The sequence below is a fragment of the Quercus suber genome, unplaced genomic scaffold (genome assembly GCF_002906115.3).
Source record: "Quercus suber isolate HL8 unplaced genomic scaffold, Cork oak 2.0 scaffold_155, whole genome shotgun sequence".
In the NCBI taxonomy this organism is placed as follows: domain Eukaryota; kingdom Viridiplantae; phylum Streptophyta; class Magnoliopsida; order Fagales; family Fagaceae; genus Quercus; species Quercus suber.
Window position 1 is genome coordinate 542970 of NW_027069616.1, and position 72089 is coordinate 615058.

Consider the following 72089-nt stretch of genomic DNA (forward strand, 5'->3'; position numbering starts at 1 on the left):
AAAGCTAAGCACAGGGTATCCACAAAGTGAGTGCATTATTTACAGACTATATAGAAAAATACACAATGTTTGTAAACTTGGTCATTTACTTCCCAGTAGAAGTTGTTAAAGGTAATATAATAAAAAGGATCAATTAAATAATTAATAATACAACAAATCAAATCTGAAATAGTCTTATGGGGGGTTTGGGGGGATGGGGGAATGGTTGATCTAGGAAGTTGGCAAATTAGACTTCAAAGTTAACTAAAATGTAATAAATGGAGCAGTGATAAAAATGATGATTTGACAAATCTGTTTCCTGCATCGCTATGGTTATTGAAAATTGTCTTCTTCTCTAGCACACGTCCCACCCAAGAATTTAATAAAAAAGGGTGGTAAGGGAAAACTTGATGTCATTTTCTGGGCAAGGTAAGTTTATAGTGTTCTGTTGGGTTGCTTCTATATTTTCTACTGTGTCCATATCTATTGCAATAGTTTATATATTTCCACATGGCCTAAACCATTTTTTAATGGTTCTGTGTTCATTTGATAATTCTGTTTTGCGGGTCATATGGTTATATAAGAAAACTATCTTCCCTTCTCTAGCAAACTCTAGCAAAAATCTCCTTAATAATCTTAAGTAATTGGTTTTTGAGGAAAAAAATTGATCTCAGTTTTTGGGTAAGGTAAATCTATAAATTTTGATACTTTGCCTGCATTTTCCTGTGGATCAAATGCTTACTGGTTTGAATGGTTCTAGAGGGAAGAAATTAGGTTCATGGTTGAAAGGGATGGTTCTGCAAAAGGAATTGTTTTCAGCCAGTTCACATCATTCTTGGATCTCATAAATTATTCCCTCCACAAGGTAATATAAAATCTGTGTTTCAGTCTTTTTTTCTCCCCACATTGTGAAGGGGTAGGAAAGTAATTTGCTCCTGTTGCAGTCTGGTATAAAGTGTGTTCAACTAGTTGGAAGCATGACCATGTCTGCAAGAGATGCCTCAATCAAGAGATTTACTGAGGACCCAGATTGCAGGATTTTCCTTATGAGCTTGAAAGCTGGTGGTGTCGCTCTGAATCTTGCAGTTGCATCACATGTAAGTAATTCATTTTCTTAGTCTTGTTTAATTGAATCTCTACCATTCTTTAGGCTTACATTTGCAGTAATAAAGCATGTATTTGTACCTGTTTTTCTTAAATTTTTTTTTTTCTTTAGTTGGCTTTTCAATAAAGAGAGATGTGCAGTATAAATTTCCTGAGGCTCCTTGTTAGTCGAGGGAACACTTCTTTCATAAGGAACTCATGTTGAAGACTATCAGTTGATTTTTGTATTGGGAAAGTGGATCTCGTGGCATTTAAGAAGCTTGTCTTAGACAATACTTATCATACTTTTTCTATTTAATTTGTTCAGATTTTTCTACCGATGACTTTTCACCTGTATTTGCAAAATGAGGCAGGCCAGATACTTTTAATTATTATATATAGGGTTTTAGTTTTTAATTTGATTTTCTTGTACCTCTTTGGCACACATTCCTCTTCTTACTTGGCTTATGCCACAAAAATGATAGACGCATGCTCTAGCTTGTTCATTTATTGTGGACGTCTAAATGTAATTCCTTGCTAGTTTTATTATTAGTGTTGGTATGCTTCATGTGTAGTTCCTGTGTATAGGTCTTTTTGATGGATCCTTGGTGGAACCCGGCTGTGGAGCGGCAAGCACAAGATAGAATCCATCGAATAGGGCAGTATAAACCAATCAGGTGCTGTTTTTTACTTGCGAGCTTGCCCAATTCTTATATAAGCTAGTCGCCCCTTTCTTTGAAGATTTTAACTTTGCCCTTACATTTCCAGAATTGTGAGATTTGTTATTGAGAATACAATTGAAGAGAGGATTTTGAAACTGCAAGAAAAGAAGGAACTAGTGTTTGAAGGGTGTGTGATCTCTCTGCCATTTAGATTGTATTGTCCAAATGGTTTCCACGTATTGGTACTGACCTCACCAATTTTGTCTCTTGCAGGACTATAGGTGGCTCTACAGAGGCCCTTGGAAAATTGACTGAGGAAGACTTGAGATTTCTTTTTGTCACCTGAGCAGGATAAAACATGTAAATGGGTGCTTTAGACCCCACATTGCTAAACATCAGCTAATTCCTTTTAAAGGCCCCGTTTTAATTCATCTTACAATTTTACATATATTTTGCTTCCTTTGGCTTCAGCCTTTAGGATATGAACGGTGAACTGCTTTTGTATAAATTTTGGGTAATATCTGATGACATTTCAATTAGTACTCCTAATTTACAATTAAACAAGTTTTGTCTGCCCACCACCTCTAGTTTTAATGAAGAAGATTGTTTATCTTTTCCAAATTTCTGATAGATATTGTGATAATATTGGGGTAGAGTTTTCCTAAAGTATGTTAGGACATCAAATTCAAGATTAGCAGAGTTGAAATTATGACTCAGCATTATGTTAAGTTGTTAACTGTTGTTATGGCATTCTCTCTCTTTAACCACACAATCTTCAGGCTGTTTTCATTTATACTGACGGTAAATGTGAAATCTTCGCTGGTGCGACAAAAAGTTGAAATAGTATGAACATTCTGTAGTAAAGAACAGCATCCTGAGAGAGAAACCAAAGGATCGGGAGCTGGTCAATGGAAAGAGGAGGTTCTGATTTACAGCAACTTAAAAAGACTACAAAATAATATGAACAGAATAATACTAAAAAACTACAATCAACCAACGTGTATTATAATCCAGAGAGAGAGAGAAGGAAAATCACAAATTAAGGCAAATTTTATGAGTATCAATTATTGTAGGAAAGTCCTTCAAATATAATGCTTCATATTAAATACTTCGTATCAATTATTTAGTAGACAAAGTTTGGTTACAAATTTAGTTATAGCTTAAGGTTACAACTCTTATTGAAAAAAATAGCATGACTATGTCTTTTGAAAATCTAACAAAGTTTGATTACAAATTTGGTTGCAGTCTAACATTACAACTCTTCATTGAAAAAATTAGCATTGCTATATATTTTAAAAATCTAACTGTTAGATTGCATGTTCTTTATGTTTCATGTTCTTAACACATGTTACAAATTTCATACCAAATTAATGTTATTTACTATTTGATTTATAAACTTATTTTTTATACACACTTTTAGATTACAAAAATTTGAAATTTAAATATTTGATTGATGACATAGTTATTGATCTTTAATTTTCTAAAATTGTGTAAGCATGAAAGATATAAATAGAAAATATAATCCAATAGTGAATTTGTCAAAATTCATATCCAATATAAAGATATTGAGTGAAGTTGTAAGCTTAGACTATAACCAAGTTTGTTGTCAAATTTTGTTCTTATTTAGTCACATGATTTTTTTAATAAGTCATGTAACTTGTTTAAATTATACACATAAAAAATCATATTAGTAGGTTCGAAGAGATAGCTCCAAACCGGTTTGAAACTAAATTTTTTCCATCTAAATAAACACTATAACTTAAATGTTTTTACCATTTTACAAATCTATACTAATAATTAATAACTACATTATAATCGAATTTATACTGAATTATTTAGATAGAATGATTGCATCTATCAACTTATTATATTATATCTATCAACCATATATTCTTAAAATTATGCAATTTAAACCTAAATCTATATTTAATTTTTAGTTTTTACTATAAATAGACTATTTATAATTTCAGTAAATTCAAATAATATTTTGATATATTATGAACTCAACTACAAACATAAGTTTGAAACTAAATTTTTTCCATCTAAATAAACACTATAACTTAAATGTTTTTACCATTTTACAAATCTATACTAATAATTAATAACTACATTATAATCGAATTTATACTGAATTATTTAGATAGAATGATTGCATCTATCAACTTATTATATTATATCTATCAACCATATATTCTTAAAATTATGCAATTTAAACCTAAATCTATATTTAATTTTTAGTTTTTACTATAAATAGACTATTTATAATTTCAGTAAATTCAAATAATATTTTGATATATTATGAACTCAACTACAAACATACACAATCAAATCTCTAGTTTACATTCTTCTCAAAAAAAAAAGAAAAAAAAAGAAAAAAAGAAAGAAAAAGAAAATCCCTTTTCTTTTCTCAAGGAAAGTTTAAGTAAGAAGAGGTTACCGCATACCAGTAGGACTCAGAGAGAACTTACATTGAACTTATAGATCGCCTACCAAGGAAGACTACTAGTAGCGGGACTCGAACCTAAGCCTTTTGAGCGAAGGGTTTGAGCCTTATCAACTGAACCAACCCTTGTTGGCAAAAAAATTATTTCTAATTTATATAAAGACATGCTTTGTACATATATATACATATGTATTTTTTTAAGAAGGACATATAAACATATAATATTATATATATTTGAGAGCTTGTTCATAATTGCATCATCTTTAAACTTAGTTCTTTTAATAACTGAACCTAAACTAAGACTTAAACTAGACTAGTTTGCTAAAGAAACAAACTTAAATAAGTCTTTTCTCGAGTCAAGCCACAACACTAAAACCCTAGGCACCTTAAGGTAGTGGAGTGAGTTATAGTGGGTTAAAGTCTTGGTTCAAATAAAACCATGACACTAAAACAAGATACAGAGAAGTTTTAACAATTCCTAAGTTTTGTGAATTTTTTTTTGTCTGTAAACTCATTATTGGAATAACTTTGTCACTTATTTTGGGTAGCAATGGGACACAATCACAGCTTACACATGATCCTAAAAAGAATTGAAGAAACTTCAACCATATAACATTTTTTAAAAAGAAAAAACCTCAACAATATAATATTAAAACATGTGAAAATACTTAGGTCTGCAAATGCACAATCCAAGCCTGAGAACTTATTGTGTCGAGGATCAATAAAGAGTCAAAGACGTCAATTTTAAATCCCAGATATTATTCTGGGCTATACTGACTTGCGTCAGCGTTTAGGTGAGAGCAATCACCCCCCACTTAAGTTCAAAACAAACAGAAACGTCCGCATAAAACTAAGTATTTTTAGTTTTCTTCAACTGTACACCCATTGAACGTTTTAAGAAAGAGTCTGTAAGTGAAAAATAATTGTAAGGTGTTTTACAAGTCTAGGATCTGCACAATTCCAATAGGCAGCACAATTGGCACCTTCTTGTGCTTAATAAAATTAACATATAATAGAAATTGTGGGGAAAAAGGAAACTTTCATCTTTATTTCTAATCTTCTTCACAAGAACCAAATTGAACGTTGATAGAAAGTGAAAATTTTTTATGGGTAAACCGTAAATATAACTCACACCTCTAAAGGATTAACCGGACCTTGCTTTCATACTGATATTTTGTTGGTCTTTATTGGCTTTTATTTTGAGCAATCTGTTGCTCCTCTCTTTCTCTCCCACTAAGAAAATTTTTAACTCTGCCCAATTGCATGTGTACCAGCACATCAGGTATTCAGCAGAGACTTCATATATCAAGGAGAAGCCTCCGAGGGTCCTCCACAACATCTTTGATACGGCGCAAGAAAAATACAGCCTCCCTCCCATCAATCAGCCGATGATCGTATGTCAATGCAATATACATCATAGGCCTCGGAACAATATTGCCCCCAACAACCATTGGACGGGTCACAATTGAGTGCATGCCTAATATAGCCGACTGCCAAATAAGTCAGAGTCAATAGGTGGGGAGAATACCAATGCATAACAAGAATATTATTTTGCTTAAAAAAAAAAATTATTAAACCAAAAAGACACTAAGAATAATTACTATAAAATAATTTAAAAAATTGTGAAGGTCTTTTCAATCATTTATGATATACAACTACTGACATGCATAGAGAATAATAACATTAAAAAAAACTGCTAAGAGAAAATTGACCAAGAGAAAATTGCATAGAGAAGTACCTGTGGTGGATTGATGATTGGTGTACTTAAAAGACTTCCATAAACTCCACCATTTGATATTGTGAATGTACCTCCAGCCATCTCATCAATTGATATGGAACCATCATTTGCCTTCTTAGCTAGAGTATTGATCTCCTTCTCTATCTCAGCGAAGTTCATATTCTCAGCATTGCGTATAACAGGGACAACAAGGCCCTTGAATAAGGAATTTGATAATGGTCAGTTGAACGTGGATAATTTATTTAATGTGAAACTGAATTTCATCCGACTAAAAGCTCATGTCATGTAGTTGAATTATACAGCTCAAATAAGTTGAAGAACGCATAATAGCAATAGGTGCCTACTTCACTAAGGGCTCTCAATGCACGTCTAACAAGAGAAAAGGGTAGTTGAACAATGCATAAAAGCAATAGCTGCCTAATTCACTAAGGGCTCTTAATGCATGTCTAACAATAGAAAAGGGAACACACATTAATACCTTTAATAATCCACACTGTTCATTACTTGAATGCCAGCAGATCTCCAGAATCCACAATAAAATACATTCTAGAATCCACACCGTACCATTAAGTATTCCAATATCTCCAGGCATGCTTACATATGCCAAACCATCTAATCAAATCTTAGGGCATGGCAAAATTGCCAAAATGTTCAGTTATACTTCAATATCAGGGAAGAGTTTAAATAATCCACGCAACGTTAGTTATAACTTCACTTAGATATAGTTATTTATATACTATACCTTAAGTTTCCCAATTAAATTCAATCATGCGGACAATTAAATTCAACTTTGTGGACCCATTGGAAGAATTAAATAGAGCATTTTCAGAGACATTGGAAGAATTAAATTTAATTAGGGAACTAAAGTATAGCACATAAAGAATTGTACCGAAGTTTGGCCCTCAAACTAGCATCTTGAAATTTTCAAACTAAGAATGAGGCCTTTTCAATTAAACATATGGAAGCATATTTGATCATAGCTATTATTCAATCATTTCTATCACCTCTCATAATTTTATTTTGGGCGAATTACACCAACTTCCCTCGAGATTCCACAAAATTACAACCTCCCACCCCAAACCTTTCGTTAAATTACACTCCTACCCTTGATGTTTTAAAAATGCAACAAATAAGCACATCCCCTCTGACATTGACACTCCCATCTAATGGAAAATTCTGTTAGGAAAGTACTAATGTGGAGGGGATGGACTTTAACTGTTTTATTAAACCTCAACAGTGAATGATATTTCATGAAATGTTTGTGGGGAGTGTAATTTTATGAAATCTCAAGGGAAGTTAGTGTAATTTACCCTTTCATTTTTTTGATTGGTAAATTACACAAGCCCCCTAGAAAGTCTCCATTCCATTATTATGAAATGACTATGGTGCGGACACTAGACTAGATATAGGCTCCCGATCACATGTTTGTGAACACCAACATAGGAAGACAGCCTAACCAATGACTTTATAACTATAGACAATGGAAGCTTGCTACCCATTAGACCCGATTAATACTGAATGATTGAGACTTTTTAGGATTTTATTGTCAACTGATTTTATCCATATTTTACAAAAATTGAGAACCCTAAATCTCCAGCATTCACCATTGGGTAAACTTGATTATTATTGTAATTGGAATTGTTTTCCACTCTACTTGGTGCTGAGTCCGGGCAACACTAGGTGCTAAAGCCTACGCCTTTTTTTATTGGTCATTTTTCCTCCCATACACGTGTTCCCCATGAAAAATAATTGTGTTGCATATGATTTGAGTGCCATTTGAACTAAAGCTCATTGACAATCCAGGACTAATTTTTAAAATACATTACAAACAAAAAGATATTATTGGCAGTCTAGACAACCAGAGCAGTTGGTGCTTGATAATACCAGGTGCCTTAATTAACTAGGAAGGAAAAACATTAAAAGCCTTATTAAAAAAAAAAAGAAAAAAAAAAGGTCATTTGACAAACAAAAAGGAAACAATCACTTGTATCCTTTTTATTATTATTATTATTTTAATAATGAGTACCAATTTACTTATATCCATCTCTTCCTTAAGTATCTTCTACATTGAGAGCTTCTATTTATTCAGAATTATTTTTTTATTTTTTTATGTTTTTTAAAACCACCTATCATCCTCAGGATTTGACAAATTAAATAAAACTCATTTTCTGAAAGAAATGAGTTCACATCAGTTAAAAGCTTGACAATACATGGATAACCCATGAAATTGGGCATACCTTAGGAGTGCCTACAGCAATGCTGATATCAATGTAATCTCGATATATGATATCTTCACCATCAATTACAGCATTGACAACTGGCTGACTCTGAAGCGCACTAACAGTAGCCTGAAACAAATTAAAATGATATTATGAACACAAACAAACAGCACACATTGTCCAAAATCATCTAACATGCAAAGGTACTTTACACGAGTGACATACTACTTATACATACTTTCACAAAGCCGGACATAAGTCCTAATTTGACCCCATGCTTTTCAACAAAGGCATCTTTATAATCTGAACGGAGCTTCATCAAGTTAGTCCTGCATTATACAGAAAATCAACCAGGGGAGAGAGAGAGAGAGAGAGCTGTTTAATGGACATTTGACAAACAAAAAGGAAACAATGATATCGTGAAAAGGCAATTTGAAAGAGCTACTCATGATATTCATTAGTTTATCCCCTTTTCCTTTTCCTGGAGGCATGCATTACATTCAGTAATCATAGGACAGTTGTTGAATTCAGAGTGCTCATAATTAACATATTATACAACATAAAGCTTGATAATGAGATTACACAAGTTTTAAAAGCAAGAACAGCTTTATCAAAACAGTCATTGTTACTCCTTGTTCGAGGTGCAAAGTAAGATGATTCAAACTTACATATCAACCTCATTAAATGTGCTCAGCAAAGCGAATGTGTTCTGAGAATCTTTCAATCGTGTTGCAACACGTTTCCTAAGTCTTGTCATGGGAACCTGGACAGGATAGATAAGATAATATTTTCAGTCCTTGCTTACCATAATAAACTTAAAAAAGATATATTTCCTTACATGAAGAAGAAATACTAAAACGTACTCGTCTTTCCCTATCCTTAGGAGGAAGCTGGGGTTCTGAAGCTGTGGCTTTAGGAGGAGGAGAAGTTCCTTTTGCCTTGGGTTGTGATGGAGATGGTTCTTTAATCTTCTCCTTGACAGGGGCAGTTTCTGCTTTGGGGATTTGCTTCTCGACACTTTCCTTCTGTTCAGGAGGTGGTGGCTGAGCAGCAGCATTTTCTGATGGTGCTTGTGTTACACCTTCACCTGATTTTGAGATGAAAGCAATCTTGGTACCTGGTTCCACAGTGTCACCTTCCTTGGCCACAAACTACTATCAATTACATTTACAATACAGGAAAGAGAAAAGGATCAGCACAACAACATTACTCAAATCCATTTTCAAAGAGGTATTGCAATGAACATTCAACTAATTCATATTGCCACATTACAGAAATATTACCTCTTGAATGGTGCCAGCTTCAGGACTAACTACATCAATTGTCACCTATTTATGGGAAGAAAAAAAAATCAGCAATGACTCTTCTTTATACTTCAGAATCACGAGACCTATAAATTGGGGTGGGAGGACAGAAGTTACCTTATCAGTTTCAATTTGAGCAATAGGCTCATCAACTGCAACTCTGTCACCAGGCTCTGTTAATAGGGTAATGTACACGAGTTTCAGAAGGCATTAAATTCATATATATGTATGCTCACGGATAATTAGACAACACAAATATTAAGCATTGAAAGCATACAATTCATAATGCAGCTGTGAGTATAACATACTCTTTAGGAATGTTGCCAAAGTGCCATCAGTTATAGATTCGCCCATGAAAGGAACGACAGCTGCAACTATGTCTCCTGCAAGGAAATTCCAATATGTAAAAACACGTGTGTGCACACACACGAATCAGCATGTCCATATATTGAACTACATCTGCAAGGCACATAAACTATAAATTACCAATGTCTGAAGAGAATGATCTATTCTTCAATCGAACAAAGTGCTCTGTTTGAAACAGCGCAGTAACTTCTCTGCATGCAGAAGGAAAAGGGGAAGAAAATAAGGAAGAAACCAAAGGAAGAGGAGTTTGTAAGTACTAACACCCACCCACCCCCACCCCCACCCCCACACCCACACACACCCTCTCTCCTCTCTTTTCCCCTTTCAATTATTAATTTCTTGGAAGACTCAGATTCTCTTCTCAGATTGAGGATGTCAGAGGTAGTAACAGAACGATTTCAATTCTAAAGAAAAAAGTTTGCAAACATCAAGAAGTATCCTAAGTATTAGATGTCTTGGACCGGCTGTTTTCTCAAGTTATACAACATGATTAATTTAGTGAGAAATTCCAAAAGGATTTTTTCAGATAAAATTATCCAAATCAGTTCGGAAACATTTAAGTCAGATTTGTCTGAAATGTAATATATGTCATATTGTTTAAGACACCCTCAAAGTAGGCAGCTAAAAGAAGTTCTTTGCAACCAACCAATACCCACCCCCCAAGAGAAGATTTGAAAAAGTTAAATAGAAACTACAGTTGGAAACAGATTTTCTTGGTAGCTTTGGGGTGAGGGACGGCTGCATAAAACATAAAAGCTTGAGCTCACTAACCTCCGTGTTGAATGGGCATGACCTCCTAAAACAAAGGAATTTAAAGAAATCAATCACCGTGAAGGAAAACAGAACCACACATGTAAAATAAGTTCCTAACAAGAAGCATGTTCAATAAAAAAAATTTCCACAAGATTACCTAACAAAATGTGGTAGCCAGATCTCTGGACACACTCAAATCCTTGCCCAATGAGCAAAGCCTGCATGGATAAAAAGCCATAATATTGGAAGCTTTCTACAATGGTGTGCCAAGGAGCTGATATACAAGGAGAGAAACTTTTCTTAATTTCCAACACCAGAAATATGAGGAGAGGATTACATATATATATATATATATATATTAAAAACTCTGATGAGCACAACATCAACATGCCTTGTAAAAATTTTAAGCCTATAAATTGCTCCCTCTCTCTCTCTCTCTCTCTCTTCCTACTTTTCAATGATGCTCTTTTTTTTGGTGATAGGTAAAGAGAAATTTATTACATTGAGACATGAGATACAAAAGGAAAGGGGGGGGGGGGGGGGGGGGTGTAAAATTAGCATCTTGTTTTACAATTGAAAAAGAAAAGGAAAGTTCTTAACCCAAAAAAGAATGACTTCTATTATGGGAGGCCAAAAATGAATGTCTTCAATTATGGAAGCAATCAGCCAGCAAGGGGTAGAAGCAAGTTCCTTGAGGGGCATTAAGACATTGGCTGCATCACCTTTGAGATGATTCAGGAATAACCAGCTTCTGAAGCACAAGAGATTGCAAACAGGGCAGCCATGACTTCTCCCCACAAAGCGTCTCCTTTAGGGAATGACTTGGTCCAAGCTTTGAGGATTTGAGCTTGGTTGTTAAAGCTTACTACTACTGCCATTGTACCTTGATTTTTGAAAGCTGCATCAAAATTCAATTTATTCCTATCAGAGGGAGGGCCCGGCTCCATTTGCATGGAAGGGGCAGGGTATTTTAATGTATTCCAAGCTGCCAAGTGAGATAAGAAAGCAGCATTAATCTCCCTGAACAAAGCTATAGAGTCTATTTGAGCATTCTGAAAAACCAATTTGTTCCTTTCTGCCAATAAGTGATCACAGAGAATTGGAGAGAATAGTGTAAATGCTTTTAATTTTTCTCTGGTGAGCTAGAGGTTTTCTTTTTTTTTTTTTTTTTCTGAATATATGATGAATCTGATCCAATGAGCCATTGTTGGGAAATCCATTTGAGCAAAGCAGCAGGGACCATAATGAACTTGACCACACTCCATACCTGTGAAGAATGGAGCATTTGAGGAAGAGGTGTATGGTTGATTCACTTGGGTATTGGCATGTGGAATAGTGTTCTATAGCTAGGATTCTAAATTTTAAGACAGCTCTGGTTGGAAGGGTATCCCAGGCTAGCTTCCGCAGGAGTTTAAGCCACTCATGGATTTTTAGTTTTCAAAGCAAGGTCCAATCTTGCTTGGTAAGGACCTCATGACTAAGAAATCGATGGAACTGGTCAAGGTGATAGGCAGCCTGCACAGAGAATTTGCCATCAAAGCTTGGGGCCAGAGGAGGGTAACATGTGTGGGGGAGGATGGAATGCAGATGTTGAGGAAACGGAGATTGAGCCTACCTTGATCCCACTGTCTTGATTCTTGAATAATTAAATCAGCTACTATATGCAACTCAGCTATTGTGGAGAAGTTCCAATTGGCCTGAAGTTTGGGAGTTTGGGAATCCATGGGACATCCCATTGTGATATGCTACAGCCACTACGAACCTTGTAACAGATTCCCTTTGAGAGGAGATCTCTACATTGGAAAATTCCTTGGCATGACCAAGATTCTTGTTTAGGCTTGTTTGCTATCAGGAACGAGGCACCACGAAGATATTTGGATTTGAAAATCTAGACCCACAGGCTTTGAGGAATGGCGAAGACCTACAAAGCAAGTTTGGTTATTAATGTACAGTTAGTCATGTATTCTACGGAGGCCAATGCCTCTTACTGATTTGGGTAAACAAATACCATCCCAAGCTCTGAGATAGCACAGTTTGGTGGAGGAAGAGGAGGATCCCCATCAAAAGTCCCTAAACATGGCATCCAATTTTGAAGAAGTTTTCTTAGGTAGAACAAAGGAGGACATAATATATGATGGAATAGCTGAGGCCACATACCCAATAAATGTTGTTTTCCCCGCATTGGATAGGGTCTTACTTTTCCATCGTTGCAATTTTGATTCAGCTTTGATGATCACATCCTCAAAAGCTATGGATTCTAAGATGCCAATTTTGAGAGGGAGTCCAAGGTAGTTTGCTTTTTACCCTAGTTGCTTCAGGTTTAAGGTGTTGGCCAAAGTGGTTCTCTGTTGGTTGGAGAATTTTTTTACTGAAGAAAACAAAAGACTTTGCTTGGTTCATTTTTTGTATGGACCAGGAGCAATATTTGGAGATGCATTCTTGGATACTCTAGATTTTGTGCTTTGGTTTGTGAGAAAATGAATAGATTATCTGCAAATTATGGGTGTATTAAGGATGGGAAGCCACAGTTGATTTTGACCCTTTAATTAGTCCAATTTGATCACTTTGTTGAAGAAGTCTTGAAGTTGAGTCACCAGCAAGAATGAAGAGGAAAGAGGATAAAGGATCCCCTTGTCTAATCCCTCGAGTGGGTTTGAAGAAACCAAAAGGGCCACCATTGAATTAGTATTGAATATGAGTGAGTGGAGATATTGCTGCACCCATTGGATCCATTTTCTATATACATATATATATATATATATAAGATACTATTGTCTTGGCTTTTCATCCCAGGCACAAAGGTTGCTTGCCATTGAGATATGAGTTTAGGTTGTAGGAACTGGAATCGGTTTGCAAGTACTCTAGATATAGCTTTACAAATGATATTGCAAAGGCAAATTGGTCTTAATTAAGAGACATTGGCTGCAATTGGGGATAAGGGTGATGAAGTGTGATTGAATTACTAACATATACTCCTTTAAAAAGAAATCTTGGATGGCAACAATTACATTACCCCCAATGATGTGCCAATAATGCTTATAGAAAAGTGGGGGAGAAACCATGTTCCAGGGGCTTTGTTGGAGGCCATGCTAAAGAAGGAATTTCATATTTTATCTAGGGTGCGGATCGCTATTAGGGACTTGTTTTCCTCAACAAAGATGCAAGGTGGGAGAAGGGTTTCAAGGTTAGCTAGAGTATTAGGGTTTGATGAGATAAATAGTGATTGGAAATAATTGACAAAGCAATGCCCAATATTTTGTCACCTAAGAGCCATACACCATTTCTCATTTTTGAGGAAGTCTATGGAGTTTTTCTTGCTATGAATAACAGTAGACATGAGAAAGAATTTAGTGTTAAGTTTAGAACTCATAAGCCACTGCATTCGAGAATTTTGGCTTCATCGGATTTCCTCTCTTTTTAGCAGTTCATCTTGAGTTTCTTGTGTAGGCCTCTTTTGCAGATTAGAGGTCTAGGGTTAAGAGATTGGATTACCTTTAGGTCTACTTCGGTTTATTGAGTGTGGGTCTAGACTTGGCCGAAGGATTCTTTGTTCCATCTCTTTAGTGCAAATTTGGTCTCTTGGATTTTCTTATTGAGTCTGAAAACCAGGGACCCTGGTGAGTTGAGTCTCCAAGCTTGCTTGACAACAAGTACAATGGCTGGCTCTATGGTCCATACTTCAAAAATTTGAAAGGACAAGGGAAATTTTGAAGTTCTTGTCTAGTGACAATTGGCCTTGACTAGAGGATGAAAGGAAGGTGCTTTATGAGAGCAAGAGGAAAGATTAGTTGCCATCTCTAAGTTGCATATGCACTGTAAGTCTCTCCTTGATGTTTGATAGACCTACCCTATTGTTTGTCCAAGTATAGGGGTTGCCTACAAAGCCAAGATCATTATGGCCATTTGAGTTAATCACTAATCACCCTTCCCAAACCCCCATTAGATGAGGTAGCAACTGGCCTTCCTTCTTTATTGCCTACTTGATGGATGATTTAGATGGATTCCCCCCATAAATAACCACCCGCCATTGAAGGAGCTGCCCACCAAGTCTAAAGATACCCAAAAACACTCCTTTTTTGCTCTTATATAGGACCAATATATGAGCGAGACCATTTAAAGTTCATAAGTGGGGCCAGAGAAAATTAAGCAATTGATTAGCCATTGATTTGATAGAGTGATCTCCACATCAAGACCAATTTTCAAACATAAGTATAGCCCCTTTGGTGTCAATTGGTTCCACAGCAACATGATTGTAAAAACCTAAAGATAGAAGTTTGTGCCTGTACTGGGAAGAATGAATTTTGAATTCCATTAAAAATTTAAAAAGTACACCATTGGGGCACAAGTATGGTACCCTCAGAGCTTTGCATATCAGTCATATATAACACAAACAAAAACAAAAGTTTACTAATTCAGCTTACTTCCATTGATTTACCTGCCAAAGCAATGGCCTCCATAGACCAAATTTGGACACTGTTTGTCATATTCAATCCATACTCCACTAATCAAGAAATTTTTCTGGTTAAAATATTTTTTTTACCATCCCAAATCACTTTTTCTCTCTTGCTAGGCAATATCCTCATTTCTTAAACTCGACAATGTAATGATGCTATGAAGGAAATAAAGAGAACCCGTTTCATCACTATCAAAATAACAACGATTTTTCCAATTATTTATATGAGAAATCCAACCAAAATTACACAATAGCAACCAACAACAATCATCATAAGTACCTCTTTCCGCATAGTCCTGTAACATTGTGGCCCCGACACTGACACTGCAGGCCTAATTCTCTGTACTGACTCTCCCAAAACCTTCGGCTACCGATTAAAAACACACACACAAAACCACTAATTAAAACCAATTAAATTAAAATATTAATTCAGAATCTAGAACTACAATTGCATGCATGATGTAGCCACTAACTAATTTATTACCAATACCAATATCAAAAACAGTAAGTAGAGCAAGATTTTTGATCCATACCGAAATGAATTTGCGGCGAATAATCCCCCAAATCATTTCTTCAACACTTAGCAAGCTGACCTGATCACTGAAAAGTCGGTTTCAAATTAACACAGAAATAAACTCAAAAAAATGTCAACACTACCTCGCCTCATAGTCATAGCTCTCTGTTTGGTTCCAAGGAAAATGCTATTGATTACTAGTTTGATAACTTAAATTCAGCAAAAATAACATTAGAAAGTTTTAGTTTCACTAAAATGCGAGAGTGAATTGAAATTCGAAATTCAAGTTTTGGTTATACAGTTATACAAATATATTCGTGTGAGTGAATGAACGAAAAATAGATCTTATTGAAAAATAAAGAATTTGGAAGAGTTAAGTAGCACCTGATATAAGAATTAAAGAAGAAGAGGATCAGAGAGTGAGAGCAATGTACGGATCAAAACGGTGCGCAATGACACAGAAGAAATGGAATACTAGTACTAATAAAGAAGAAAGAAGAAGAAGGAGGAAGAAAAGTATAAATTCGAGAGAGAGAGAGAGAGAGATGTGTTAGTAGGAAGTAGGAAGTAGGAACCATCAAATGTGCGTTTCAAATTTTGTTTTTCCTTCATCTTTTCTTCCTTTTTATTTTTTATGTTTGTTTTGAAAGGTGGCGAATAGAAGAGAAGCACGTCATGTGAGCAGAAGGTTCGGCAGGGCTCCCGACATCCAGCGTGTCAATTTTCCATCGTATTTTATAATATTTGTACGAATTCTAATCTAAAATTAATATCATTTTTTAACTTATCATCCATCGTATCATCAATTTATATAAAATAAATCATAAAATATTTTATGAGTTTAGCATGGAAATTTCTTCGTGGGGGTATGTGACTTGAAGAAAGCATGTTGGACTTTTTCCTGGTTTTGGATTCAATAATACAAATAAATAATGTTTCCACTATTTCAATTTGTTTATTCTCTATTTTGTTTCGAGATATTTCAAAATATTATTATGTTTTTAAAATTAAAACTCATTAATTTTCTAATGTTTCTATTATATCCCTACTTTATTTTCAAAACTATTTTTGATAAATTTATTTAAAGATAATTTTAGAAACTTATATATTTTTATATCATAAACAAAACAATAAGAGGGCTGTGATCTCACATTACGTCGTAATATTACATTATTATAATTTTACATTAATGTAATTTCAATACAATAATACAACATTAAATTATGGTAATGAGAATAAGATAATGCGATATATTTTGTAATTTTAAATTATGGTAATGATAGAAAAAATAAAACAAACCAAAAACTTTAATGTCACATTATTGTAATGTGTATCACATCAAGGATACTTCAAAGCGAACCAAACACTACGTAAATGATGTTCCCCTAAAATAGTTGGATTTTTGAAATAGAACAAACAAATTAGGACGGAAGAAGTACCATTTTTTAATTTATGTATACAAATAAGGGTAATGCTTTTTACACACAAACATGTGTGTAAATTTTTTTTTAAAACACTGAAATTGATTTCAGTTAACAGAGTATGTATAAGACTATTGAGCAAAACTTAGATATAGTATCTTAGTTATTGTTCGTCAGGTACATCATTTAAAATTTAGCCACCTACCTATTCACTTAACAGAGCAAACATGCATTAACCGATAACATCCTCTTTCCCCTTTTTTTTTTCTCCGTCTCCTTCAGATGTTTGAAAATCAAAGTTCGTGCCCATCAGATGTGTGAAAATCAAAGTTCATGCCCAAACTTAAATTCTCCTTCTTTCTCTCCTTTTTTTTTTTTTTTTGGAAAAATTATCTTTAACCCATGCAGTAATTATTTAGAATCCACAACTCCAATCTGAAATTAAGATCAGTATCTTTGTCAGCCACCAAAGCCAAGCACCTACCAAGCCCAACTAGATGTTCAAATTGCAAACCAAAGTTCAAATCCTTGAGATCAAAAGCCAGCCCCGTCGACCTTTTGACTATTTGAGGGTTAGATTAAAAAAAAAGAATTATCAAGAGAGAATCAAAAAATAGAGGGACAGAGAAAGAAATGGAGACTGACATCCAACAAATCTTTCAATTGACAACGCGAAACAAACGAACCAGCCCTTTCCTCCTTTTGAAATCTTGATTTCTTCAAAATCTAGAAGTTTGAGAGTGTGAGATGAGGGATGTTGGAGTTTTGGACTTCCAAGGGTTTTTAAGTTTTAACGCATCTCTAAAGATAATGAAGGAGAAAAAGAAAACAGTAAAAAAGACGGACATTTGCTCTGTTAAGTGAATAAACAAGTGGCTAAATTTTAAAAGAGGTATCTAATGAACAGCAGCTAAGGTATTGTATCTAAGTTTTGCCCAAGAGTATTTATCCTACAAATAATCATTCAAGGCCAAGCTAATTTCTTTTTCTCTTTTTTCCCCCCTTTTAGTAATACCAAGAGAAATTTTAAATTACACCATTAAATTTATTCAAATTCAATTCAGTTACATAATTGCTCATACATTTATTATAGTTACATAACTTTTACTTTTATTTAATGTAGGCATTCATTCTAACTCAGTCACATTGTGTCATTCAAGTGTCATAAAAACAACTTCATTTTGGAAATTAAAAAAAAAAAAATACCAAAACGACAACGTTTTAGCCTTTTTGAACACTTAATGACAACCCCTCTAATAGAAGTTGATGGAAAATTACATTAAAAATGAATGAAATTTATAAGACTAGTGTAGGGGTAAAAAACTTTCACAGTTGGTGGAACAATTTAAAGGTAATGATTGTCACAATTAAATTATAAAGTGTAGAAAGATAATCACAATGGGAGTTCTAAACAATAGAAGTGGGTTATGAAAAAAAAGTGGGTTATGAAAGTTATATCATCGATGAACTAGGCTTGTCAAGACACATTCATCCAAAGGCATTTATAAACTCTCTCGAGTCTTTTTCTCTCTCTAATTTGGTGTCCCCTCTCTAAGTATGTGTGAAGGCCCTATTTATACCTAGATGTCTTCCCTTCAGTAATGGGTTGTCATGACGGGATTAGAAGATAGTTGTCTGATAATGTGAAAAATCAGTAGTTAAGATCCTTGTCTCAATGGATGGTCGATCCTGTGGTTGGTGGTGTCTTCGACGTAAAATTACAAGAAAGCTTTGGAAAGAGATGGAACACACCGGTGTGGTGTTTGCTAAAAATTCTCTAATGCTTAAGTCAGAAAGGGAGAAAGTTTGGTTAGAGAGAAAATGATTTGGAGTGATTTTTGGATGAGTATTTTTGTGTACCTTTGGATTTTGTTGCTCCTTTCTTTTATAGTTGTTCCTTACCTTAATAGACAATGAATGTTTGTATTTATGTTCAACGACTAGTACGTTATCAATGAGAGCTCTGAAGTGCACAACTCACTTGTTACCGTTGCTCTGTTCGTTACGTTTCATCATCAATGCACACAATAAATGTGTAACACTTGCTTTGATTGCCATTAGTGGGAATGACGATCCCGGGTTATGTTTTGACTCATCAGCTGCCCCCCTGTTCGTATTCTCATCTTTGAGACGAGATAAGAACATAACCATCCATCGCTTCATGTTCCATGTTCAGCGCATTTATTGCAAGTTGATGTTTCGTCTACCGCATGACACATGTACAGTCAGGATGTCTCCTTCATGTCAATTCATCTTAATTTTCCCGTGCACGATCTTCTACTTATTCTACTTTTTTTTCCTCCCATTCTTTTCTTTCCATTTTCACTTCATTTTTTCTCTTCGTGGCGTTTCGTTTGCTCAGAGCTCTTCTTCTTCTTCTGAGTCTTTCCTCATTAATTCCTTTTTGTTTCTAGTAAGTCTCTTTGAACTCCCTTTTTTGTTTTTGTGTTCTTAAGGTAGATCATTCCTTAGTTTGGTCGGATTGCCCTTTTGTTTCTTTCTTTTTTGCTCGTCTATATGGTCTGCTTCAGTCTGTAGGTAGAAAACGTCCTAGGGTTGGATCCTTCGTAGGGCAAGATTGCTCTTATAGGTCCATCTTGCCTTTTATTTTTCCATTGATTCACCGTTCAATAGGAGTCACTCAAACCTTGATAATATCTGGTGAAGAGGTTAGGTCTAGTGAGCTTGAAACAAGCTTGTCTTTGTCTGAGGACCGTGGGGCCCTTGAAGTCACTTCTCCTTCTACCCCTTATAAAGCCTGAGGTATACGTTGTTCTCTTAGGGAGAAGGACTAGAAAAGGATTAGAGATAAGTTCCAGTTCTCTTCTTCTACAAAAATTAGGATCCCTAATGGTGACAATAGGGCTTGTCACTCCTACGCTAATGAAGTGTGCTTTTATGAGGCTGACTTCGTTAGTGGACTTCGTTTCCCCGTCCATCCCTTCATTAGAGAGCTTTTCTCCTTCTTAAAACTTGCCCCGGCCTAGTTAGTGTTGAACTCATGGAGAATAGTGGTATGTTGTATGGTGATATGGATGTCTGCTAATGGTGGAGACACCATTAGGATAAATGAGTTTCTGCACCTCTATCATCTTCGAAAGTCCAAGGATCTGAGCTATTAGGAGTTTAAACCATGGGGTAGGAGTTCAAGGTTGGTTCTTGACTCTCCTTTGCCTTTTTGAAATTAAAAAACCAACTTTTTCTTCATCTCTGATGACATCTAGGAGTTCACTCCGAGTGAGGATCTAGATGACGCTCCTAAATTGCTCCGTAGTTGGGTACTCTCGTGTCTAGTGTGTATTTCTATTTAACTTCTTTGATATGTACATAATTTTTCTAAGCGAATGTGGTATTGATAAATGTGCACTTGTTGTTGTTTTTTGTAGCTTCCATTCACCCTTGTCTAAAGAAGAGGTATCATACTCATGTTGAGAAGGTTAGAGATTATCTTGAGTTAGTTAAGGACTTTGACAAGCTTATTTCTCCCCAATCTTTATTTCTTCATTTTCTTGGTCCAGAACCTTCCAGCAAAGTTCGAAAGAACATTGAGACTGTCAAGAAGAGTAAGCATACTTACTTTTATCACTCTCTATCTCTCTCTCTCTCTCTCTCTTTTTTTTTTTTTTTTTTTTTTGGTGTTGGGAATCATCATTTCTTGCTTTTCTTTTTCAAATTTTTTTTTTTTTTTTTTTTTTGGTGTTGGGAATCATCATTTCTTGCTTTTCTTTTTCAAGAATGATAGCCAAGTTTAGCAAGGCAAAGCTGGCCGAGGTTCAGGAGAAGAAGGCTAAGGCTGGTCTAACTGATGGCCTTTGGACGAGGAAACGCTAGAGGGATGCAAAGCCACCTAAGGACGGTCCTATGGTGACTTCACCCATTGCCAAGTCTGTGTCCCAGCGCCCAGCCTCACCTACTTCTTTTCTAGAGTTAATTGCTTCTACTAATGGTGGTTCCAAAGCCAAAGGAAATGACAAGACTCCCACAGGTTCTTTCTTGGACGATGCGGGAGTTGTAGTTTTGAAGGCTCATAAGGCAATATCAATTGATGACCTATCGCCCTTAGGGGTGAAGTCGTCTCAAGAGCTGACGTCTTCTCATATGCATAAGGTTTTGTAGGTATGAAATGTGAATAAAATTTTCCTTCTTATTTTTTTGTGTTCTCTTCTTTAATGCCTTTTTTTTTTCCTTTTTCGCAGGTGTTGGGTGAATCCTTATACATCTCTGGGAAGTACTTGGATTATGAAGAAAAGTACATAGTGGCGAAGTCTAAGGTGGATTCCCTCTCTGCTGAGAGAACGAGTCATTCAAGGGTCAGATTTTTGCTTTTACTGATAAGGCCAAGAAAGACAAGGATCGTCTAAAGACACTGGAGAAGAGCATTGACACTAAGAAGACCTTTTCTAAGTTGAAGGATAAGTAGATAAACGAGGCTCTTTAAAAGGCTGAGAAGGCTAGCTCGAAAGTAGTGGAGAAGTTTAAAATTTCTGATGAATACTCGAACAAGCTATGCAACTATTACGTGAAGGTTTTGAGCTTTTCCGAAAGTACTTGGCCAAGCATCATCCTGGCTTGGACTTTTCAAAACTTGACATGGAGGCCATTGAGAAAGAGATATTAGCTTACTGTCAATCCGCAAAAGGAGTTGGAGAAGGTGGTGAAGCTGCTGTTGTTGACGAAGTTGTTCACATTGACCCATCATCTTCTGCTTTGCCTTAGAATTTTTTTTTTTTTTAAAGTAAAAAACTTTGTTCCTTTGGGCTCGTTGTTTTGAGCATGTTTATTCTCTCTCTCTCTCTCTCTCTCTCTCTCTCTCTCTCTATTTAAACAATCTCTTGGGCTCTTCTGTTTTGAGCAAACAATTTACTCAAGTATTGAGTATGTTTATATTTTTATCGTCAGCACTTAACTTTTAGCTCTGCTCACTTTCCTTCATCATTGCTACTTCTTTTTCCTTTTTAATAGTTACATGTTCATGACCATGTCATTAGTAAGAGTGATTTTCTTCTAAGCCATGTATTGATATCTTTCTCTAATGACGATGTTGTTATGTATTAATAACATTTATAGGTCATGTATGAATGACGATGCCGTTATGTATTAATAAAATTTTTAAACCTTGTAGCAATGATGATGTGGTCATGTATTAAGAACTTTCTTTAAGTCATGTATGAGTGACGATGTTATTTTGTATTAATAACTTCTTTTTAAGTCATGTATAAATGGCAGTGTTGTTATGTACTAATAACTTTTCTTAGGTCATGTATAAATGACGATGCTATTATGTATTAATAATTTTTCTTAAGTCATGTATAAATGACGATGTTGTTATGTATTAATAACTTTTCTTAAGTCATGTATAAATGACGATTTTGTTATGTATTAATAATTTTTTTTAAATCATGTATTAATGACAATGTTGTTATATATTAATAACTTCTTTTTCAGTCATGTATAAATGACGATGTTGTTATGTATTAATAATATTTGCTAATTCATGCATGAATGACGACGTTATTATGTGTTGATAACTTTTTCTGAGTCATGTATCAATGACAACTTGGCCAATAGTTTATAATGGGAGAAAATAATTTCTGAATAGTACTTCTACTCATGTTTTATTGATAGAGGCACAAAATACCCCTTCGTCTATGAATGGTGAGCAATAATAAAGAAGAAAATACATCTAAATAAAAGTAAGCATTTTGGAATATTTTGGGGTTCTTACTAATAGTATCTCTTTAGGTGCTCTATGTTCCTTAGACAAGACAGATCTTGGCCATCCAGGGTCTTCAGATAGTATGATCCTTCTCTAGAATAATGAATTACTTCGTAGGGTCCTTCCCATGTTGGCCCTAATTTCCCTTGGGATGGTCCTTTGTTGCCTGAGAGACTTTTCTAAGGATGAGATCACCTATGTCAAATCTTCTCACCTTCAACTTCTTGTTGTAGTGTCTGGCCATTGCTCCTTTGTACTTTGCCATTTGCTTCATAGCTTCATCTTTCACCTCGTCGATCAAATCCAGATTATTGTTGAGTTCTTGCTGGTTCCTTTGTTTTTCATAAGCTTTGACTCGGATGCTCGTCAGTCCTACTTCCACTAGTATGACAGCTTTAGTTCCAAACGTCAGTCTGAATGGTGTTTCCCCTATTAGCACTCTTGTGTTTGTCCTGTACACCCGTAAAATGTTAGGTAGCTCTTTAGGCCATGCATCCTTTGCCCCCTCAAGCCGAGTTTTGATAATTTTCAACAGGCTTCTATTCGTCACTTCTGTTTGACCATTAGCCTAAGGGTGTCTTGGGGAAGAGTAGTGATTTTTTATGCCTAGGTCTTGGCAAAATTTTCAAAACTTGGGATTGTCAAACTGCCTTCCATTATTCAATATGATTATGTTAGGAATCCCGAATCTACAGACTGTGTTCTTCCATACGAAGCTGGTGATCTTGGCTTTTGTGATCATCGCTGCTAGCTCAGCTTCTACCCATTTTGTGAAGTAATTGATTGCAATGATGAGGAACTTAAATTGCTTCCTTCCTACAGGGGGTGGTCTCATTATGTCGATTCCCTAATGGATGAGGGCTAAGGTGTAGTTATCGGCATCATTGGCTCCCCTAGTCATGTTTGAACATTCGCAAAGCATTGGCACTAGTCGCATCCTTTGATGAGGTCATGTGCATCCTTTTGCAATGTTGGCCAGTAATAACCTACTTTAAGTGCTTTTCATGACAGAGACCTTTCTCCCGCGTGGTTCCTTCGTGTATCTCCCGCTGTACATAGTTGGTCTCCTCCTTATTAGCATATCGAAGATAGGGGAGGGAGTGTCCTCGTTTGTATAAGACATCATCAACAATGATGAAGTGAGCAGCTTTGACCTGTACCTTTTATGCCTCATTCTTGTCTTCTAGGAGTTGACTTTCTTTCAAGTAACTGGCAATGGGAGTCATCCATTTGTCTTATTATTATACCTTCTTCACCTGCTCTCCTTCAGTGCTAGGCTGTCCCCTTGTTTCCTTGCATAATTCTGAAGAGAGGCCATGGTCGTCTGACAAGGCTAGTCGTGCCAAAAAATCTATTTCAACATTATTTGCTCAAGGGATTTACTGGAGATCGACACTGTCGAAATACTACAGGAGTTCTTTGACGATTTTTAGATACTTCTACATTCTCTCTTCCTTTGCTTAAATAACCTCCTCTCGCCTAGCCAACTACAAGCTGAGAGTCGGCTTGGACAATGAGGGCCTTAGCTTCTAGTACTCCTACAAAACTTAACCCTGTTAGAATGCTTCATACTTAGCTTCATTGTTGGTTGTTGGGAACTACAATCTGACTGCATGCTTTAGGATTTCTCCTTTTGGTGATATGAGGACTACACCTGTTGTTACACCCCAAACCCAAAAGGGTCCAAAGCATGAAAAACCGAGCTTTCAAGAGAGATTGTATGAGAATTTTTTTTTCTTTCTATTTGATAAAGTAAATAAATATATTGATCTTTCCACAATACAAGTCAGAGCTCTATGATACATTTACAAGCAATACAAACTACAAATCATGTGTTTCCAAATATACTTAACAGTCCAATGCTCAAAATAAAATAAACACAAAGTCACGATCCTCTCTAAGGTATGCAACCTCAATAGAAAATCTAGGCCTACCAAACCCAAGGCTAACAAACCTCAAGAGTCCAATCTCCAATAGTATTAGCTATGGCCTTGATAAATTTAGTAAGTTGAGTCACCAACAATTTATAACACAAATCTCCCACTTAGCATAGCACTTTAATCCCTACTAATAAACTAAGCTCCATGTCAGACGTATAGCTAATTTATTTGCAAAACTGTGGAGAATGGGATGAGCTAAAGCCCAGTAAGTAACATAATTAATGGGGGTGGAGGAAATGCAAGTTTCGAAATAATGAGCATTTTACAAACATGCTATAATTTGGAAATTTCCATTTAATTAATGCAAAATCAATTTCATTAACAACATGACAAGAATGATAGAAATAATATAGCACCAAGCTTCTCAAAATAACTATAAAACTATATTTTATTTACTGTGAGCCATAAAAATATCCAATACCATTTCAAAACCAAAAATCTCACCTAAGGTGCCACAAAGACGGAAATGTCACCAAGACATCATACTGCCACAGACAAGTTAGAACCCAAACACATTAGCATGATATGTACCTCTTTTGGCATGTGGTCTATTGGCCCTGCCTAGCCTCACCCACACCCTAAAAAATTTACCTATCCCCCTATGGGCAGCAGGGGATAATGAGCCATGTAGTACCTCTTTTGCATGTGGTCTCTTGGCCCTGCCTAGCCTCACCCACACACTCAATGATTTACCTCTTCCCCCCTTGGGTAGCAGGGAATGACGCGTCACACAATACCCCTTTTGCATGCAGTCTTTTGGCCTTATGGGCAGTAGCCTCACCCATACACTTAAGGATTTACTCGTGTCATGCAAAGTGAGAGCCTCCAACCTAGCTTGTTGTCACAAAGACGGGGTAATCACATGTGACAAAGACATTGTCACAAGGATAGGGCAATCACAGGTTACAAAGACGTCGTTACAAAGACGGGATAATCACCAACATCATAGCATAAGGGCAAACCCACATCAAAGCTCACAAGTTAAATGTATTCAAAAAATATATATAGTTTACTTCCAAGTAGTTTCATAAGATATTTCAATAACCAAATATCCAAAATTTTCTCAAAGTCCTCAAAACCATTTCTTGTCAAAAATGTTTTGCATCAACTTTCCCAATCATCAAAGCATCTTTAAATTTTCCAATATACCATAAAATCCATGAATTCCATTCTCAAGAATTTAATCAAAGATGTTAGTCTTTTCCATGCTAACAAATCATGTATATCTCCATATGCAATAAGAAATATGGTGCACTTTCAATGCATTATGCGTTTTCCATAAATGATTAACAATAATAGTACAAATAGTAAATTTTAGGAAAACCATGAATAATGTTCCAAAATGGTTTTAACTATAAAAAAAATTGAGTGCAATAATGATTCATTTTCAAAAATCCCATTAAGAAGCCACTTACCTCGGAAAGCCAACCGATTTTACCTCAACTAGGCATCACAAAATCAACCAATCTAGTCACTAGGTCCATCACCATGAATCTCAAAACCTTAAATTCTTGTTGGGAAATGGCACAAATAAAGGAGTACACGGTGGCTAGAGGGACAATCTAGTGGTGGTTGATTATGAGACATGAAGAGGGAGTGAGATTTGGGTGACAGGAAGGGAGGGAGGCAGCACAAGAAAAACGAGAGAGGAAGAGAGAGATAAATATGAAAATGAGGAAGAAAAAGGGGGGGGGTGACTTAAGTTGTAAAGCTTAATTACCAAATTGCCCCAAAAATATCTTGTGAGTAAATTACCAATTTGCCTCTTAAGCTTTTTCCAAATTACACTTAATAACCGGGGTGTTACACCTGCTCCTCCAGCTTTCTTGGTGGTGAATCCATCTATTTGGATTGTCCATGCCTTCTTTTTAGGCTCTTCTTCTTCTTGAGGGCAAGTGAACTCTACAATGAAATCAGCGAGGACCTGGGCTTTGATTGCAGCCTAGGGCCGATATTCTATGTCAAACTAGCCAAGCTCTATGGCCCATTGGACAAGGCGTCTTGTTGCATTTATCTTGTTCATCGTCTTCCTTATTGGTTGGTTTGTCATGACGATGATGGGATGTGCCTGAAAGTAGTGGTGGAGTTTTCTAGAGGCTACTACTAGGGCGAAGGTGATCTTCTTTAGCCTTGGGTAATTTGCTTCGGCTCTTTGAATTGCTTGGTTGGTGTAATACACTGGCCTCTGTATATCCCCTTCTTCCTTGATCAGAGCCAAGCTTACCACTATGTTAGATACTGATAGATAAGGATGTAGCTTTTCTCTTATTATTGAAGGGCTTAACAACGACGACTCTGTCAAGTACTCCTTTAGCTTCCTCAAGGCTTGTTCACATTCGTTAGTCTACTGAAAGACCTTTTTTAAGACTTTGAAGAAAGGCAGGCATTTGTTTGTCACTCGAGAGACGAATTTGTTCAAGGTTACAACTTTTCTCGTCAAGTTTTGCACCTCCTTCACCATCTTTGGGGATTTTATCTCCATTATCGCCTTTATCTTGTCTGGGTTTGCCTCTATTCCCCATTGAGACACCATGAAACCTAAGAATTTTCCTGATGAAATAGCAAAAAAATATTTCGTTGGGTTCAACTTCATTTATACTTACACAGTGTGTCGAAGGTCTCCCTTAGGTCGTCAAGGTGATCTGCTTCGTCATTGCTCTTCACCAACATATCGTCTACATACACTTCCACATTTCTTCTAATTTGCTAAGAGAATATGCGGTTTACCAACCTTTGGTATGTAGCCCCTACATTCTTTAGTCCAAAAGGCATTACCTTGTAATAGTATAACCCTTGGCTAGTGATGAATGTGGTCTTCTCTTAATCTTCTTCATCCATTATGATCTGACTATAGCCGAAGAAGGCATCCATGAAACTTAAGAGCTTGTGTCCGGCAGTTGAATTTACCAGTTGGTCGATCTTGGGTAAGGAGAAGCTATCCTTTAGGCATGCCTTGTTGAGGTCTATGAAGTCAATACACATCCTCCACTTGCCGTTATTCTTCTTTACCATCACTGTGTTGGCTAGCCACTTAGGGCAAAACACTTCCCTTACAAAACCCGCCTCTAGGAGTCTCTCAACCTCTTCTACTACTACCTTATTGCATTTAGGTGCGAATATTCTCTACCGCTGCTGCATTAGTTTGCACTCTAGATTAACGTTAAGACGTTGCTGGATGACTCCCTTGTCGATTCCTAGCATATCCTCGTGCTTCCAAGTGAACACATCCTAGTTCTTTCTTAGGAAGTTTGTTATCTTTGTCTTCTTTGAGGCTGAAAGTGCTGACCCTATCTTCAAGACCTTAGATGGATCTCCAAGGATGACTTCAACCTCTTGTGACACTTTTGACGATTTAGGAATTGGTTCAGGTTCGTCTATTATCCATGTGTGATTTTCCCTTGATGCTAGGGCTGCTTGATGGCATTCCCTTATGAGTACTTGGTCTCCTCTAATTTCCCTTATGCCGTGGGCTGTAGGGAATTTTACCTTTAGATAATAGCTTGACGTCGCCGCTTTCAACTTGTTAAGTATTGGTCGTCCAAGGATGACATTGTACGTCGACGGGCAGTTTACCACGAGGAAATTAATCTCCTTGGAGACTTGTGCTAGATAAGTGCCAGCAATTATGCTTAGCTTAACAACACCTTTGGGAATGACCTTGTCCCCAGTGAAACTTACCAATGGGAAAGTCAATGGTCGAAGCCTTTCTTTGCTTAGCTTCATCTATTGGAAGGTTGGCAAATAGATGATGTTTACTGAGCTTTCATTGTCTACCAATACCCAATGGATGTTGAATTCTTCCATTCTAAGCATTATCACCAGTGGACCGTCATGGGGCTATTTGACATCGTGGGTGTCTTTCTCAGAAAAGACAATGTCAAGCTCGCTGCATCCACATGTCTTCAAAGGTGGGAGCCGCGAATGGATGTTGTTCACTTCCCTTACATACACTTTCTTCAACAACTTGGTGGATCCTCTCGCTACCAATCCTCTTGAGATCATCCTTATTTCTCCTATGGGAGCCTTCTTGTCCCCTGTCTATGGTTTCCTATCTTTCTCGTCCCTCTGTTGTCATCTATACAACTCCAATTTTTGTACAAACTTCTGTAATTTCCCTTGACGGATCAGGGTTTCTACTTGGTCCTTCTGATGTCTACATTTGTTAGTGCGATGTCCGTGGTCTTGGTGGAATTTATATTACTTGGTTTTGTCTTTGATTTCTGTTGAAGCATAAATTGGTCTGGGCCATTGCAAAGAGGGCTCGTCCTTTATTTGCATTAGTACTTGCTCAATTGGCATTACTAAGGGAGTGAAGTTAGTGAACTTAGGCCTTCGATCTAGGAGGTTCCTCTTTTTGTCTGTTGCATGTCCAATGCATCGTGCTTCCTTCTTCCTATCAAGATTGTGGCTAGTTCCTTCATCTCGCTTCCTTTTGGTTGTCACTCCTTTAGCGGTCATTGCATCTTCTGCATTCATATATTTCTAGGCCTTGTGAAGTAGCTTTGCCACTATTTTCGGCGGACTCTTGGTTATTAAGAGAAAGAAATCTCCTAGTAGTAATCCTGCTTGGAAGGTCGTCAGGATGACTAGATCTTCCGCTTCATCCACTTGGAACAATTCTTTATTGAAGCGCGTGACATATTGTCTTAGCGATTCTCCATCTGCTTGGCGGATGTTAAGAAGATACCCAGTTGGCTTTTTGTGTCGTTGTCCTCCAATGAAGTGATGAACAAACCCCTTGCTGAGCTGCTCAAAGTTTGCAATAGTGCCTAAGTGTAGCTTCCTTCTTCCTATCAAGGTTGTGGCTAGTTCCTTCATCTCGCTTCCTTTTGGTTGTCACTCCTTTAGCGGTCATTGCATCTTCTACATTCATATATTTCTAGGCCTTGTGAAGTAGCTTTGCCACTATTTTCGGCGGACTCTTGGTTATTAAGAGAAAGAAATCTCCTAGTAGTAATCCTGCTTGGAAGGTCGTCAGGATGACTAGATCTTCCGCTTCATCCACTTGGAACAATTCTTTATTGAAGCGCGTGACATATTGTCTTAGCGATTCTCCCTCTGCTTGGCGGATGTTAAGAAGATGCCCAGTTGGCTTTTTGTGTCGTTGTCCTCCAATGAAGTGATGAACAAACCCCTTGCTGAGCTGCTCGAAGTTCGCAATAGTGCCTAAGTGTAGCTTGCTGAACCACACCTTGGCTGTGCCCTTCAGTGTTGTTGGGAAGGTCCTGTACATTACTTTTTCTGTGGTCATTTGCAAAAAATCAAAGTCTTGAATGATTTTATGTGATCCAAAAAATCAAAGTCTTGAATGATTTTATGTGATCCAAGGGATCTCTTGAACCGTCAAATGACTCCAACTGGGGAAGGCGAAACTTCGGTGGGAGAGGGCGATTCAACACTTTAGTGGTGAATGGTGAATCCGTCCTTCGAATTATTCCATCTAAGTTTCCCACAGCTTTGTCCTTTACTACATTCCTGAGCTCGTCCATCTCTCTTCTCATGTTATGGAGCTCGCTCTCCATCTTGAACGAGTTTTCTTTCAACACTCTTGTCATCCTATTGGCCTAGCTGTCTAATTATTCCTCATTATGGTTTCCTTTAATCCTCCGGCGTTCTTCTTCATTTTGGTTCTCAATAGTTCACTGTCGTTCCTCATTTTGAGAGTCAGCGGCTCTTTTTAGCTCTTTATTCTAGAGAGTCAATTCCTCCACAATGGCTGCTAGGGTTTGAATTTGCTGTGCGGCTTATTTAGCATCCATCTTGTGCTATGAGGTTCTCTTTTGTCACTTAGGAAAGATGGTTTAAATGATTAGTGTTCCCACAAATGGTGCAAAACTGACGGTGTGAAAAATCAGCAATTGAGATCATTGTCTTAATGGATGGACGATCCTGTGGTTGGTCGTGTCTCCAATGTAAACATGCAAGAAAGCTTTGGAAAGAGATGGAACACATCGGTGTGGTGTTTGCCAAAAATACTTCGATGCTTAAGTAAAAAAGGGAGAGAGTTTGTTTAGGAGTGATTTTTGGGTGAGTATTTTTGTGTACCTTTGGATTCTGTTGCTCCTTTATTTTATAGTTGTTCCTTGCCTTAATTGATAATGAATGTCTGTATTTATGTTCAATGGCTAGTACGTTATCAATGGGAGCTCTGAAGTGCACAACTCACTTGTTACCGTTGCTCCATCCGTTACGTTTCAACATCAATGAGCACAATAAATGTATAACACTTGCTTTGATCGTCCTTAGTGGGAATGATGATCCCAGGTTATTTTTTGACTCACCATTGTCCATCAAATGTCTCTTTCATCCTTTTGATGATGAAAGTAGACTTTTGAGGTGTAAAACATTGTTCATGCTGGTCATTCAATAATAAATGCGGCTTGTGTTAGGTGGGAACACCTAATTAATGCGGAGGTGGCTATTGCTTGGTTTGTGAGCCACTCCCTTGGTTCCTCGAATGCATTTCTAGGTTTGGAGAAATTATAAGGTTCTTATGGTGAATAAGTGATGTAGTCCACCATTTTAGTAAAAGACTCCTACCTGTTTAAAATTGTGGAATTTTAAATAAAAACTGAATACTGACTTAGCAATTTTAAATAAGTGGGAGTCTTTTACTGGAATGGTGGACAAGTGACGTGATCCACCATGAGGACCGTATAATTTCTCCTAGGTTTGGGCTTTTCTTCAACTCTTTCATCGGCTAGACAACCTTGGTCAAAATTGTCCAAGGAGCTATAGATTTCATCAGCTCCCATTAGAGGACAAGGGGTTACTTCTTGGGGTGGACCTTATTCCCTTTACCAAGCTTAGACCTTTCCTCCTAGAGGACAAGGGATAAGGTTGGTCCCTTAGATCACCTTATTCTTTGAATGGGGCCATTATTCACTCGTGAAATACAACTGGAGGAACACTCCCTTACAACTAGAATGAATAAATCAAAATTACAAAACTAAATTGAATTTTGGGAAAAGTTAGAATGACAATTTGTAGATCTTGAAAATTTGGAACTAGACTTGATAACCCAACCCAAACCCAAAGAAAAAAGAGTCAACTCATACTCAACCCACTTAACTCCAAGTTGGGTAAGGTCAACCCACAACACAACCCAACCCAACAATTTTTAAATTGTTCCCCCTTGCCCCACATATCAAATCCAGATTGGACAATATGGTATATTCATTTTTAATAGTTTCACATGTACATTTAGTATTTTTGGTAATGATATATTGTACCTAAAAAAAATTATGGTCCACAAAATTTAGTTTTTTTTTTTCTTCTTCCAATTCTTTTTGTGGTGATGGTGAACTATGAATTGGGTAAATTTTAGAATTTATGTGTTATTTAACTTTTTATTTTTTAGTAATTTGTTAATTTTTCTCTTATTTGTATTGAAAGGAAGACATACATACATAGTTCAATGTTTCTAAAAAAAAAAAAACATACATAGTTCAACCTGTAATTATTATTTGTTCTCTTGTTATTATTATTATTACTATTACTTTTTTTTGGCATATGTCATATGAAAAACATATTGGTCAACCCGTAATCATGGTTCTCAGACTTGGACCAGATCGTACGGTTTGACCCAGTTAATCGTGAACCTCTCCCTATTGCATTTCTATTAGAACTAAGAACCTCTTAATGTGAAAAAAGCATGAAACTGCTCGAACCATGGCCGGTATTTGCGGTTTGCACGGTTTCATTTTTTCAGATCTGAAACTCATTTGTAAGGAAAGAAAACAGAGAAGAAGGAGAAAAGGAAGAAGACAACGATGAAGTAGGGGTGACACCGTGAAGCAACTGCTACTTCTTCTTCTTCTTCTTGTTTTTTTTTTCTTTCTTCTCTGTCCATCTCCCTCTTTTTTTTTTTTTTTTTGCTGAACTTTGTTATATGTATGTGGTCTGGTTTCTCACTTTCTCTTTCTTTTTTTTGTATTCGTTTTTGAAGTTTCCTAAGCTCTCCACATGACTACAGTACACTGACACTAGCTGCCTAGCATTGGAAATATTGAAAGCTTTTAATTTTTGAATAAAAGATGAGCTCTCCACGTGAAAGCTCTTCATTACTTCTTTTCAACTTTGGCCTGTGAGCCCAACATGACATGACATAATGTACGTGTATTTCCATATTGCCACGGTATTGCAACAAATTTATATTTAGAACAATGCTAATATTACAACATTTTAAACAATTTTTGTCATAAGTTGTGAGTGATAAAAATATAAACTCATATACATCTATAGTTTTTTTCATTGCTCATAACTTATTATATAGCGAATTGTAACAAAAGTTGTGTGAAATATTATAATATTGTTATAATATTTACAGTTTGTTTTTGGAAATAGATATACTTATACTTATAATTATAAATTATTAAATAATTATTTTAATTTTTAAATTATTAGATAATTTAAATATTTTATTTTATTTGAGGTAAGTGTCCTTCTCATTCTTATATTATAATAATTATTATATTATTATTATTATCATTATTATTACTATTATCACAAGTTTTACTGATTAACATGTAAATAAATAAAGATATACTTAATAAATAAAGATATACTCAATAAATAAAGATATACTCTATTTATATTTGCTTAGGATTTGACATTTCTTATTTGTCTTGTAAAAGTTATGATATAAAAAATATTTGAAAGATAGATCTCTATATTAAATTAGACTATTTTAGTTAATTTTTCTATTTTTATTGATTTAATATTTATATTTATATTTATAATAATTATTAAATTAATTATGACGTCATCACGGTTCGACCGCAATCTAACCTCAATTCGACCTTAAGAACCTTGAACCTTTTTCTTTTACAGTTCAATGAATGGCCCGAGTCTGAAAACCATGCCCGTAATCCAATCAATTCAACCTACAAACCAATTAACCAGACCTACTCACAACCCATTTAGGACGACCCATTTCTAACACATAACCCAATTAACCCAACCCGAACAAACATGTTTACCAAGTCTATCAATTTGTAATTTAGCCAAAAGAATAAAATAAATTTTTTTAAAAGAATAATACTAAAACTAATTTTATTATTGAAATTGACCCTAATGAATGTGGTTGGTTAGTTGGTGTCATGTAAATAGTGTAATAAATATATAATTTTTTTTATTATGTTTAAAGAGTTGATACATTAGTTTATATGACCTATATAAGAAAATTTATAATAGAATTGCTACAAATATTAGTTTTCATCACTGAAGTAAACATAAAAATCTTATAGATATGCGTCCCTTTATTAGCTTTTAAGTTGTGAGAAATCATTTCATATTTTTTATTTTAATTTCCATGTATCCAAATGTATAAATGGTGTAATATTATTTAAAATTTTATTTCCCCATGTATGGGATGATAACTCATTTTAAATGACATAATACTTCTTTTGATGTTATAACACTAATTATTGATGGCCATTTTGAGATTTTCTACATATTATGCGATGGGAATGATTTACTGAAAGGAAAAACTTTTTGATTGAAGCAACGATATGCTCTTTGCTCTGCTTCTCTCCAACATATTATTGCAAGTTTTGAAAGGAGATCAAGGGAGCCTATGAAAGTATGAAACGGGAGCAAATTTTCTGAAAAAAAAATGTAGTGCAGATGAATCAGAATCATACTCATCCAACACTCTGCATCTTAGAGTTGACAAGAATATTAATGGATGTAAAAGGTTTGAGCTGAAAAGAAGCTTGAGATATTACTTAATTTTTAAAATTTGAAATAGTATGGAATATAAATAAAATAAGAGATAGAAAGAACGGAAGCAATTCACATGGTTCAGTAAGACCGACCTGTACCCATACCATCAAAAGCCAAATGACTATATCTTGAATTCGCTTGATTGATAACACATTACAAGAAATCCCATATATAATAAGATTTATAGAATTTAAAAATATGTCAATTATCAATTTATTACATGGATATTTTGATTTTAATTTTATATCAATAGAATTGATTGCTCCATCCCTTGCTTTACCCTTAAGCAATCAATTCCTTGATTTTTGTCTTCCATTTGTGGAAAGTAAATCATACTTTTCAACACAAATTGCCTTTTCACAATATTTAAACACGTATGTTGTGATTAATCATATTTTAACTTACTTCAATCTGATATTCAGTCTTTACATTCTTTCACATAAAATATTAGAGATTATTTTAAAACATAAACAAAAACTAATGGAATAAAAATGATAATTAAAAAAAAAAAAATGTCGACATTGTAGGAAATAAAATTTGGTTAAAATTTTAAATAAGGCTAAGACTACGAAATTTTTTACAATTTTCATCACAACTTGCCGTGGTGTAAAAAAAGTGACGACTTACCACTTATAAGTTGCCAAAAAATTGTTTCAAAAATTGTGTAATTTTGCATGGTGGAAGGCTTTTTCTAAAATTTTAGAGCGAGTGTGACGAAAGTTATGGGGAGTCATCAGTTTTCAGTTGAATGGTTATGGGCAGCCATGTGTGGTGATATTTTGGGCAATTAAAAACTGCGCGTACCGACACTTCTCTTCAACCGACTTGGATGCTACCTAGTCCAGTAGGCGAGATGGACATTCTGCACACGTGGCGTGTCCGTTGCGCGTCCAGCCGGACCCACTTCCACCCGTCCCCTTAAAATTCGTCATTATATAAATACATATCTAAAATTCAAGCAATTATTAGAAACTTGAAATTGAAACACTTACCAGTCAGTCTTTTTGAAGTCTCTAAAAACTAAAAAGCTCACGAACAGAGAGAGAGAATGATACAAGTACTCTATACCGTGATCTTGGCCCAAATGGCTCTGATCCTAACCCTCCTCTTCAGGACTCCGTTGCGAAAGCTCGTCATCATAACCTTGGATCGCCTCAAGCGCGGCCGGGGTCCTATCATGGTCAAGACCATCGCCGCCACCGTTGTCGTCGTCCTCTCGTCCAGCGTCTATAGCATGATCAAAATTCAGAACCGTACGATCGAGGGTGGCATCGCCAATCCGACGGACCAGGTCCTCATGTCCAAGCACATGCTCGAAGCTTCTCTTATGGGTAATTACTAATTACTCATCTCATTACTAATTTCTCTCTTGCCCTAATTTTTTTTTTTTTAATTTTATATTTTGTTTGGATACTCAGAAATTTAGGCAATAGAAAAAAATACGTGCAATGTGATGTTTGGTTAAATTTGATTATTAAATTTGAATGAGTGTAGCCAATGAGCCAAATACTAAGGTATAAGAACAAAATTTAACTTATTTAATTAAACTAAAGATTTTATTGACAGAGAAAATATAATGTAAATGTAAGTGATAATATGTGTTTTTGATTTGTGCTTGGTTTCAATTTATTCTTTTGAGCCTGTGGTGTTAGAATTATTACATTCATTGTTATGTTTGAGCTACTTCATACAAGAAAAAGTATATAACACTATAGAAGAGTTTATATGTATATATAAAATTCAGTACATTGGTTAGAGAGGGTATTACATGAATATACCATTTTATAATTTTAAGGTTACATATAAGAAAATGTTTTCCTTGACTACATTAGGAGAGTTAAAAAAATATTTTCAATAAAGAAGCTTGATTTTGGAATATTAGGGGGGTGTTTGGTGAATGCACTTAAACAACAGTTTTTAGTGCTAAAATAACATTACAGTTATTTTCACACTTTTTTACTCATATAAAAATGCAAACAACGTTACTAGAACAATATTACTAAACATTACTAAATAGACCTTAGGTTTTGTAACAACATTACTAAACAGACCCTAGGTTTTGTTGGGAGGGGTTCCCCCATGGTTCCGCCCCTGCATGTTACATTGGCTCAGTGATGTCGTGGGACCGTGTTGGAATGGCAGATTGAGGGGTGGTTCTGTTTACATCAATTGGATGAGCGTGTTAGGCTTGGTTTAGTGATGGTTTTGAACTTTTTGTGTTCTTGGGGTTCCTAATAATTGAAAATTTGCACATAATTTTTTTTTTTAAAATTTATATTTATTGTTTTAATTTTTTCTATATTTTTTGGGCCATTACAAATAAGAATTCCGTAGGTGCTTGCTATGAGCTCTGTCTTCATTTGGTACAGTTTTGGTACATGTTGATACTGTTTTGTTCTACTCCCCATAGTTTTCTCACTAACCAATGCACTGGAGCAAATGCCAAGGCCCTCAGTGCATCTAGGTAAAAAATTTAAGCGCTAAGCTTGGCCAACTTTGTCTAGGGATAAGGGATTGAACTCAGAAGCATAATTCTAAGGCCTTTTGTGCTCTGTTTTAGTAGTGCCGCCCAACAATGGCCTGATATAAACGGATTGTAGATGCATACGAGAAATGGATGGGAATCAACTAATTGAAGGGAGAGTTCATAGCAAGCATATAAGGATGCCTCACTTGGTCATCTCAAGCAATTTTATGGGCCTGCACAAACACACATAAGAGTGTTTATTTATAATAGCTATTTATTAATCTTTTCTAGTGGCTTTGTAGGATATGTTGCCCTGTGGTTTATGCATAATGGCCTTTTACAGTCTTGGGCAAGACAATCTAAATTCTAGCCACCTAAAACATAACGAAGGAAAAGGATACATGAGGAGGATGTGAAATTGTTGGTCATCTATGACCTGTTTATTGCCGGAGATTTAGACAGTATTAGTTACGATGGCATAGATTAAGAATTGTTGATATTTCAGGTTAGCAAATGATATAGAATATTTTCAGTACTCAAGAATTAACATATAAGGGCGATTCTCTATGATAAGCTCCAGCAGAACATATTTTTATTGTTTCAAATGTTTTATTTTCAAGGCTAGGCTCAGTTATATATATAATGGTTTTTATATGGTACATAAAATTTTAGAATGTTTAACCATTTTCCCAGAGCAACAGGTAAGTGCTTAGGTAGAGGATTTATGGATATTTGCTATAAAAATTTTCAGTGTTCTCTGTTTGGAAGTCAGTGTTTGTCTGGTTTTATTCTAGGTCCCCTACAGTATGCTTAGATGCTGTTTTCTCATTGTGGGTAATTCATTGCTTCATGTCCCTACACTACTATTTATTAATTATTATTATTATTTTTTTCTCTTTGCATTCTCTTCTACTATTAGGAGTAATCGGTGAAAATGTTTTATTGATCCAGCCATTTAGTTTAGTTTTAAACAGTAAGGCTTTTCTCTAGTTATTATGCTTGTTGGTTGGCTCTGTTGTTAGTGGCCACCTGTCAGTTGCCATATCTAAATAATGCATATTGGAATTTGTTTCTAACCCTTGGTTTAAGGGCTGTTACTTTCACAGGGCCAGCCTGCAGTTTCTTTGCCCTCTGATAACTTCAGAGATTGGCATTCCACTTTATTCTCTTAATCAATTGGATTTAGTCACTATACAAGGAGTCATAAAATACTTGAAGTGTTCCAAGAGAACTGCTGGTGTCAAAAATTGCTTGATAGGCATGTCCACATTTATTGAAATTTCTTTGGTATCATGTATCCATTTTTACTCTGCTTTAAGACATTTGGATTTCTTAAACACTTAGGGGGATACAATTTAAGTCAGGTCCCTACATCTTGAACTTACAGATTAACGGATAATTAAATCATTCCCCCAGAAAAGAAAATAATAATGAAGAAGAAACCCTAAATGTATAATAGATTTAAGTTTGCAAGGGTGGAATATTCACTATACATTTTTATTTCTTTTTCCTTTTTTTAGTGAAATTTTTTATTTTTTTCCTTGGCAAGTGGGGTTCTGTAATGTTTCATTTATCTTATGGGTTAAAGGACCTGTCTTGTCCATTTTCACTTCTGAATCTGTGTGTTGGTTATTAAAATTTTTATTACTGTTATTTGCTAAATAAATGCTTTTGGGATTACTATTGTGCTGAGCAGCTTTCAGATGACATAAAAGACTTGCCTTCCCAATTTGCTGGCTTCTTCATTTGGTTTCATTTGTTTGAATGCTATTGTTTTTATTTTTTGGCTGAATGAGTGCTATTGTGTTGAGTTTAATAAATTACATAATGTGTTACATGCAGGATTCATGCTCTTCCTCTCACTGATGATAGATAGATTACATTATTATATCAGAGAACTTCGCTTACTTAGGAAAGCCATGGAGGCTGCAAAGAAACAAAATCGTAATTTTGAGGATGGGAAGAATGGCAGTGCAGAGGAGCTTAAAGCCATGGGAGAAGAGATTGCTACACTGAGGGCAAAGATCAAGAAGCTGGAATCTGAATGTGAGACAAAAGCAAAGGAGGCAAAGACAGCAGAAGCTGAAGCTGAGGCTTTAAGAAAGCAATCTGAGGGATTCCTTCTGGAGTATGACCGATTGCTGGAAGACAATCAAAACCTTCGCAACCAGTTAGAGTCAATTGACCAAAGTTTGACACAGCCCGATAACAGAAAGAATATGTGAGGGAGCACATACCTAGTAAGGAACAATTTTCTGGGTCTATATCTATGTGTATGAGTACTTTAGAATTGCATTTAGGAGAGGAAAGAAAATGCAGGGGTGCAGTTGTTACAATTGGTCTAATTATGTTTATATGCGAAGCATGGTGAAAAGGGAGAATGTAATACCCAGATCCAAAAAATGAAAAAAAGAACTAGGGGTTTTAATATTAAAGTGCAGTTTGGAATTTACTTTGGCATTAGAATGTATATATACTAGGTCAGAAGCCTAAAACCTTGGCCGTAATAGACTCAATAGACCTACAGAGAAGGTAGCCTAAGGTCAACTTGGCAAACGGGTCAAGTTGGACTAATTGGGTTCGGGTCAAAATGGGTTTGAGTTCTAAATGGGCTAGAAATAGATTGTGTCAATCAGGTTTTAGATTGAGTCGACCATTTTTTCACATGAAAAAAAAAAATTGAAAATATGTATTTTCCACTTGTTAAATCTTGCACAAATTACCGTGACAATAAAAGGATTTAATAGTAATTGAGTGCATAATAGGTAAATATACAATTTTCAAAAATGTCAATTAGGGTCTTTTTGGTTCCCGTAAAATATTTTGGAAATGTTATTTTCCGAAAAAGGAAAATATTTTCAAGTGTTTGGCAGTATTATTCAAATTTTCCTAGAAAATATTTTCATGTGTTTGGTTGCATTTGAAAATGCTATTTTCTTACTATTTTCTCACATTTTCTCAGTTACCAAACAAATTTTATAATAGAAAATTTCAACATATAAACTTTTAAAAAAAAAATCACAATAACACGATCAAATCCACCTGTCGGTCAAACTGAGAGAGTGAGGAAGAGAGATCCATTCAATCAAATCCACCGGTCGGCCAAACTGAGAGAGCGAGGAAGAGAGATCGGTGGTGATGCGATCTCGGTGGGGTGCGATCGGTCTGGGGTGATGCGATCTTCGGTGGATCGGTCTTCCGTGGTGATATGGGCTCTGGGTTCGCTGACGAAGTCGAAGATTGGTTTGTGGCGCGAAGGCAAAGTCGAAGGCTCGCGGGTTCGTGGGTTCGTGCCGCCGGCGAAGTCGAAGGCTTGTGGGTTCGTTGGTTCGTGGCGCCGGCGAAGTTGAAGGCTTGTGGGCGCTGGCGATGGGCTATGGTGGTGGATCGGAGCTCGGTTTGGTTCGTTTTCTCTCTCTCTCTGCGCGTATGAGGCTCTTTTCCGGAAATGGTTTGAAGGGAAAATGAGAGTGTAAAACCATTTTCGAGTCAAAAGAGTAAATTTGGTCAAACTGAAGCATATTTTTCGGAAACTAAAATTTTCCTTGGCTTCCAAACACTGGGGTCATGTGGTAAATGATTTCCTGAAATCATTTACCACCAAAACAAATGGACCCTTAAATACCATGATTGGCCCCGTGACAGCCTGAAATCATTTACCACCAAAACAAATGGACCCTTAAATACCATGATTGGCCCCGTGACAGGTAGTATAATTCAAAATTTCAATATTATGGACTAAGTACAAGTATTAGTTTGCACAACGGTTTGTATAAAACTGAGCCCAAATATTAGTTTGCACAACAGTTTGTATAAACATTAAGCCCATTAATTGTTGTATAAAACATAAAGCCCATTAAGAAATTATTCATTTTGAGGCTGTTTGATTAACTATGATTAATGTAAAGAATGAGCTTCAGTTAATTCAACTGGTGAAGTCTTTAACGGTTGAATAAGAGATTTGGAGTTCAATCTCCGTTTATACTAAAAACTGATTGGTGTTTTAGTCTGATAATAAAGAGTATTATTAAGAGCTAACGTCATAGGTTGAAACTTAAAAAAAAAAAAAATGGTAGTTTCTCTCTAAAAAAAAAAATGATGAATGTGAGGATGCTATTAAAGATGCATGGCAAAACAATAATAAAGGTGGGCTGAAGGACTAAAGAATAAAATTCTAGACTCTGGTTCCCACTCGCGCTTGGAGAGAAACTATTGGTTAAATTCCAAGGAGAGTAATAAAATTAACAAAGTTCTAACAATTTACATAAGCTCATCAAGTGGGGTCTATGAATCCGGAGCTTTAGGTGTTCATGAACGAGCCGAGTGATTTGTTGTTGGAAAAGGAAGAAGTTTTTTTTTGGAGACAGCGTAGTCTTGTATAGTGGCTCTAAGAAGGGGATAGAAATACTATCCATTCTGGACATATATATATGAGCATCTGGCCAAAAAAATAAGTCAGAATTTTATTTAAAAAACAGTTTTAAAAAATGGGTTAGGTAACAGGTCAGGTTAATTAATCCATCCGATCTAAAAAAAGAGTCAAGTCACGATTCAATACATTTTTACTTTGAATTTTTTTTTTTTTAATTCAAGTTTTGGTCTGAATATCTGATCGGAGTTTAATTTTGTCACGTCTACTTAAGAATTTCAAGAAAAAGAGTTAAAGATTTTTTATTCTTGAAGTAAGGATCTTAGAAAACCCAATATTTCTATTAAATTAATTGTCATAATGAAAACCTATTAAATAATAATAATAATAATAATAATTATTATTATTATTATTATCATTTTGGTAACAAACATTATTATTATTATGTGTTAAATGAATTGAGGGCCTTTGAAATATTAGGTCGTGTTGCTACCAACTTGGGATCTCCCGTTATAGACATCATTAACTTCTTGCGTTGCAAAATTCTTCAGTTATATGACTTTTATCACAAGTCCAAAGATGATAGATGATCATTGAATAGACTCATTTTTCTATTGGTGTTATTCTCTGTGGTGTAAGAACCTTTTATCGTTGAGTTTTGTTGATACCCAAAATTTAAAAGAAAAAAAAGAAGAGAAACCTACCCCCCAATCAAGTAAACACGGTCCTCAAGTGCAGGGGACCAATAGATCAAGAAGAGTAAACCCATGAAAGCTTATGCCAAGGCCTACAAATGGGCGCCATGGCCCAAGAATGGGTGCAGAGAGAAGGCCTTGAATAATGCCCCTCTTAACAATATCATCAATTTTTTTAAGGGTAATGTTATAGTCAAAATTTTTTACAATATCTTTACAAACTATTGAAGTAACAAATTCTTATTGGTTTGCATACTTGCATTACTTTTTACTTATCAATGACCACTTACCACATTAGCAATTTGTAAAAATTTTGTACTTTTAGCATTTTTCACCTTTTAAAGACTATAAAAAAATTAATAGATTAAACCTAAAACAAAATATACACGACCAAAAAAATTAGCACAACAACAAAAATTACTAATAATGAAGCTAAAAAATTTAAACTCAATCAACCTATTTTACCCAAAATAAACAACTTGACTCTTTAAAAAATTTTAAATAAAAATCCTTAGTGGTAAAGCAATAAAGTCAAAAGTCGGAGTTACCGTACATAGCGAGTAGTAGAGCCACTCCCTAACTCCAAGTCCTGGCTCCATCCCTGTTGTAAAGAGCCTAAGAATAGATGTAAATAAAGGACCTTGAACAAGGTTGCAAAGGCCCAAAGGCAATCGGTGTAGAAGTTCAATGGAAAAAATGAATTGACCCACCAAAGGCCAAGCCTCCTTGTAAAGGGATTTAAGGGAGAAAAAGACAAGATAATACAGTTTAACAAAAAGCAAGCCGTGGCATTGCAGAACATACAAAATCTCGTAAAAGCATATTGCAAACCTCCAGGAGGAAAATGTCATCCATGATGTTGCGCCTCTTGGGTGCAATTTGACTAATAAAGCATTGGTAGAACAAATAAAATTATTGTATTCAGATTGGTTAATAATAAAAAATATAATACTACAGTATAATATACCATCAAGCGAACCAAATGTCTCCTAAAAGTAAATGAAGGTATAAGAGTAAAGTAGTCTCCTTTAAAGATCAAGAAAGGAAAATACAAAAGAAAAGAAGCCCCAAATGTAGCAAAATCACCCAATAGCTTTAAATGGGTGCTCTACTGATGGGACATCTATGCCACCTAGGTGAAAATAACATAGACTTGCTAAGTCACTTTTACAACCCATAAGCTTCACATAGTTATCCCTATGCTTCTGCAGAAGGACCCATACCCACAACATCTATGTTGCACGGACATTGACACGGACACGGACACGGAGATACGGCAATTTCTGAAAAATAAGGACACGACACGGCGGTTAAATAATTAATTAAATTTTATATTTAGGCATATTTTTAAATATTTTTAGACATAAAATACATTTATGTCTAGAATTTAAATTATGTAAAAATTATGAATAAATAAATTAACACCCAAATTAATACAATAATATACATAAAATGTTTATATTACAAACCAAAAATTTAAATAAGCTACGTTCAAATACTAATAATAATACTAAAAGTAATAGTCAAAATAATAATATAAATTATTTTCTTTTGGACCAATGGCATATTAATGACACCATGGCATTGATATATGGTGCTCAAAAGTTTAAATTTGAAGTTGAAAGTTTGAAAGTGACTTTCATGTGGGTTGGCAGTTGACACACAAAACAAAGAGGTAATATATAAAAAAGTATTATAAAAGTTTAAATAAACAGAAGAAGACAGAAGGCAGCTGGTTCTGCGAAGAAAAAGAAAACGAAAAAGAAGCAGAAGAAGAAGAAGAAGGAGAGAGGAGGAGCTCGCCGATTGGAAGGGATAGGGTACGCCGGCACAGCGTTGACGTCTATGGAGTTCTCCAATCGGCCCGATCTAGCTCCGGCGAGGGACAGAGGGCAGCGGCAGCGGGCAGAGGTTAGAGAGAGGGTACGCCGGCACAGTTTTTTTTTTTTTTTTTTTAGGGGGGGTACGCCGGCACAGTTTTTTTTTTTTTTTTTTCGCTGCTGGCGTGTCGGACGCGTCAGATCCGTGTCAGCGCCGTGTCGAAGCCGCGTCGGCGCCGTGTCGGAGCCGTGTCGAAGAAGCGAAAAAAAAAAAGGGACACCGCCGGACACCGGAATCTGGCGCGTCGTGGCCATTCCGGTGTCCGATACGTGTCAGACACCGACACGATGCCAAAAATGGCGTGTCCGTGCAACCTAGCACAACATCCACCATGTTGTTTGATCTACTTAAGGGAGGAATTTTTTGTAATAGGAAAGAACCAAGACAACTCTGGGACCTGGTTTACTAGGAGAGTGAAATATGACCAAATAAGGCAAAAACCGTTTAGGGACTGCCACTCCTCAAGGAAGAATAGTAGAACCAAGAAAATTGCATAATAGAGTTACCTTAAAGCCATGGGTTTATAAAGGAAGCACTCCATAAGGTTCAGGGCATCATCACACTACTTAGCAACTCAATATGACAAACAGCCCAGAATTCCCATTTTCCAATATATAGGAAGAAAATAATGTCTGATATCATAACTCAATATTGTTGAAGATGATGAAGGTCCTGGAGGTTCTAAATTAGAGAAACTAGAGAAGGCTTGAGGAAGAAGGTGATTTGGGAGTTACTGTGAACTTTTTGAATTTGGTTGAAACGCATCGTATCACTAAGGGTTCTATCGTTAAACGCACCGTTTCACTTACACTGATGGCTGAGTATAAAAAGACTGAAAACAGTGTCATGTGATGAGCTCAAAGATTAGTTAGCAGTGGCATGAAAATTAGTTGAGATTAGTTTCTTTCCTTCCTGGTTTTATGAATTTGATTCGCATATTGTGGAGATAATTGTTATTCAGTTATTGATAGAATTTGTACTATAAATAGAACTCCGAGCTACAGATTGTAATTAAGCAAGAAATCAAATGCAAGATCATTCAGTCTCTCTCTCTCGATATTTCTTTCTCAACCTTTGTTCTCAGTGCTTCAATATTCAATCACAGTTTCTTTTTGTTCTTGCTTTAATACAAAATACTGTTTCTATAGTTTCCTTCATGGTATCAGAGCAAGTGATTCCTGCTTAGTGTTCATTAGTGGCTTCCTCGAGCTCAACAATGGCTTCCTCTTCAACTTCTTCGAGTTCTTCAACAAATGTGATGAATTAGCCACTCCTTCTTCTTTCAAACATGGCCAATATGATGACTGTCAAGTTAGAAAACAAATTATATAGTATGGAAGCACCAAATTTTAATGGTTTTGGAAACTTATTCACTCTTTGAAATACTGGATAAACCTCAATTGATTCCTGAGAAGTTCTTGAAAGATCTTTTTGGTGTTTCTACTACAATTTTGAATCCAAATTGCTTACTCTGGAGTTCAAAGGAGAAAGCTTTGCTTACATTCATGAGTTCCACTCTTTCACCTTCCATCTTGTCTCTTATAGTAGGTTGCTCATCTACTATGGAGGTCTAGAAAGTCTTGGAGAATAGGTTTTCATCCATTTCTAGATCACACATAATGAATTTCAAAGGTGAATTGCATAACCTCAAGAAAGGAGCAGACACTGCGAATCTTTATCTACAGAAAATCAAAGTAGTTAGAGATAAACTACTAGCTATTGGTGTGATTATAGATGATGAAGAGCTGCTTCACATCACAGTTAAAGGTCTACCAAAAGAATATAATGCTTTTAGGTCTGCAATTAGGACCAGGAGTACTCAATTAAGCTTTGATGAGCTTTCAACCATGTTGAATGGAAGAAGAATCAATCAATGAAGGTTTGGATGTCAAAGATCCAATCTTTGCTATGGCAACCACTTCCACCTCAAAGTCTAATGGCAACTACAATCAATACAATAGAGGAAGGGGCAGAGGAAATTATAAAAATAGAGGAGGTAGAGGTTCAAATAATCAATCAACTCACTTCAATCAATTTTCACAATTTTAGTCAAACCAGTCCAATGCAACTGCTGCTAGTCCCAGATCAGGAAGGCCAATTTGTCAAATCTGTGGCAAGCTTGGACATTTAACCATTGACTGCTATCATAGGATGGATTATGCCTATTAGGGCAAGCATCCACCTACAAAATTTTCAGCAATGGCTACAGCTTCTAATGCTATCCTTACACAAGAGCAACCTTGGCTTGTTGATAGTGCAGCCATAGATCATGTCATTGCAAACCTAAATCAACCTAATTTTCCAAAGCCTTATATTGGCCAAGATCACCTCATGGTTGGCAATGGGCAAAATCTACCAATCACTTATATAGGTAAAGCACTTATCCCTTCTTCATACTCAACCCTTCATCTTAATAATGTTCTTAGCATCTATTTCATCCAATCTTGCTTCTGTTCACAAAATTTGTCAAGATAATAAGTGTTGGTGTTGTTTTGATGAAAATATCCTTTCAATTCAAGCTTTGGCCACGGGGAAAGTTCTTTACTAGAACAAGAGTGACGATGGAGTTTATCCTATCTATCCTTATAAGGCTCTTCAGGTTACTTTGTCTTCCAAGGTCTGCACTAATGTTGCTAAGTCCATTAGTTTCAATAAAACACTTTGGCACATGCGACTTGGTCATCCTAATGATTAAGTTCTCAAACTTCTTTTTCCTCATTTCAAGTCTGTTCTAAATAAATGTATTGATGTACTTCACTCATGCTTATTGCATATATGGAAAAATGCATAATCTTTCTTTTCCTAAGTCTCAATTTCTTGCATCCTCTCCTTTTTAATTGATACATTCTGATGTGTGGGTCTTGCACTTGTGCAATCTATTGATGGCTTTAAATATTATGTACTTTTTATAGATCACTTCACACGATTAACTTGGATTTATCTCCTTAAGTCAAAATCTGAGGTCTTTTCCAAGTTTATATTGTTTAAAGCCATGATTGAAACATAGTTTTCCTCCAAAATCAAAACATTAAGATCTGAGAATGGAGGTAAGTATACCTCTTCTGCCTTTAAATCCTATCTTCAACAACATGGAATTACTCATCAACTTTCTTGCCCTTATACTCCACAACAGAATGGCCTTGTTGAGAGTAAACATAGGCATCTTATCAAAACTACTACAACCATGTTATCTCAAGCTTCTGTGTCCACTGCCTACTAGTCCTATGCTGCTCTCACAGTAGTTTCTCTCATCAATTTGCTACCCACCTCAGTCCTAAATTTTGTCTCACCTTGGTTCCAACTTTATTCATCTCATCTAGGTTTGTCCCTATTGAAGATTTTTGGTTGTGCCTGCGATCCCCACCTTAGGTCTTACTTCAATCACAAGCTTGAGCCAAGAACTAAAGAGTGTCTGTTCTTAGGTTATTCCTTCACTTCTAAAGGATATCTTTGCCTTGATGTCCAATCTCAACATTTATACACTTCAAGTCATGTCTTATTCAATAAGACTAAGTTTCCTTTCCCCACTCTTAGCAAATCACTTACCTCTTCATCTTCTTCAACTTCAGTGTTGTCAAATCTCCTTTACCTTCACTCTTCCAATCAACCATCACTTTTGGGTCCTTGCACATCTCCAACCACTTCTTCAGTGCCTTCCAATTCCTTTATTACTCAATCTGCATCTCCACTGACAAATACCGCACCATTGCCTTCTATCTCCATACCTACAAATCCATCTTAACCTCACCCTACACCTCCATCCATGGCCATTGAACCTTTGCCAGAAGCTTCCTCCTTTACACCAATTCCGTCTTCAGTTCCTACATGTCCCATCCCTGTCCCTGCTACTCCTAATTTGCACCCTATGCAGACTAGGTCCAAGAGTGGCATTATTATGCCTAAAACCAGACTATGCTATAAAATAGTCCTAGATTACACCAACACAGAACCTCTTACATACAAAATAGCCTCCAAATATCCTAAATGGTGTGAAGCCATGGATGCTGAATATTAAGCCTTATAGAAGCACCATACTTGGGCTTTGGTTCTAGCTTCTCCTCATGCAAATTTGGTTGGGTGTAAGTGGGTTTTCAAGCTTAAGCTACACAGTGATGGCACCATTGCTCGTTACAAAGCTAGACTTGTGGCTAAAGGGTTCCAACAACAGGCAGGTATAGACTATTCTAAGACCTTCAATCCAATCATCAAGCTAGCCATTGTCAGACTTGTTCTTGCTATTGCAGTCAGTTGTAATTGGCCTTTAAGGCAGTTGGATGTGTTTAATGCTTTCTTACATGGACACCTCAAGGAAGAGGTCTATATGCAATAACCTCCTAGGTATGTAGATGCTGATCATCCATCCTATGTGTGTAAACTACATAAGTCTCTCTATGGTCTTAAACAGGCTCTAAAGGCCTAGTTTGAGAGGTTCACCTTTCATCTCCTTTATCTTGGGTTCACTGCCTCTATGGCTAATAGTTCCCTATTCATTTTTCATTCCACTTACACCATCATCTATCTTCTACTATATGTAGATGACATTATCATCACTGGGAACAACTCCAAACATATATCACATCTCATTGCTGCCTTAAGTGCTATCTTTGATTTTAAAGATCTTGGTTCTCTACATTACTTCTTGGGCATCCAGATCACTAGAACTTAGTTTGGCCTCACTCTCACTCAGTCCAAGTATGCCTCTGATGTTCTTCAGAGGTTCCACATGGAGAACTCTAAACCAACTAAGACTCCATGTTGTCCATCCACTAAATTACTTCCCCATGATGGTGTCTCTCTAACTGATCCCACTGAGTATAGAAGCATGGTGGGGCATTTCAACACTTAACCTTTACTAGACCTGACCTTGCATTTAGTGTCCATCAATTGTGCCAATTCATGAGCAAGCCTACCTCTACTCATTTGGGGGCTGCCAAATGGGTTCTCAGATATATTTGTGGTACTTTACATCATGGCATCTCCTTCACTCTTGGCCCTTTAACTCTCACTGCATTTTTAGATGTAGACTGGGCTGGTGATCCCATTGACTGTCGCTCCACCATTGGTCTTCTTGTTTTTCTTGGTCCATGTCCCATTTCCTGGTTCGCAAAGAAGCAAGCAACTGTGTCTCGCTCTTCTACTGAGGCTGAATATCGCGACTTAGCCACCACTGCTATAGAAGTCTCTTGGTTTCGCATCTTGTCCAAAGAATTGCGACTCTTTCTCTCTCATGTCCCTGTCATTTGGTGTGACAACGTCTCTGCTATTGCCTTGTTTGCAAATCCAGTTTTTCATTCTTGCACAAAACATATCACAGTGGATTATCACTATGTGCGTGAAAAGGTTTTGAGCAGAGATTTGTGTATTTGTTTTATTTTTGGTAAAGATAATTTAATTGACATATTTACCAAACCCTTGTCTACACCTTCTTTTCTTCATCAACGACACAAACTCTTGGTTAATTTGAGGTTCTTAATTAGAGAAACCGGAGAAGGCTCGAGGAAGAAGGTGATTTGGGAGTTACCGTTGGACTTTTTGAATGTGGTTGAAATGCACCGTATCCCTAAAGGTTCTATTATTAAATGCACTGTTTCACTTACACTAATGGTTGAGTATAAAAGACTGAAAACGGTGTCATGTAATGAGCTCAAAGATCAATTAGCAATGATGCGAAAATCACTTGAGATTAGTTGCTTCCCTTCTTGGTTTTACGGATCTGATCTGCATAATGTGAAGATAATTGTTATTCAGTTATTGATAGGATTTGTATTTTAAGTAGAACTCTGAGCTACAAATTGTAATTAAGTAAGAAATCAAATACAAGACTATTCTCTCTCTCTCTCAACCTTTGTTCTCAGTGCTTCAATATTCAATCACAGTTTCTTTTTGTTCTTGCTTCAATACAAAATACTGTTTCTACAGTTTTCTTCAAGTATCACTAATTTTGTGGGGTTTTGAGCCCGACATACAAGACTGTGGGAGTTGGGGCCCAAGGTCTTGTAACCCAATCTCTGGTGAGAAACTTGTAATAGTTTGTGTGGGGTTGGACACAAAGCTAACTTGCTAATATATTATCAGGCATCATTATTGCATAACCCGATATTCTATTTCATGCTTGTATATTTCTGCCGGTTTCTTGGATTGGTTGTTTGTGCACAAATTGATTCGGTAAAACAGATCCAGTTTTCTGCTGTGGAACTAAGCCCGACCCCCCAAATCCTCAGCGTGTTTCTCGGCCCAGATAAGCCCGAACTCTAGCAGACCCATAGTTGCATTGGTCTTGGCCAGTCACAAAAAAAGGGCCCACAATTTTTTCTCAGTTTTCTTCTAAGGAGAAGATTTAGCTCTGACATGGGTTGAGTTTTGAGGCTTTGGAATGATTGTGAGATTAGGTTAGGAAGTTTTGATAACCGGAAGTGCGTTGTTTAAGTTTGATGTATATATATATATATAAGCCAAATTCCAAATATAATTGTCAGCTCCAGGGAATACTTTCTAAACATTGCACCTAAGGAACTGCCTAGTTCTAAGACCTCTCAACGTGTCTACTAATTGTTTCACGCCTATGATAAGGTACAAGTAGTAGGTTTCCAAAGTAACAACCTAGTAGAATGAAAGCTTTAGACCAAATTTGTTCTTCCTGCAACTACGATGCTGAAAAGTTTCTATCTTTTGCTATATAAAAAAAAAGAGATTAAATTCTATAAGGATGGGGTGTAAAACCTATGTTTTACACCATCTAATAAGTGATTGCCACATCAGCATTTTATTTAAAATTTATTAATATTCAATACATCCTACCACACTTAATAATATCTCGATAGATTCCCAATTTGGTTGGATTTATATATGGGTATTGGAATTGATTGAGTGTGATTGAGTTTATTCTTAAATATGTGATAAGATGATGTGGCATGTTGGGATTGAAGGGGTAAAACATGAGTTTTACACCACGTCCTTATAGAATTTAATCTAAAAAAAAAATAGTACTAGAAATTTTATAATTAAAAAGTTATAGGCTGATGTAGATGCTGAGTTGTCAAAGGCATGCATCACTCTTATCAATCCTCTGGTGAATTTGGAGTGGTTTGTAGTTGTAGAGACATGCATATTACCCTTCTGCATATTCGAAGAATCTGGAAACTAATTTCACCATGAAGTTCTTAAAAATTAAAACTTAAAACTCTATTAATTTGAAAAAAGAAAAGAAAAAAAGAATGGATTATATTGTACTATGACATCACTATTTAAACAAATATTTAACTAGCATTTGTTTAAACCTTTTAAATTATTGATAATGTAATAAAATCTAATTCATACATCATGAAATGAATAGGTTGAGTTTTAAAAACATAATAATCAAATGACCTAAGAACTTTTGAGGGTTTTAATTTGATACAAGACCAGAGGTGGCTCCCCATCAAAGTTAGGGTAGACACAGGACCATACCACTTGACCTGAAAAAAAAAATTATTATATATAAATTTTAAAATTTTATGATTTTTTTTTTTTACATTTAAAAAAAAATTGTGACCACCCTAAATTATTTTAGACCCAACAGAATAAAATTTTGGACAAAGTTTGGTAACAAATTTGGTTATAGACTAAAGCTACAACTCCACTTAATATATATATTTTTTATTGAATGTGAATTTTGACAAATCTATCATTGGATTATATTTCTTCTTATATTCTCCATGTTTACAAAATTTCAATAAGATAAAAAATTAATAGTAATGTCATCAATCAAATGTTTAAATTTCAAATTTTTGTAGTCTAAAATTATATATAAAAAATAAGTTTATTAATCGAATAGTAAGTAATATCAAATTGGTGTAAAATTTGACAATATGTTTTAAAAACATAAATAACATGCAATTCAACGGTTAGATTTTCAAAATATGTAGTTGTAGGGTCTATTTTTGTAGCCCAAGCCTAAAAGGTTTGGATTATGAGCCCACTTAACCCAAAACAATGAATTTATAGGGAATGAGTGAAAGAGTTAGGCTGATTATGAACTAAACAATAGTTAACTATGGTGTTCAAGAAGGAACTGATATAAAAAACACACTTCAAGGCTTTTCAATTTGATGTCCGAAGATGAATATTATTGAATGAAAAATGAATACAACTCTCAAAACCATCCCCCCCTTCTCCTCCAGAGGCCTTTTCTTTATATAGCATCCTTCCTCATCATCTTCATCGTCCACTTGTTCTTCATCTAAGTGTCCACTTGAGTATGTGTCACGTCAGATCTCTTTTTTAGCTTTCTGTGAGTGGTAGTAGCTGGGATGACACTGTTCAGGGGTCTTCTTCACATTAATGCGGCCAGGAAAGCAGATGCAGTGTATTTAATGTGGTGGTGGTAGCTTTTCCTTTTAGATATTTCTCCATTCTTCTTATCTTCAGGCATGCCCAAAACTTAACCAGATTGCTGAAGTCATTAGTAAGATCATTCGAACCCTCTAGATATTTGCTTGACCAAGACTCTTTACATCCGAGGAGAATGATCTCTTTAAACCATTGGTGCTCTCTTCGGACTAATCCCTTTCACTTCTAGGTATCTTTCTTTCATGCGGACTCCTTCTCAACAACTTTTGCCTCTTTGGACACACAGTAACCTTCAAATAGGGCCTCGGGCCCAATACATAAGCTTGGGTTTCCACCCTCCACAATAGCCCCTCAAAATTTTAATTTTTTCCTCGCATTCGAGGAGAAAAAATAGGATTTTGATTTACTATGAAGTAAAAGTAAAAAATACAAAAATATCTGAGTTCACATGTGTAGGAGCATAGATTTAGGCGCTTCATAACTATTGCTGTCGTTTCAATATTCTCAAAGCGCTATTAATTACTCCAGGCGGCGTTTTGTCTCTATTATCCAACAGACGTGATTCTTCCTTGGAATTTGGGCGGGATGACTTCTACCCCTTCGTTTGTCTCTAAATAAAGCCCCAGAAGAGGCTTTTCCTCTTTTACTTTACAGATTCTCAGACTTTCCAGCGAACTAAAGCATTCAAATCCACCGAGCTCTTCAATCATCAAATCCAGAATCTGCAAGAATCTCTATGAGTTTAAAGATCATTCTCCGATCTAGTTCGTGTAAGTTCTCATACACTCAAATCTTTCATCTTCTCCTCGGACACCTTTCTTGGCCTTCGAGTAGTCGTTCCCTAGTCACTGCGTTAAGAGTCTCCTCTTTCTTGTTTATCTAAGATGGGTAGATTTCAGTATCTGGTGGACAGCCCTGCCCAGATGGAGGAGTTTAGGGCCACATACCGCATACCTGAAGATGTGGGTTTGAGATATTGCCCTCCAGAAAGAATACTAACAGATCGGAAGTCGGGTGAAGTGATAATCCCCATCATCGCCTTCCTAGAAGGAGGAATGACTATCCCCATGGGCCCAATCACCACTAATTACCTTCGAAACCATAGGCTTAGCCTTGAACAATGTGCGCCTAACATCTTTAAAATTTTAGGAGCCATTGACGATTTGAACCGTCATCTGGGATTGGGACTCACTTGGCGGGACGTGGTACACATGTACGAGTGCCACAGTCAGAAAGGAGCAGGATATTATCTGAAATCCCAATCCGACACTGTTAGGCTCCTCTCCTGCCTTCCCAAATCTAACAAAGGGATGAAAGACAATTATCTGATCATCTCGGGCACGTGGCATGACGGTCTTTACTGCCCAACCTGACCAGGAGAGCCAGGTGGGGGCATCCTAAATTTAGGTTTGCTAATAGTAGATTTAGGATCGACATTTCCTAACAATTTTGTCCTTTCTGTCTTATTATTTTCTAGTTTCTGACTAAGTTCTGTTGTGATGTTGACAGATAAAGACCACGTTTCTCCTCGGCTGAGTCTCACAAACACCGCCGCGCTCAACTATCTACTACGATCGAAAATTTTTGTGAGTGAAGACGGGCAACTCCGGTCGGTTTCCCTCATTCTTGGTTACACGCCCAAACCGTCCGATTTTCAGCCGGTCGGCAATGCGAGAAGACAAGGAGACCATCGCATCAACAGCATCGACGTTGCTCGGAAAGATTTTTTTGGCTCCGTTCAATCTTTCCCTCGTGCCACATCCAAACCCACAGGGTGTACTGCTGCTCGTCCAGTCAGTTCAACAGATTCCCCTCGAACTAGCAGCAGAAGGCAAGGGTGTTGCTTCTTCGACTTCATCACTCGAAAAGCAAATTGATAAATTTACCTTTGAAGGAGAGGCCTCAGAAGAAGTTCGGGTAATACACACTTCGGACGCCGAGGAGGAAGTTGACAGGCAATCTAGTGTCCGCCCTCCTGTCTTAATAACAGCTATTCCAAAAGTCTCTTCGAACGAAGAAGACGACATGGCGAGCTTGAAAGATCTGATGAAGAATAGGAACAAGAAGGCTGGGCCCAAGGACACTGGGATGTCTCAGCCAGTTGTTAGTCTTCCTTCACCACCTCCTCAAATTCCCTCTGATCTCGGCCTAAAACCATTGCCAGATATGAAGAAGAAGAGGCCCATTACGATCGACGAAGAGAGGGAGGTGGTGCCTACAAAAGAGGTAAAGCAACAGAAAGAAGATAAGGGCCAGCGGAACAAAAGGGCTTCGTCCACCGAGAGCTGAGACGAAGCTCTTGCCGCTGAGGTGTGCTAAGGGCTGCGCACCTGGTCCTCTAAGCTGGAGCTGGATGGTGCTCCCATCCCCTGGGATACCTCTCTCAGGAATTACCATAGGGGGAGGGCAGGTTTGGTTGCTGAAGCCTTGGAGCAGCCTCTCCTTCTTTTGAAGGATATGGAGTCTTACAGGTGCTTTAGCCAGTATGAACTCTTCTTATCCCTCAAAAGGGATTTGACCATGGTAAGTGAACTAGTCCATATATATATATTTATAGTAAAATGTTGATTAATTAATTTAATTAGTTTTTTTATTTTTTTATTTTTTTTAACTTTGTATTGAAATTCTTTCTTCTACTATACAGGTTACCCAGCAGGTTTATGTGGCCGAAGAATGGAATAAAAGAATCTTTAATGAAGCCCAGGCCGAGGCTCACACTTGGTCTGAGGTTGAAAAATCCTTGGGTAGCTTGAAGGAAGATTACTCTCGGCTGTCCAAGCAGCTAAGGGATATGACAAGCCAAAGGGACAATCTTGATGTTGGCCTGAGGACCGCTGAAAAGCAGGCCAAAGACCAACGTAAGCAGTTGCGTATGACTGAGATCAATCTGGAGACAGAGAGAGAGTCAGTCAAAGGTCTTCGTGCTGAACTAAAGAAAGCTAGGGAAGTTGCTCAGTTGGCCGAAAAAGCTGCTCAGCTGGCCAAAGAGGCAGTGGAGGCTGAGAGACAGGCAACATATACTCTTGGGGTGGAGGAGACCCAACTCAGACTCATTGAGGAGTTCGCGAAAGTCTGCAGGGAATATTGTGATGTAACTTGGGATAAAGCCCTTGAAGCTGCTGGAGTCCCCCCAGAGGCTGACTTGAGGTAGCCTAAGAGCATTTTCTACCACCCAGACATCTGCGTACTGACAGAAGCTCCGGAGCAACCTGTAGTCGACCACACCTTTCTGATCCTATTGAAGCACCCCAAGAGTCTGGTCAGATTGGAGACCAGGGTAAGCAGGCTGAGGATCAGATTACGAATGCTGCCACCCAGCCCAGCCATGCTGCTGACCCTTTGGCTTCTCAGACGAAGACTTTGACACCTAGGAATTTCTATTTCGTACTTGTATTAGTGTTTTTTTTTTTTTTTTTTTTTTTTTTTTTTTTTTTTTTTTTTTAATGTATGGGATTGCAATGTACTTTCTTTTTAATTAATGAATTTATTCTTCTATTTTCTATTTTCTTCGTACATGTTATGAAATTTACTATTGTAATACAGGCAGACTTAACAACAATATCAGATCAGTGATGTAAACACCTTATTCAAATACTGGAAGAAGTAGGTCATACAAGAGTTATTAACGAACATAAAATGCAATGAATGATGTGAAGATATTACAGATTTTCTTGGATTTTCGGATTATTTCAATATTTAAGACTTCAAGACGAAGTTATTTAAGCATGATTTGTTAAATTTGAACTTTGATGATGACTATAAGACAATGTTAACTAACCCATATCATCTGATCTAAGGACTTCAGACATGATTGGACTTAAGTCTAAATACTTAGGAAACTTGCAAACGAGTGTTAACTAACTCAAATCATCTAGTCCGAGGACTTCAGGCATGATTGGATTTAAGTTTAAACACTTAGGAAACTTGTAAATGAGTGTTAACTAACCCAAATCATCTGGTCTGAGGACTTTAGACATGATTGGATTTAAGTTTAAACACTTAGAAGACTTGTAAATGAGTGTTAACTAACCCAAATCATCTGGTTCGAGGACTTCAGGCATGATTGGATTTAAGTTTAAACACTTAGGAAACTTGCAAATGAGTGTTAACTAACCCAAATCATCTGGTCTGAGGACTTTAGGCATGAATGGATTTAAGTTTAAACACTTAGGAGACTTGTAAACGAGTGTTAACTAACCCAAATCATCTGGTCCGAGAACTTCATGTATGATTGGATTTAAGTTTAAACACTTAGGAGAGGTCCAAAGATTTTACATAATAAATTGGCACAATGATCAAAGTAAAGACTTGATTAATAATAATACATTTTAAGGTTGTTTACATTTTAAGGGCGTGGTATTACATGAATATCCAAATTTTTCAAAAAATATGCCCCAATACCTGCTCTTGAAGTAATACGATATGGCCCATCCCAGTTGGGTCATAACTTTCCTCAAGCTGGGTTCTTTGTAATGCCCACAACTTTCCTGAGTACCAAATCACCAGGTTCTAGAGGCCTTAACTTTACGTTAGCATAATAGCCCTGCCCGAGCTTTTGTTGGTAATGTGCTAGTCGAACCATTACATTTTCTCTCCGTTCTTCAATCAGATCCAAACTCTTTTCTAGCTGCACATTGTTGCTGGTCGGACTGAACAAACTAGTCTTCATAGTTGGGAACCCAGTCTCTAGAGGTATGACAGCCTCAGCTCCGTAAGTTATTGAGAAGGGGGTTTCCCTAGTAGACCTACGAGGTGTAGTTCTGTATGCCCACATACGTGTGGTAGTTCTTCCACACATTTGCCTTTTGCATCATCTAGTCTCTTTTTTAATCCATTAACTATGTCCTTGTTAACTGCTTCTGCTTGCCCGTTCCCCTGGGGATAGGCAGGGGTGGAGTATCTGTTTGTGATTCCCAGTTCACCACACTCATTCCTGAACGCTTTACTGTCAAACTGTAAGTCATTGTTCGAAATGAGAGTATGAGGAGTCCCAAACCGAGTGACAATATTCTTCCACACAAATTTCTGTACATCTACGTCTCTGATGTTGGCCAGAGATTCAGCTTCAACCCATTTGGTAAAATAGTCTGTGCTGACCAGAAGATATTTCCTGTTTCTTGTGGTTTTAGGGAATGGATCCACGATATCTAAACCCCATTGAGCGAAGGGCCACGGGCTGGATAGTGGATTAAGGGTTCCCCCTAGCTGATGAATGTTTAGGGCAAACCGTTGACATTGATCGCACTTCTTGACATATTCATAAGCTTCTTTTTGCATATTTGGCCATTAGTAACCTTGGGTAATGGCTCGATGAGCCAAGGATCTACCTCCAGTGTGGCTCCCACATATTCCTTCATGTAGCTCTTCTAGTAGTAACTCAGCTGCTTCAGGATGCATGCATAATAAGTACGGTCCTGAATAGGAACGCTTGTATAATTTTCGGTCCTTGGATAGCTAGAATTTGGTCACCTTCCTCTGAATTTTTTCAGCTTCGCCCCTCTTTTCGGGCAAAATATCTTCATTCAAGAATTTAATTATAGGATCCATCCAGCTGAGTTCGGCCCTGATTTGGTGGACTTGGGCTACTTCTCTTTGTGCTTCTATAGGGCCATGCATGTCCTCAACGAGGATAACCCTCGGCAAGCCCTGTGTTGAAGAGGTAGCAAGCGTGGCTAAAGAGTCACATGCGCATTACCATTTTTGGGGATATGCAGTAAATTAAAAGATTCGAACTCTGATTGCAGATGCTTAACTCGGCTCAAGTATCCTTGCATTCTTTCATCCTTCGCTTCAAACTCACCTTGTACTTGGCCAATGACTAATCTCGAGTCCGAGAATACCTCCACTGACTTTCCTTCCATTCTTCGAACCATAGCCATTCCCATTAGTAGAGCTTTATACTCCGTCTCATTGTTTGTTGCCGAGAAATCCAATCTTAGTGACTTTTCAATGATGATTTTTTCGGGGGATATCAGCACTAGCCCCACTCCAGAACCTTTTTGGTTCGCTGCACTATCCACATACACTTCCCAATGCAAGGGGCTTTGTTGAGAAATCATGCCAACCGATTTTTCATCCATGTCTAAGGTTGGCATTATTTCTTTTAACTTGGGCTTCGGGAACTCGGCCACCAAATCTACAAGGACCTGACCCTTAACCAATGTGCGAGGCATGTACTTGATATCAAAAGTCCCCAAAATCGTGCCCCACTTAGCAATCCTCCCAGTGTAATCAGCACTTCAGAGTATAGCCTTGAGCGGGAGCTGGGTGAGAACAATGACCATATGAGCTTGGAAATAATGAGGGAGTTTCCGCGTACCAAGCACCACTGTCAGGATAGCCTTCTCCAGTGGCAAGTAATGAGTCTCGGCCTTATGCAGCGATTTACTTACATAATAAACCGGCCTTTGCACACCGCGATCTGCTCGTATTAATACCAAGCTCATAACACAAGGAGCCATAGCAATGTAGGCAAACAGGACTTCGTCTAGTTCAGGACTGGACATGATGGGTGGCCGAGCGAGATAGTCCTTAAGTTGCTGAAAGGCCACAGCACATTCTTCAATCCATTCAAATCCCTTCCATTTGTTGATCAACGAGAAGAAAGGTCTACACCTATCTGCTGATCGGGAGATGAATCGATTTAGGGCAGCCATCATTCCGGTCAACTTCTGAACTTATTTGGGATTCCGAGGAGCCTGTAGATTATGGATAGCCTTTATCTGATCGGGGTTAACTTCAATTCCCCTGTGAGTCACCATGTACCCCAAGAACTTGCCTGACCCCACACCAAATGAGCATTTAGAGGCGTTTAGACATAGTTTGTGCCTTTTTAGAACTTCAAAAATGTTTTCAAGATCCTTTATATGTTCAGAAACGATCTTGCTTTTCACCACCATGTCATCTATATAAATTTCGATAGTTTGCCCAACTGCGGCTCAAACATCCTCGACATCATCTTTTGGTAAGTGGATCCTGCATTTTTTAAACCAAAGGGCATCACCTTATAATGGTAGTTACCAATAGGGGTGACAAATGCAGTCTTCTCCTGATCGTTTAGGGCTAACGGTATTTGGTGGTGACCTTGAAAGGCATCCAGGAAACTCATCCGAGGGTGGCTGACAGTGGCATTTACCAACTGATCAATTTTTGGCATAGGGAATGGATCCTTAGGACATGCCTTATTTAAGTCAGTGAAGTCTACATACACTTGCCATTTTCCATTCTTCTTCTTCACCACCACAGTGTTTGCTAGCCACTCAGGATAAAAAAAACCTCTTTAATAGCTCCAGCTTGTTTGAGCTTTGTTACCTTTTCTCTTACTGCATCAGCATGCTCCTTAGATGGGGGCCGAAGAGGTTGCTTCTTAAGGTTGATCAATGGGTTAACCTTCAGATGGTGGCAAATGAATTCTGGATCCACTCCTGGGGCCTCGTAGGCATTCCAGGCAAATACATCAAGGTTTCTTTTAAGGAAATCTACTATTTCCTCCCTATCTGGTAGAGGCATCTAAGATCCGACTTGAAAGAACCTTTCAGGATTGTCTCCAATTAGAACTTTTATTAAATCTTCACATTTATCGACCTCGACTGGATCTTCAGTGGGCGATACCCGACTTTTTAACTGCTATAAACCTCTTTTGGCCTTGGCCGAGGACTCCGAATCGGGCTTGTGCTGGATGGCAGCCACTAGGTACTGTCTGGCCGCGGATTGATCTCCTCGAATTTCAAAAACTTGCCATTCAGATGAATATTTAACTTTTTGATGCAAAGTAGAGGAAACAGCCCCTAGCGTATGGAGCCAAGGTCTGACTACAATTGCCGTATAAGGGGAATACACATCTACAACAATGAAATCCACCTCCACTATCTCTGAACCAGTCTGTACGGGTAATTGTATTTGGCCCTTCGGGGTAATGATTCTTCCTTTAAAGCTAACTAGGGGAGAACTGTATGGTGTTAAGTCGTCAGGTTTTAGGTTCAGCCCATTGTAGAGATCAGGGTACATTATCTCTACCGCGCTACCCTGGTCCACCATTACCTTCTTCACATCGTACCCTTCAATTCTAAGGGTGATTACTAAAGCTCATCATGAGGTTGGATGGTTCCAATCTTGTCTTCGTCCGAGAAGCTTAAAATCGATTGAATATCCAGTCTAGCTCTCTTCGGATCTTGGCCAAAGTCCCCTGCTGGTAACTGGGCTATCGACATAACCTTGGACGGCCAGGATCCTATTCTCCTTGGTGCGGCGAAGATGACGTTGATAGTTTCCAATGGAGGCTTTGAAAAGTCATCCCTTTGGGGTGCAGAGTTCATCTGACTTCCTCGGCCACTGGAATGGTGCAAAAGGTGTCTCAATTTACTTTTGCAGACTAGTTGGTCCAAATAATCTCACAAACTCCTGCAATCCTCTGTGGTATGCCCATGATCCTGATGGTATTGGCAATAGAGATTATGGTTACGCCTTTCAGGGTTCCCCACCATCTTGTTCGGCCACTTGAAGAATGGTTTATTCTTAACTTTTTCCAAAACCTGGTGTACTGGCTCTTTGAATATAGTGTTAACTGCTTGAAGATTTGTTGATCCTGACTGCCCAACGAAATCTCTCCGTGGTTTGTTGTTATTGTAACGGTTCGATCTGAAATCCCTCCTCTCTTGGGGGATAACCTTATCCTTTCCCTTCCCTTGCTGTTGATCTTCTTTAACTCTTTTATATTTTTCAATACGGTCCATGAGTTGATGTATGTTAGTTACTGGTTTGCCAGTTAAGGACTTTCTTAAACCATGGTCAGTGGGGAGGCCGAGCTTAAACATGCTGAAGGCCATTCCATCAAAATTGCCCTCCATATCATTAAACATCTCCCAGTACCTATCTGAATACATTTTCAAGGTCTCACCCTCTTGCATGCTTAAGGATAGCAGTGAAGACAGGGGCCTAGCCACTCTTCTACATGTGACAAAACAGGAACCAAATGCTTAAGTAAGCTCTTTGAAGGAATCAATGGAGTTTGCTTCTAGGCTGTCAAACCATCTCATTGCAACTGGTCCAAGACTGGAGGGGAAAACTTTGCACATCAGAGCCTCATCTTTGGAATAGACAGCCATCCTCTGATTAAAGTGACTCACATGTTCCACAGGGTCTGTTTTACCATTATAAATGGTGAAGGTTGGCTAGTTAAAATGCTGAGGAAGTCTCGTTTCTTCAATCCTGTGCATGAAAGGTGACCTAGAGATTTGATTCAAGACTTTGCTCATAGCATCGTTCCCTACACCTCCACGTGATGGGCTTCGAGGTTGCCTCTTGTGACGGTGCTCCTCTTCATAGGAAAATGATTCACTGATTGGTGTCCGAGATCTCTACTCGTAAGTGACATCCTACTCATCACTCAAATCTTCATCAGAATGCGAAGAAATCCGTTTTCTCTTTGCATGGCGCAACTCCCTCTTTAGCCTCTCAATTTCCAGTTGCATATTGCGGTTCTTCTCCACATAAGACACGTGACTTCCTCCATGTGGTTGGCTTCGCTCAGGGTGCGTAGTATGCACACTGCCCTCACGATCTTGTCTCTGCTCCAAATTGAGAAAAGGGTCTACGTGTTAGGACGCCCCAGATTTTGCTGGTTGTTGCCATGGTTCAGCCATTGTCAACTGTTGCTTCCACTTTCGCTTAAGCTCTTCCCATAGACGGCACCAATTGTAGGGTCTATTTTTGTAGCCCAAGCCCAAAAGGTTTGGATTATGAGCCCACTCAACCCAAAACAATGAATTTGTAGAGAATTGGTGAAAGAGCTAGGTTGATTATGAACTAAACAATAGTTAACTATAGTGTTCAAGAAGGAACTGATATAAAAAACACACTTCAAGGCTTTTCAATTTGATGTCCGAAGAGGAATATTATTGAATGAAAAATGAATACAACTTTCAAAACCATCCCCCCCATCTCCTCCAGAGGCCTTTTCTTTATATAGCATCATTCCTTATCATTTTCATCGTCCACTTGTTCTTTATCTAAGTGTCCATTGAGTATGTGTTACGTCAGATCTCTTCTTTAACTTTCTGTGAGCGGTAGTAGTTGGGATGACACCGTTCAGGGGTATTCTCCACATTAATGCGGCCAGGAAAACAGATGCAGTGCATTTAATGTGGTGGTGGCAGTTTTTCCTTTTAGATATTTCTCCATTCTTCTTATCTTTAGGCATGCCCAAAACTTATCCAGATCGCTGAAGTCATTAGTAAGATCATTTGAACCCTCCAAATATTTGCTTGACCAAGACTCTTTACATCTGAAGAGAATGATCTCTTCGGACCATTGGTGCTCTCTTCGGACTAATCTCCTTCATTTCCAGGTATCTTTCTTTCATGCGGATTCCTTCTCAACAACTTTCGTCTCTTCGGACACACAGTAGCCTTCAAATAGGGCCTCGGGCCCAATACATAAGCTTGGGTTTCCACCCCCCACAGTATTCATGCTAATATGTTTAGTGAGAGTTGTAACCTTAGGTTACAACTAAATTTATAGCCAAATTTTATCCTTAAACTTTAGTCACTTTAACAATATATTAGACATTTACAAACAAAAGGAAAAGCCTAAGAAAGAATTTGTTGAACTACGAGTATTCGCATTAGTGGATGCAAAATTTTTGTAAATTTGCATAAAAAAAAACGTACATTTTCTATTTTACACTCTCATTTTTACAAAACATCTACATCAGTTTGTTTATTATACAAATTTATTCAAATAAAATATTCATCTTCACCCACCATCAACGATTAATCCACACCCACCATCAACCCACCCAGCCACCATCATCAACCCACCATCATCAACCGCCATCATCAAGCACTATCACCCCACAACCCACTGATCAAACAGAAAATCCAAAACTGATCAAACAAAAAATTAAAAAGGATCAAAGGTGAGTGAGCTTCGGATATCGTATCAGTAAGTGAGCTTTAGCGGTGATCGGAGGCAGCATGACGAGAGCAAAGGTGGCACGGCTTGCTTCTTCGTTCATTAGTGGCAGCATTGAACTGATCGGTGAGCGTGAGGTTGGACTGATCAGTTATTGGTGAGATTGAGGCTGGACTGATCGGTGGACTGAGGGACTAGAGATAAAACGAGAGAGAGGTGAGAGTGAGAAGTTGAAAATGAGAGAGTGAGGTGAAGGAGAGAGAAAAAAATGTAAAATATTAAATACAAAAGTTACAGTAACCATGCATATATGTACAGTTACTGTAGTATTTGTGCATTAAATGCATAATTTTACACCCACTGATTTGGGTTTTTTTAGTCAAAATGTGTAAAATGAAATGTTTTTTCTATTAAATAAGATTTTGTATCCACTAATGTGGATGCTCTAAAATTTTGAATGATATATAACTTGTAACACTGATAATAAAACTATCATGCAACGATTTTAAAATAAGAAAACTTGTAGAAAAGATTTGTAAGATTTTATGCATTTGCATGTTTTTTTTTTTAATATATGAAATTCTCTTTTTATTAGATTTTGTATAATTTAAATATCATAATGATCATCTTTAAAAAAAAAAAAATTGGGCCTGTTTGATCTCTAATTTAAACTCGTATTTTTACATTTTAAACAATATTACATAGATTTTTACATACTTTTTTACCCACACGTATTTTAAAAAATTATAAAAATTCTATCTCAAATTACAAAAATTTTATTTCAAACTATTCTATCAAACATCCCTCGAGCTCTGAATTATAAGTAACAAAAGTTTGACATAAATTATGTTAATTTTTTTTATTGTGATTTTAGCATTACTCTAGGTGGCTAGGTTGTTTTCAAATACAGTAATCATATTGGTACGGACTTGTTGCCCTATTCACTTCAATTAGCTTTATTTGAACCCATGAAAAACACGAGAGAGAGAGAGAGAGAGAGAGAGAGAGAGAGAGAGAGAGAATAGTACCATAGCCTTCACGATAACAAAGGGAATCCAGTTATTGTACTGTCTTTGACTATGACCCAATAATTGTACTTATTCTGGACTAAAGTAATTTGTCCCGTTCCTTGTCATAACACTAATTGCATTCCCATCACTTGATCTTATTAGCCATCTCTCCCATCCAAATCAAGATTGAATCCGAATATTTGAGATTACAACCTACCCACTAATCTTTTTTTGGTAAACAACGCATGGATTAAAATTAAGAAATAATAAGCCTGTTACAAAAAGCAGTTCCGACTTTCTCTATAGCCAGTAAATCAACCACCACATCTGGTGGGTTATACAAAAGATGAACATCAAAATCATGGTTAAGGTCTACTCCCAAGCGTGCCAGACAATCAGCACAACCATTAGCTTCTCTAAACACATGAGCTATTGTGTGGTTCTGGAAGGTCTTTATCAGGTTCCTACAGTCAGATAAGAGAGGTTCAAGCATTAGATTAGCAACAGAGGGATTAGAGATAAGGTGTACAATAAAATCAGCGTCAATTTCAATGCAAATATTATTAATCCCCAGCTGCTTGGCCACAATAAGACCATCCTTCAAAGCCCACAGTTCAGCAACAGTGCTTGACATGTTTCCAAGTTTGCGCACAAAGCCAGCCACCCAATCACCATCACTGCTCCTCAGAATGCCGCCCCCACCTGCCTTCATCAGGTTACCAAACACGGACCCATCTGTATTGAGCTTTATCCATCCTGGAGGGGGTTTAAGCCATCTCACTTGGATTTGCGTTCTCCTTGGTTTGTTCGGGCCATTGGGAACAATGGCATAGAACTCCACTCCTTTCTTCACACAGCAAGCACTAGTGCCCTCCTCAATTTTCCCAGTTTGAAAAATAGCCTTGTTCCTATGCAGCCATAGCGTCCAAACCACCTGTGGAAATAGAATTTTCCAAGGCATACGGGGTCTTGGGTACATTCTATTAATCCCACAGTTAATTTTCAGCCAAGCATCCAGATTCGGCCTAAAGAACTCCAGGTTACCTTCTTCAATTCCCAAATCTTTCCACACAGATTTTGCCACCTTGTAGTCTCTAAGAGTATGAAGGATGGATTCGGGACTTTCTCCACACAACTCGCACGTTTGGTCAAGAAAAAACCCTCTTGATCCAAGCACTTCCTTTGTAGGAATACTGTGATGAGTGCACAACCAAAGAAAGAACTTTATTCTAGGAGTAGTACTAGCTCTCCACACCCAATTATGAGGGCTAGTTTCAATGTTCAAGATGTTAATCCCTTTAGCGATAAGGTAGGCAGATTTAAGGGAAAAAGAACCATCCTTAGAGTAAGCCCATATTAGGATGTCCTCTTGGTTCGGGTCAGTAGCAACAGATATGCCTCTGATTTCTTGTACAATCCTGTGGGGAAGATTAAAAGAGATACTGTCCATATTAGCTAAAAAGCTCTTGACCGACAGCCTATTCTCCACTTCAGTCAAAGGTCCTTCAATTTGATTCCTGAGCGGTCCCGATGGGAGCCAAAAGTCATTCCAAACACAAACTTTATCCCCATTAGCAATGGACCATTTTAGCCCCTTGTTAAAAACAATACCTCCAGCCTTACATGCTCTCCAAATGCAAGAGGCGAGCTGATTTCTTGTTTCACCCCTAAGGCGTGCCGGAGTAAGGTATTTGTTTGTGAGCATTTGAGCCTAAGGCATATCCGGGCTAGATGCAATTCTCCAACATAGCTTAGCCAAAATGGCTGAGTTTCTAGCTTTCATCTCAAAAATTCCAAGACCTCCCATATCAACCGGATTAGTAACCTTGTTCTAGCCAACTAGATGAAGCTTTTTCTTTTCCGCCGTCGATGCCCAAAGAAAGTCCCTAGTCAGTTTGTTAACATCCTCACAAACCTTAGCCGGAAGCTTGTAGCACTGCATATTATATTCAGGTATAGAGGATACAGCTGCCTTAATGAGTACCAACCTTCCCGCTGGTGAAAGGCACTTTGATTTCCAGCCAGCCAACTTGGCTTGAACTCTCTCCACTACAAAGTGGAATTCATTTCGTCTCCTCCCCTTATGAATGATAGGAAACCCAAGATATTTCCCAAGGTTGTGAGTTTCACCAATGCCTATCCGATTCACTATCTCCCTTCTTTTCTCCATTGCAACATTAGGCGAGAAGAGAATTTTTGATTTAGCTTTGCTGATTTTTAGACCTGTGAGTTGGCAAAATTCATCTATTACATCAACTATAGCCTCAATATTGCTTTCATCAACTTTAGCAAAGAGTAAGAGGTCATCAGCAAAGAAAGTAAGTGAGAAACCTACCCACTAATCGCTATCTCTCCAAATTGGTTTAGTAAAAAATTCTTCAAGTTTATCAACCAGCTTTTTAATATATGTGAATTTTAAAATTTTAGAGGTTGTTTGGTGTATATGTTTAAATATATATTTTTAGTTTTTAAATAATATTACACGTATTTTTATATTTTTTTTTTCATCCACACATATTTTTTTAAAAATTAAAAACTATTGTGTAAACACACATATCAAATAGGCACCTAATATTTGGATTGCATGGTTTTATTATATCATTCATACTTGTAAAATTAAAAAAAAAAAAAAATAAAGATGAATAGATATGTCATTAATTAAATGCTTAAATTTCAAGTTTATATGCTCTAAAATTATGCATAAAAATAAGTTTATTGATCAAATAGTAAATAACATTTGATTTAAATGAAATTTGACATGCGTTTTAATAACATAAAGAACGTGCAATCTAATAGTAAAATTTTCAAAATTCATATCCAATAAAAAAAAATATATAAGATGAATTTAAAGGGTTTTTATTTAAATTAGTTTAGAGATAAACTTTGTCCATTAATTATTGATATAACCCAAAAAGAATAAAGAGACCTTACTTTAAATATTGACCTTATATTTGAGATCAACATATATAATTCATCTTTTATGTAAAAAGGTGCGACGTACTCGGAATAATTTCATTTATTATGGCCCTATTACTTTAACATTTGTTTGCTTATAAATTATTATTTTTTAATTAAATTTAGTCTCTTATTAATGTTATGCAACTAACTCCAAGTATAATTTTAGGTGGAGATCTAATTCCAAGTGAGATTTGACTTCATGGATAGTGTGGGGGTCAAAAACACCAAAAAAGGGAATTGGATGGAAGTCCTTGATCAATCCAACTAATTTATGAGATATGGGAAATGGAAATCCACAATGTGAAGATTAGTAAGTTGGTTGAAGGTAAAAAGCAACTAAATCAAGTCTTTATATGTGGAAAAAATGTGTTCCCGAGATACAAAGAGGGGTACTAAAGGTTGAATATAAGTGAAGACTTCATAACTTTCTCTCTCTTGTTCTTCCTTTATATAGTATAATATTCATTCTTCATTGATTCACTTGCACATTTATGCTCTGTTTGGATTTAGGGGGAGTAGAGTAGAGAGAGGGAGAGTAAGTTATACTATGTTTGGAAGTTTGGAGGGAGAGAAGAGAAAAGGGGAGGAGAGTAGAAGGGAATGGTTATCCTCCAATTTGTTTGGATGTTTCTAAAATTAAGTAAGGAGAGGGGGGGGGGGAGGGGGAATAATTAGTTCTTCCTCTTATTTGGACGTTTTGAAAATTAGGATGAGAAGAAGAGGAAATGATTAAATATATTTAAATAAACAAATTTACCCTTATTTGAAAATTAACTTGCAACATTGGTCTATGATTAATTTGTTAGATTAAATAATTATATGACTAAAACATGCAATCTTTTATATATATATATATATATATATTTCTGATTCGAATTAAATAATCAACATTGGTTTATGATTATATATATATATATATTCTTTTTTATACTAAAAAAATACTATCCTTAATTGATAATAATTCAAATAAGTAAAAATGTTTAGTTTGTTTGTTTACTGAAAAAATCAACAAAATATTGAATTTTGAGTGTTTCTTCATTTATTATTATTATTTTTATTATTTTTTATTTTACTTAGTTCGTGAATTTAATTTTTGAGGATTTAAAGAAGAATTGAGACCCAAAAAAAAAAAAAACAAATTAGGGAGAGGGAATCTATGAATTAACTCAAAAATAGGATTTTATTATGTAATTTAAACCCAAATGTTTGCCCACTTACCATTCAAGGACTAAACAATAGATCACAGCTGAAGTTCAGAAAAGAAAGCAACCCAAAATTCTCAAGAGAATATCCCTACTAACTACTAAGCAAATAGTAAACATTGCTCTTGTGAGAATACGAGTAGTTCATCCATACACAGTTACAACAGCAGCGGTGCCGAATGAAGAACGAGCAAAATATATGATTATGCCTAAAGAGGAAACTATATTCCATAGGATATCACAAATTATGACCATCATAGATCAAGCAAAAACTACAGAAATTTTTAAATTTTTTATTGAACAGAATTTACATCGGTCCTACAATCAAACCCGATACTTTTCATCAGAATGTTTGGGGTTACAACGTGGAATAAAAAATAGATTATGAAACATCAAAACAACTTTGAATTCATGATAAAAATGAACTTATGGTGCTCTCTCAAGTCAACAATATTGTTACATTTCACCAAAAATAGGTCCAACAAAGTTACCAAATTTTCAGGTATGCATTACAAAAATTTCTAGATTCACAGGAATTTATCCATGCCATCCACTTCCTCAGTCGTATTAACCCTTTAATTTCTCACAAATTTTTTTTTTTTTTGATAGATAAGAAGAACTTTTATTTCTCACACTAACTAGAACAAATCAATTCCACTCCCAAGGTACCTACACCAAAGGGCTACAAGGTTGGGAAAAGAATCTCCGAAATGGGGTTGGTTATTAATATCAAACTGAGACTATTTTCTTACAACAGCTGTCCTGTAATTCATCTGACATTGCTAATAATCATCCAGGGGATGCATTTTCAATCTCCTGCGTGTTCTAGTGACCATATAGGAGGAATTTTGTAGATCAGTATAGATAAGCATTCAAATCATATCCGAAAGACTTCACTTTACTTACAAGGTCCAGGACATACTTGTTCCTTTCTTGGCAGTATGCATCCAACACTATAATTCCAGCTTGCTTAGTTGTCGTGGAAATTTCCAACGGTGCAAAGGTTCTTATTGATAAAGAAGTTTCTGCTTTCCATCCTGTAAGAGTGAGAGGTCCTCTTCAGTTTAAGAAGTTCCTATTTTCACTTTCAAAGGAGAAATAAATATAGGGGAAGAAACTTTTTTTTTTTTTTTTTTAACAAGATAAAAATTTTATTTTAATCTAATTTAAATGTATATGCGTGTAAAGCTCATTCCTGGAGACTTGAACCTCGACCCTTACCTTTCACACTCTACAAACACTTATACTTGTGGAGTGACCATCGCATCAAAGGTGTGCGGTAGTTATAGGAGAAGAAACTAAGATACAAGGAAAATGGACCACAATCATTATTCTACTAAACAAAAGGAATAAACTTGAGAATGTTGATAATTAACCATTCAATCATAAATAAACCCAAACAGAGCATAAAAGTTCTAGTAGTACTCATGGCCTTAATTATATTCTCTCTTAAACCTGCAGTTTCTTTTCAGCAAGCCTAAATTTGAAAGATTAATATGAGGCCTATTTTTTTTATTTTTTTATTGGAGTACTAATTTGGTCCTTAAACTTTACCAAAAGATTTTTTTAGGTATCTAAACTTTTTTTTTATAAATTTTTTATCCTTAAACTTTGAAAATAGTATTTTAATAGTTTAGAGACAAAAATAGAGATAAAAAATGAACTTTTTAAAATAGTTTAGGGAAGAAAAATAACATTTTAGTCAAGTTTAAGGACATAAAGTAAAATTTTTTTAATAGTTTAAGGACAAAAAAATGATTTTTTCCAAAATTTTAAGGACGGAAAATGAAGTTAAAAAAAAAAAAAAGAAAGTTTACGGATAAAAAAATTTTTTTTAATAAAGTTTAGGACCAAAATAATATTTTACTTTTTTTATTTTTTATTTTAAGAAGCAAATACAAGGCATACTTGTACATTCCTAGCTAATCTCACCTTACCTTATTAACAATTTTATCACATAAAAATCATGGTAGAATAAATGGGACTAATACCTCTATACGGCCCATTATCTCTCCCCATCCACCCCCCCACACCCCCCCCCACCCCCCCAAAAAAAAAAAAAAAAAGAAAAAAAACGCACAACAACCCACTATGTTTTTATATTCTGCAGCCTTGATATGACTAGAAGAGGAACCGAGAAAAAAGCCTTCGTTATGGGCCACCGTGGGCCCTAGTCATTGAAAATTTACCCACCGTGGGCCCTAGTGTTTGACTCGAAATTATAAAACTGTAGCTATTACAAAACTGACTTTGTTATTTTTGACCCGCCTGTATTATTATTATTATTTTTTTTTTTTATAAACCAACGCTGAAATAGATTAAGTACTAATAAGTCTGTTATAATAAAGCTTGGTTTTGTCAAAAGTTAGTAAATCCTCAACTACAGGTAGTGCGTTAACAAAATTAACAAAATTCGACGAAAGGATGGCTCCAAACTTAGCTAATGCATTAGCAAATTGGTTTGCCTCCCTGAAAATGTGCTCGATAGTTGTACTATGAAATTTCTTCAATAGGGTCCTACAATCACTAAGCAAAGGCTCTAGCATGATATTATTTATCAAGTAATTATTGAGAAGTAAAACAATAAGCTCACATCAAGATCTACACAAATGTCAGCAATTCTAAGTTGAGAAGCTAGTGTGAGACCATCCTTTTAAAGCCCATAACTCTGCCATGACTCCAGAAGTTATTCCCAGTGATCTAGTAAATCCCATAACCCAATCACCATTCTCATTACAAATTAGCCCTCCACCACCAGCTATCCCAGGATTACCAACAGTAGATCCATCCGTATTTAGTTTCAGCCACCCCACAGGAGGTTTGGTCCACTTCACCTGAATATTAGTTCTCGAATTCTTGTTGGGTTTATCACTGACAATTGCAAAGAATTCAACACTCTTTTTAATACAAAGGTCCTAGATGTTTTTAGTCACCGTACCAGAAGAGAATAGAAAAGAATTCCTTTGATTCCATAACTACCAAATACCAAATGAAAAGACAATCTTCCAAGGCAGCTGATGGTGCCTCGATGTACTCTTGGAGGAGTAGTTCACTTTCATCCATTCCTCAAGATCGATTAGGAAGAAATCATGGTGCTTACTAGGGATGCCAAGCAACTTCCAAAAATTTTGTGCAACAATACAATCCCTTAGGACATGGGATATGGATTCCATGGCCAAGCCACAATTTCACATGTCGTGTCAAGATTTATGCCCTTTGAACCTAAAACTTCACGAGTTGGAATACTTTTATGGTAACACAGCCAAAGAAAGAATTTAATTCTAAGTGTGGTAGTTCCTTTCCAAACCCATTTTCCATTGGAAGTATTAAGGTTCAAAAGATTTAAATCTTTTGCCAGAAGGTATGCCGATTTGAGATCAAATGAGCCATCCTTAGAGAAAGCCCAAACTAGGGTGTCTTGCATACTAGGATCACTAGCCATAGGTGTGGCTTTAATTTGGAGCAGAATATTCTCAAGAATAGTAAAGGAAATACAACTTTCAAGGTCTCCCCTAGAGTTGAGAACATCTCTCACTTGTGAGCTTCTCATCATTAACTGTGAGAGGACCTACCATTTGATGTCTCAAAGCCCCGGATGGTAGCCAAAAATCCCTCCAAAACAGGACTGATCTCCCATTCTTCACATTCTATTTTAACCCTCGATTGAAGATTTTTCCCCCCAATTTACAAGCTGTCCAAACCCGAGAACAAGGTCTATAGACTTCCGGGCTATTAATCCTAGTTGAAGTGAGGTATTTCTTTGCTAACATCAAAGCCCAAGGTGCTTCTGGATTTGAGGCTAATCTCCAACAAAGTTTAGCTAGCAAGGCCAAGGTTCTAGCTTTCATTTGTACAATCCCCAACCCACCAAGCTCCTTGGGGAGAGTAACTTTGTTCCAATTCACAAGACGCATTTTCCTATGTTCTGGCGAAGAGCCCCATAAAAAGTCC

At 36.7% G+C, this 72089-nt stretch overlaps 4 protein-coding genes across 7 annotated transcripts; 2 read left to right on the forward strand and 2 right to left on the reverse strand.

The window, feature by feature from the left end:
* Positions 1 to 666: 666 nt before the first annotated feature.
* Positions 667 to 2339, forward strand: LOC136069187 (DNA repair protein RAD16-like). Its single transcript, XM_065777445.1, has 5 exons — positions 667 to 844; positions 924 to 1076; positions 1651 to 1739; positions 1831 to 1911; positions 1998 to 2339. The coding sequence occupies exons 1-5, from the start codon at positions 758 to 760 to the stop codon at positions 2068 to 2070; spliced, it is 483 nt and encodes a 160-aa protein (XP_065633517.1). The 5' UTR covers positions 667 to 757; the 3' UTR covers positions 2071 to 2339.
* Positions 2340 to 5186: 2847 nt separating this feature from the next.
* Positions 5187 to 53061, reverse strand: LOC112039677 (dihydrolipoyllysine-residue succinyltransferase component of 2-oxoglutarate dehydrogenase complex 2, mitochondrial). Of its 4 annotated transcripts, none has more exons than XM_065777447.1 (15): positions 53058 to 53061; positions 15534 to 15593; positions 15281 to 15367; positions 10705 to 10765; positions 10566 to 10590; positions 9915 to 9985; positions 9737 to 9811; positions 9546 to 9601; positions 9408 to 9452; positions 8988 to 9275; positions 8793 to 8887; positions 8363 to 8453; positions 8143 to 8253; positions 5906 to 6100; positions 5187 to 5657 (listed from the first exon to the last, which is right to left on the reverse strand). In XM_065777447.1, the coding sequence occupies exons 2-15, from the start codon at positions 15567 to 15569 to the stop codon at positions 5466 to 5468; spliced, it is 1428 nt and encodes a 475-aa protein (XP_065633519.1). In that variant the 5' UTR covers positions 15570 to 15593; positions 53058 to 53061; the 3' UTR covers positions 5187 to 5465. The 4 variants fall into 4 exon arrangements, with proteins under 4 accessions (XP_065633519.1, XP_065633518.1, XP_023928335.2 ...); XM_065777446.1 differs by lacking the exon at positions 53058 to 53061 and adding an exon at positions 15899 to 16110; XM_024072567.2 differs by lacking the exon at positions 53058 to 53061 and adding an exon at positions 15899 to 16110 and having other exon boundaries at positions 15534 to 15600.
* On the forward strand, positions 35271 to 39236 carry LOC112039699 (uncharacterized). The gene is made up of 2 exons (XM_024072595.2): positions 35271 to 35648; positions 38627 to 39236. The coding sequence occupies exons 1-2, from the start codon at positions 35366 to 35368 to the stop codon at positions 39007 to 39009; spliced, it is 666 nt and encodes a 221-aa protein (XP_023928363.1). The 5' UTR covers positions 35271 to 35365; the 3' UTR covers positions 39010 to 39236.
* Positions 53062 to 60447: 7386 nt separating the features above from the next.
* LOC136069190 (uncharacterized) lies at positions 60448 to 60963 on the reverse strand. Its single transcript, XM_065777457.1, has one exon. The coding sequence runs from the start codon at positions 60961 to 60963 to the stop codon at positions 60448 to 60450; it is 516 nt and encodes a 171-aa protein (XP_065633529.1).
* Between the last annotated feature and the right edge of the window lie 11126 nt (positions 60964 to 72089).

Bases quoted from the DNA above. Each gene is read 5' to 3' on its own strand.
- LOC112039677 (XM_065777447.1), bottom strand. From the start codon at position 15,569: ATGATTTGGGGGATTATTCGCCGCAAATTCATTTCG. The intron at 9,276-9,407 runs GTAATATTTCTG...AATTGATAGTAG, and splicing joins AAGCTGGCACCATTCAAGAG to TTTGTGGCCAAGGAAGGTGA. The intron at 6,101-8,142 runs GTATGCCCAATT...TCCTTATTCAAG, and splicing joins TTGCTGTAGGCACTCCTAAG to GGCCTTGTTGTCCCTGTTAT.
- LOC136069187 (XM_065777445.1), top strand. From the start codon at position 758: ATGGTTGAAAGGGATGGTTCTGCAAAAGGAATTGTTTTCAGCCAGTTC. The intron at 845-923 runs GTAATATAAAAT...CTCCTGTTGCAG, and splicing joins TAAATTATTCCCTCCACAAG to TCTGGTATAAAGTGTGTTCA. The intron at 1,740-1,830 runs GTGCTGTTTTTT...TTACATTTCCAG, and splicing joins GGGCAGTATAAACCAATCAG to AATTGTGAGATTTGTTATTG.
- LOC136069190 (XM_065777457.1), bottom strand. From the start codon at position 60,963: ATGCAAGAGGGTGAGACCTTGAAAATGTATTCAGATAGGTACTGGGAG.
- LOC112039699 (XM_024072595.2), top strand. From the start codon at position 35,366: ATGATACAAGTACTCTATACCGTGATCTTGGCCCAAATGGCTCTGATC. The intron at 35,649-38,626 runs GTAATTACTAAT...TGTTACATGCAG, and splicing joins GCTCGAAGCTTCTCTTATGG to GATTCATGCTCTTCCTCTCA.